Consider the following 72,089-nt stretch of genomic DNA (forward strand, 5'->3'; position numbering starts at 1 on the left):
CAACGATCTAGTTTTCAACTTACGACGAATTTTAAAAATCATATTTTTAACTTAATGAAATAAAGTAAATTTTTGTTTTTAAATTCACACCAAACTTAAATTTAAAATGCATAAAATTAAAAATTCATATTAAAAATTAAAAAATTCACACCAAATTTATATTATATTTTTTTTATACATACAAACTTATGTTAAAAATATTAATTTTTCAAATATTTACAAACTTAAATATATTGATTTTAAAAAGTTTACAATATTAATTTAATATTTATATATTAATTTTAAAAACATGGTAAAAATTAAAATTAAAAATTTATTTTGGTCTTTTATCCCACTTTAATCAATCAAATATTATCAAAAATATACGCCCCTCTTTTCGGTAAAGTAATTTCAGTTCAACGACCTAGTTTTACTCCTGACGAATTTGTAGTGACCCGAACTTTTTCATGTTTATATATATTAATTGAGATTGATATTTACATGACTAAATGTTTCCAACGTGTTAAGCAATCAAACTTGTTAAGACTTGATTAAATGAAATAAGTTTCATATAGACAATTGATCACCCAAGTTGACCGGCGATTCACGAACGTTACAAAATTGTAAAAACTACATGTTGTGGTATGTATAGACATATATATATATGGTTGACATAAGATTATGATGAGTAAGTATCTCACTAAATATATTAACAATGTGTGATATACATAAGAAATGAGATTACTAAGTTAAGAAACTCAAAATGATATATATATATATATATAACGATTATCGTTATGATAACGTCTACTAAATACATATGTATCATATTAAGATATTGATACACTATATTTAACATGATAAAATGATATTTAAATATATCATTAAGTGTGTTAACAATGAACTACATATGTAAAAACAAGACTACTAACTCAAGAATTACGAAACGAGACTTATATGTAACGATTATCGTTGTAACGATATTTTAATGTATATATCATATTAAGAGATATTCATACATCATAATATCATGATAATATAATAATTTAACATCCCATTTGATATAATAAACATTGGGTTAACAATATTAATTGAGATCGTTAACTTAAAGGTTTCAAAACAACACTTACATGTAACGACTAACGAAGACTTAACGACTCCATTAGAATGTATATACATGTTGTGTTTTAATATGTATTCTTACACTTTTGAAAGACTTCAATACACATATCAAAGTACTTCTACTTAAAAAAAATGCTTACAATTACATTCTCGTTCAGTTTCATCAACAATTCTACTCGTATACACCCGTATTCGTACTCGTACAATACACAGCTTTTAGATGTATGTACTATTGGTATATACACTCCAATGATTAGCTCTTAGCAGCCCATGTTAGTCACCTAACACATGTGGGAACCATCATTTGGCAACTAGCATGAAATATCTCATAAAATTACAAAAATATTAGTAATCATTCATGACTTATTTACATGAAAACAAAATTACATATCCTTTATATCTAATCCATATACCAACGACCAAAAACACCTACAAACACTTTAATTCTTCAATTTTCTTCATCTAATTGATCTCTCTCAAGTTCCATCTTCAAGTTCTAAGTGTTCTTCATAAATTCCATAAGTATAGTTTCATAAAAATCAAGAATACTACCAAGTTTGCAAGTTTACTTCCAAGCTTTCTAATCCATTCCTAGTAATCATCTAAGATCAAGGAACCTTTGTTATTTACAGTAGGTTATCTTTCTAATTCAAGGTAATATTCATATTCAAACTTTGATTCAATTTCTACAACTATAACAATCTTATTTCGAGTAAAAATCTTACTTGAACTGTTTTCGTGTCATGATTCTGCCTCAAGAACTTTCAAGCCATCCAAGGATCCTTTGAAGCTAGATCCATTTTTATCATTTCCAGTAGTTTTATCCAGAAAACTTGAGGTAGTAATGATGTTCATAACATCATTCGATTCATACATATAAAGCTATCTTATTCGAAGGTTTAAACTTGTAATCACTAGAACATAGTTTAGTTAATTCTAAACTTGTTCGCAAAAAAAAAATTAATCCTTCTAACTTGACTTTTTAAACTAACTAAACACATGTTCTATATCTATATGATATGCTAACTTAATGATTTAAAACCTGGAAACACGATGAACACCATAAAATCGGATATACGCCGTCGTAGTGAAACCGGGGGCTGTTTTGGTTTGGATAATTAAAAACTATGATAAACTTTGATTTAAAAGTTGTTCTTCTGGGAAAATGATTTTTCATATGAACATGAAACTATATCCAAAAATCTTGGTTAAACTCAAAGTGAAAGTATGTTTTTCAAAATGGTCATCAAGATGTCGTTCTTTCGACGGAAATGACTACCTCTTTAGTAATTGACATGTAACTTAAATTTCAGACTATAAACCTATACTTTTTATGTTTTGATTCTTAAATTAGAGTTCAATATGAAACCATATCAATTTGATTCACTCAAAACGGATTTAAAATGAAGAAGTTATGGGTAAAACAAATTGGATATTTTTTATTTTTTAGCTACGGGAAATGTTTAAAAAATCTATACAAATCATATCCTAGCTAACTTATATTGTATTATACATGTATTCTAATATATTATGTAATCTTGAGATACCATAGACACGTATGCAAATGTTTTGACATATCATATCGACCCATGTATATATATTATTTGGAACAACCATAGACACTCTATATGCAGTAATGTTGGAGTTAGCTATACAGGGTTGAGGTTGATTCCAAAAATATATATACTTTGAGTTGTGATCTAGCCTGAGACGTGTATACACTGGGTCGTGGATTGATTCAAGATAACATATATCGATTTATTTCTGTACATCTAACTGTGGACAACTAGTTGTAAGTTACTAACGAGGACAGCTGACTTAATACATTCAAATCTTTAAAACATAATAAAAATGGTTGTAATTATATTTTGATCATACTTTGATATATATGTACATATTTGTATAGGTTCGTGAATCGATAGGTGGCCAAGTCTTATTTCCGAGGAAGGAAATATCTGTGAAAGTGAGTTATAGTCCCACTTTTAAAATCTAATATTTTTGGGATGAGAATACATGCAGGTTTTATAAATGATTTACAAAATAGACACAAGTATGTGAAACTACATTCTATGGTTGAATTATCGAAATCGAATATGCCCCTTTTTATTAAGTCTGGTAATCTAAGAATTAGGGAACAGACACCCTAATTGACGCGAATCCTAAAGATAGATCTATTGGGCCTAACAAACCCCATCCAAAGTACCGGATGTTTAGTACTTCGAAATTTATATCATATCCGAAGGGTGTCCCGGAATGATGGGGATATTCTTATATATGCATCTTGTTAATGTCGGTTACCAGGTGTTCACCATATGAATGATTTTTATCTCTATGTATGGGATGTGTATTGAAATATGAAATCTTGTGGTCTATTGTTACGATTTGATATATATAGGTTAAACCTATAACTTACCAACATTTTTGTTGACGTTTAAAGCATGTTTATTCTCAGGTGAATATTAAGAGCTTCCGCTGTTGCATACTAAAATAAGGACAAGATTTGGAGTCCATGTTTGTATGATATTGTGTAAAAACTGCATTCAAGAAACATATGTCGATGTAATATATTTCTATTGTAAACCATTATGTAATGGTCGTGTGTAAATAGTATATTTTAGATTATCATTATTTGATAATCTACGTAATATTTTTAAAACCTTTATTGATAAAATAAAGGTTATGATTGTTTTAAAAATGAATGCAGTCTTTGAAAAACGTCTCATATAGAGGTTAAAACCTAGCAACGAAATCAATTAATATGGAACATTTATAATCAATATGAACGGGACATTTCAGAATTTCTGAAATATTTTGGGTTGATTGATTAAAGATATTTATACCTTAAGAATAAACGGTAAATTTCACAGTGATGTAATAAATTTTTATATGATATCAATAATTTCGGTTACGCATACCTAATTTTATTGAATACCAATTTAATAATTTATAGCGAACGATTCAGCATTTATTATCAAAAGGTTAAAAGCAATAAAAATAAAAATAAAAATAAAAACTGTACATACTTACCTGTGAGAAAGAATTCTCAGAGACCTGCTTTAGCACTCATATGAGAGTCGTATGATTTGGTTCTCCATAGCTACGTAAGCATAACCTCGAATCTTTAATATCTTTTCTTCTAAACATATAAATGGTCCTTCTCTGAATAGAGTAACAAATTCGGTATTTGAATATGTTTGATTATTTGAACATTTACCTTCGTGTGACCATTTTCTGCATTTATAACATCTTTCAAGGTGTCGTGCTCTTCTTTTTGTAGCGGATTTTGATTTTTCTTTACTAAAATGTATCTTATGATGATCTTTCCTAATTTCTTTTCTTACTCCGTCCATTTTGTCTCTTATGAATGATACCCGTTCACTCGGAAGTGTGTCATTATTACGTTTAGTAATCATAGCGTGTAGCATTAGACCATGGTTCAGATCAAAGGAATTCTTCATCTCGTAAAACCTAAAAAAATAAAAATTCAGAATGGGGGGAGAAGACTAGTTCTTTAGGGTCTGCTAGGGAAAGACCATTCGGATTCCATTCTCGAGAACTACACGAAAACAGAATATCTAACTCTAACAGAAATATATATTACCCTAAAAAGATTCGAACCTTCCCACACTTAGTTAGCTGTGGTGTCGAAATTGTGATTAACTTCATCTTCAACTTCCATTGGACTATTTATGTAATGTTTAACTCTGTGACCATTAACTTTAAATTCAATCCCATTTGAATTTATTAATTCTACTGTTCCGTATGGGAAAACTCTTTTGACTATGAATGGTCAAGACCATCTTGATTTTAATTTTCTAGGAAATAGCTTGAATCGTGAATTGAAAAGAAGAACTCTGTCTCCTTCTTTAAATTCTTTTGAACTTCTAATTCTTTTATCATGCCATTTCTTCGTTCTTTCTTTATAGATTAACGAATTTTCATATGCTTCATGTCTTAATTCTTCTAATTCGTTTAGTTGGCTTAACCGTAGACGTCCAGCTTCATGTAAATCAAGATTACATGTCTTCAAAGCCCAAAATGCTTTATTTCAATTTCTACTGGAAGATGACATGCTTTTACATAAACGAGTCTAAAAGGTGTGATTCCAATTGGAGTTTTGTAGGCTGTTCTAAAAGCCCAGAGTGCATCCTCTAATTTCATGGACCATTCCTTCAGATTTGATCCTACGGTTTTCTCTAGAATACGTTTTAAAGCTCGGTTGGTATTTTTAACTTGTCTATTTGTTTGTGGATGATAAGCGGTTGAGATTTTATGAGTTACTCCATATCTTTTGAGAACTTTCTCAAGTTGATTATTACAAAAATGAGTACCCCGATCACTTATTAAAGCTTTCGGTGTTCCAAACCTAGCAAAAAGACGTTTTAAAAAGTTGACTATAACTCGTGCATCGTTAGTCAGGAGAGCTTGAGCTTCCGCCCATTTAGATACATAATCAATGGCAACGAGAATGTAGAGATTATTATGAGATTTTGGAAATGGACCCATAAAGTCAATACCCCAAATGTCAAATACTTCACATACTTGAATGACATTTTGTGGCATTTCATCACGTTGACTTATTTTTCCGGCCCTTTGACAAGCATCACAGGATTTGCAAAGAAGGTGTGCGTCTTTGAAAATTGTAGGCCAATAGAATCCAGCATCGTAAACTTTTCTTGCTGTGAGTTGAGGCCCATAATGCCCTCCTGTTGGTCCTGTGTGACAATGGTTTAAGATTTGACTGGCTTCATCCCCGAATACACATCGGCGTATTATTCCATCGGGACAACTTTTAAACAAATGTGGATCTTCCCAGAAATAGTGTTTTATATCACTGAAGAATTTCTTTCGTTTTTGGTACGATAATCCTTTTTCAAGGAATCCACATACTAAGTAGTTTGCATAGTCTGCAAACCATGAAATTTCACTATAATCTATCTTCAATAGATATTCATCAGGGAAGTTATCTTGTATGGCTGATTCATTTAGAACTTCTAATTCAGGATTTTCAAGACGAGAAAGATGATCAGCGGTGAGATTTTCTGCACCCTTTTTATCTCGGATTTCAATATCGAACTCTTGTAAGAGTAAGATCCAACGGATTAATCGTGTTTTGGCATCTTGTTTCGAAAATAGGTATCTAAGAGCCGAATGGTCGGTATAGACCACCGTTTTAGCTAGAACGAGATATGAACGAAATTTGTCAAAAGCAAAGACAATGGCAAGGAGTTCTTTTTCAGTAGTTGTATAATTCATTTGTGCTCCTTGTAACGTCTTACTAGCGTAATAAATAGGTTGAAATCGTTTTTCAATCCTTTGTCCTAAAACGGCTCCCATTGCAAAATCACTTGCATCGCACATTAGTTCAAACGGTAGATTCCAATTTGGAGTTATCATGATCTGCGCATTAGTGAGTTTTTCTTTAAGAATATTAAAATATTTGATACATTCATCTGAAAAGATGAATGGAGCATCCTTTTCTAGGAGTTTATTCATAGGAGTGGCAATTTTAGAAAAATCTTTTATGAAACGTCGGTAAAAACCGGCATGCCCTAGAAAACTCCCAACTCCTCTAACATTGGTGGGATGTGGAAGTTTAGCAATTACATCTACTTTAGCTCTATCCACTTCAATTCCTTCCTTTGAAATTTTATGACCAAGAACGATGCCTTCTTTAACCATGAAATGGCATTTCTCCCAATTAAGTACTAGATTTGACTGTTCGCATCTAATAAGCATTCGTTCAAGATTAACTAGACATGATTCAAATGTATCACCAAAGACTGAAAAGTCTTCCATGAAAACTTCCATGCATTCTTCTATCATGTCGTGAAAAATGGCCATCATGCACCTTTGAAAGGTTGCAGGGGCGTTGCAAAGTCCAAATGGCATGCGTTTGTAAGCAAAAGTACCATAAGGGCACATGAACGTGGTTTTCTCTTGATCTTCGGGTGCTATTGGAATTTTCTAAATATCCGAAAAAATCGTCAAGAAAACAATAGTAACTATTCCCGGCTAATCTTTCCAACATTTGATCAATGAAAGGTAAGGGAAAGTGATCTTTTCTGGTGGCGTCATTTAATTTTCTATAATCAATACAAACACGCCATCCTGTTACAGTCCTAGTAGGAATAAGCTCATTTTTCTCATTTGTGATGACAGTCATGCCACCCTTTTTAGGTACGCATTGAACTGGGCTTACCCATGGACTATCAGAGATTGGATAAATTAAACCTGCATCTAGCAGTTTAATAATTTCTTTCTTAACAACATCTTGCATATTAGGATTTAGTCTTCGTTGGCGTTGCACATACATTTTATGACCTTCTTCCATAAGGATTTTATGTGTGTAATACGAAGGACTTATGCCTTTAATGTCATGAATCTTCCATGCAATAGCTGGTTTATGAGCTTTTAGCACAGAAATGAGTTGAGATTTTTCATTTTCAGTAAGAGAAGACGATATTATTACAGGTAATTCAGATTCACCATGTAAATAAGCGTATTCCAAATGGTTTGGAAGTGGCTTTAACTCTAATGTCGGTGGTTCTTCTATCGATGATTTGTATCGATATCTGTCTTCTTCTTTTAGCATTTGAATTTCTTCTGTTGTTGGTTCATATCCATTAGCCATAAGTGTAGCTAACATTTCAGCTTCATCAATTGGTTCAGTTCCTTCTCCTAAAGAACATTCTTCTGTTGTCGGCTAATTGTATGCTTATTCGTATTGGTTTCAATTCTCCAAGGTCTGGTTTAGCGTATAGTAAATACGGCATTAGATTTATACTAGCACCTAAGTCTGCCAATGCTTCTATTGAACTAAGACTACCCCAGAAAACATGGAATCGTGAAACTTCCTAGATCTGATAATTTTTCTGGTATCTTATTCAACAGTACTGTATAACAATTAGCATTCATAGTAACAGCCGAGAGTTCTTCCATTTTCTTTCTATTTGTGATTAGATCTTTCAAGAATTTAGCATATCTTGGCATCCCTGAAATTACATCAATGAAAGGAAGATTTACATTTATTTATTTAAACATATCCAAGAATTTGGATTGCTCGGCTTCACGTCTCTCTTTTCTCATTTTACTCGGGTAAGGAAGTGGTGGTTGGTATGGTTTAACATAAGGTTTAGCCTTAATTGTGTTATCTTCATTAACCTTTTCAACTACCGGTTCTTTTTCCTTATCTTGTTCAGATTGTGGTTCTTGTGGAGTAGGAATAGAGTCATCAGAAATTACAGGCATTTCAGGTGGTTTAAGTGTAATACCACTTCTTGTGGTAATGGCTTTAGCTGTTTCATTCTGGGGGTTAGCATTTGTATCGCTAGGTAGACTTCCCGGTTTTCTTTCACCTATTAACCTTGCTAGGTTGCTCACTTCTTGTTCCAGATTTTGAATTGAAGCTTGTTGATTTCTAAATTCTTGAGCATTTTGTTCATTAGTTTGTTTCTGAGATGTGAAAAATTGAGTTTGAGATTCAACTAGCTTCGACATCATATCTTCTAAATTTGGCTTTTTATCATCGATTTGTGGTGGTTTGTTTTGAAAAATAGGTCTTTGCTGATTGTAAGTATTATTAGATACTTGTTGATTGCTAGAACCTTGTTGATTGTTGTATGGAACATTTCGGTTATAATTCTGATTTTGATTGTAGATTGGTCTTGGCGGTTGATAATTATTTTGATAATTATTTCCAGGCCTTTGGTTTATATATGAAACACACTCTATTTGTTCCATTGTTTGTTCAATACTGAGATAATCTTTTCTCAAATGTGGTCCTCCACACTGCTCACAACTAATTCGTATTGAGTGAATATCCTTAGTCATCTTTTCCATTCGTCTTTCTACAACATCTATCTTTGCAGAAATGGAATCAAAGTCATGGCTAGAATTGGCTCTAGCTGCTTTAGATAATCTAATGATATCTTTTTCTTGATGCCACTCATGTGAGTGGGAAGTAGTGTTATCAATAATTTTGTAAGCGTCAGTTGCGGTTTTCTTCATAATGGAACCACCAGCTGCTATATCGATATCTTTTCTTGTAGTGATGTCGCATCCTTGATAGAATATTTGTACTATCTGACAAGTGTCTAAACCATGTTGCGGACATCCTCTCAATAACTTTTCAAATCTTGTCCACGCTTCATATAGAGTTTCGTTTGGCTTTTGTGTGAACGTAACAATTTCTCCTTGAAGTCTTACGGCTTTAGATGCCGGAAAGAATTGTTTAAGAAATTTTTCAACTAAAACGTCCCATGTATCAATCGCCCCTTCATGTAACGATTCTAACCAATCTTTGGCTTCTCCCTTTAAAGTCCAGGGAAATAACATGAGATATATATGTTCATCCTCCACTTCTCAGATTTTAAATAGAGTACAGATCCTATTAAAGGTACGAAGATGTTCGTTTGGATCTTCCTTCGACGCACCACTAAATTGGCATTGATTAGTTACCATGTGTAGGATTTGTCCTATGATTTTATAATCTGGCGCATTAATGTCTGGTTGAGTAATTGCGTGACCTAGGCCAGTGCGTTTAGCTCGCATTCGGTCTTCCATACTTAGAGGTTCCAGATTTTCTATGATTGAATTTGTTGAATCTGAATCACTAGAGGATTCTGATTTAATGGGTTGTTCCTCGACAATCTCTGTTTGAATGATTGGTGGTTCCGGAGGAAAGATTAATGGTTCAGGATCTCTGAATTGTCCCTGAATATCCTCCGGATTCTCAATTGTGAGGTCGGGTTCAAAAAATAGATTATCGGAAATTTGAATTGGAGTACTTGGTCGACTTGATGACGATTCTAAAGAAAAATCAACGGCGACAATATTGGCTAGATGTCTTGATCGAGTTACAGGTGGTGAACGTACGAAAGGTGGTGAACGTTTTGCTCGGTGCATTCACTGAATATCCTATTAGTTATAAAAGATAAAAATTATATAAGTTATTAAATTAATAGACTTTTCTGATTTTGCCCACGTTTCGAATAGCCAATAGATGCAGCAGGTAGCCAGGACCCTTTAAATCGGAAGCCCACAACTCGCCACTAACAAATCCAACTATAACTACGAACCAGAAAATTTTGGATGTCTATCAATTTAACCACTTAAAATAATTTTTCGTTGAAATTTAAAGAAATTTAGAGAAGAAATAGAAAATTCTATGTCCTAAAAACTAGAGCATCGATGAAAAAGAAAAAGTGCGTCGAAAAACGTCGAAAAATAAAAGGTCGAAAAATAATAAAAAGGACGTAGCGCGTCGAAACTTAAAAGTCTAAAAACTAAAAATTAAAAGTTACGTCTAAAGATATTAAAGCTTAGAGAAATTCTAAATTCAAAACGGCAATAACTTAAAAAGTACTAAAATTTATAAAACGGCGTCGCAAAATTCTAAAGCACCTAAATCTTAGTCTAAAGAAAAAGCACTTAAGGGTTTTTACGGCAAAGCCTAAAATCTAGAAATAAAAATAACTATGGCAAAAACTATGACTTAAAAGTAAATACGAACGAAAAATACAAATATTATGAATAAACGATTAAAAAGATACGAAATATAGAAATAAAACTAAAAGTTTATAAAAATACAATTTTTATAAAAATATTATTTTTATATTATTATTATTATATAAAAGTATTAATTTTATATATTTAGAAAACTAATTAAACTAAATAATACAAATTAATTAAAAACTAAAACTAATTAATATTAAATTAAACTCTAAACCTAATTAATTAATAATAATAATAATTAAACTAACCCTAATTCTGTCGGCTGAGGTTACCAGACCTGTCAACTCACCTCATGCGATCGCATGAGGTGTTAGTTGTTTTACCATGCGATCACATGGTCTGCGAATTCGGGCCAGATATTGGGCTGCTACAGTGTAGTGGCCCGATTGGTTTTATATTTTTTTTTCTGTTTTAAATTTTAAATAAAATATTTACATAAATAAATAAAAACTTATATTTAAAAAAAAACTAAAATAAAGAAACTTTAATATTTTATATATATATTTAACAAACTCTTAAAAATATATAAATTTTGTTTTTCTTTTTATATTTTTGTATTTTTAATAATTAAAACGCATTTTTACAAAAGCGTATTTTTACAAAAGTAAACTAAGAATCTTTATATATATATATATATATATATATATATATATATATATATATATATATATATATATATATATATATATATATATATATATATATATATATATATATATATATATATATATATATATATATATATATAGCGTTTCGTTTCCGGCGTTTAAGCAGTTTCCCCGGCAGCGGCGCCAAAAATACTTGATGTTGTGCGAGGTGTATACAAAATAGTAGTATTTTTGCTAGGAAATACTATTAAATACGATACAATTTTACACAAGTTATTTATTATTTATAGAGTGGATATACCTAAAACTTGCTACAACACTTATAGGCAGTGTACCTAATCGTACAGTAGTGTAGTTTTTAGTAAATCCGGTTCGTTCCACAGGGATCTTAGCCAAGTTTAACGCTATATTTTTAAAACTATATTTGTATATATATATATATATATATATATATATATATATATATATATATATATATATATATATATATATATATATATATATATATATATAAGTAGTATTATTATTATAAAAGGGGGATTTTACCGTTTAATGACCGGTTTGTCGATTTTTAAAACTTTAGTCGCAGTTAAAACCTAATGTAAAATATTAAAAATAAATATAACTTAAATTAAAGCTTAAAGTAAATAACGATAATGAAATTGCGATAATAAAAGTGCGATAAATAAAATGATGATAAATTAAAGTGCGATAATTAAAAGTGCAATTAAATATGAAATAAAAGAATTATGCTTATTTAAACTTCCGTAATCATGATGTTTGACGTGTTGATTTTAGTTTATTACCATGGGTTAATTGTCCTTTGTCCTGGATTATTCAATATGTCCGTCTGGTTTTTGTCCATAACAGTCCATCAGTCATAAATATAAAGTGAGAGTGTCCTCGTCAAATTATCCTTATATCCGAAGTCAAATATTCCAACTAATTGGGGACTTAAACTATAATTACACCAAGTGTCCTTGTATATAATTCACCACTGTTTTAATAAGTCCATAAACTATTAATCCATTCCCGTGTCCGGTTAAATGAACGATTATTAGTACTTATAAATATCCCGCCCATTGTGTCCGATCGAGTGTATATGGTTATTTATAGGTACGTCCAATTGTAAATCTTTATATTAAATTAACAAACTATCATTTAATTGAACAAATATAAAGCCCATTAATAGCCCATAGTCTAATTTTCACAAGTGTCATTCTTTTGTCCAAACCCCAATTATGGTACAAAGCCCAATTACCCAATTTTAATATTTAGCCCAACATCACGATTACTTCGGATTAAATAAGCATAATAATAACTTAGCTATGCGACATTAATTTAAAAAGGTTGAACATAACTTACAATGATTAATAATAGCGTAGCGTTACACGGACAGAATTTTGACTTACACCCTTACAACATTCGCTAACATATCCTTATTATTAAAATTAAAATTAAAATTAAAATTATAATATATATATATATATATATATATATATATATATATATATATATATATATATATATATATATATATATACGTGTGAGATGAAGAGAAGAAAAAGATGTAAACATTTGATCAAAAACTGCGAAATTTATAGGATGTCACCTGATTCTGTTCACCATGCGATTGCATGGATTTATAACTACCAGGCCATGCGATCGCATGGCCTGCTTTTCCAGCTCACATGAGTTTGTTTGCTTTCTTGCCGACGGTATTTAATAATAATATAATATATAAATAATTTATAGAATTATTTAAATATTATATTATATTCGTGTGCATAGTTGACTTGTAATTTTAGCTCCGTTGCGTCACGCGTTGTTAGTTGGCTCAGGTCCCGGTTCCGATTTTCGAACGTCCTTGCGTACAATTTAATATCTTGTATTTTGTGTTTTGCGTCTTGTATTCTTGTAATTTTGAGACGTTTCTCATCAATAATTTGAACCACTTTGATTGTACTTTGTACTTTTGAGCTTTTTGGTCGTTTGCGTCTTTAATTCATCGAATCTGTCTTTTGTCTTCACCTTTTATTATTTAAACGAATATCACTTGTAAATAGAACAATTGCAACTAAAAGCTTGTCTTTCTTGAGGGATAATGCTATGAAATATATGTTCGTTTTTAGCATTATCAAATATTCCCACACCATGTCTTGAGACAATTTCCTTCAAATATAAACGAGTTAGCTTCTCCATTTTATCGATTTCCTTTAAAGGTAGGAAATGAGCTGATTTTGTGAGTCTATCAACAATAACCCAAATAGTATCATAACCACCCACAGCTTTTGGTAACTTTATGATAAAATCCATAGCAATACATTCCCACTTCCACTCGGGAATTTCAGCCTGTACCAAAAGTCCAGATGGCTTTTGATGTTTTGCCTTGACTTTCGCACATGTCAAACACTTAGCCACATAGGTAGCCATATCAGCCTTCAAATTTGGCCACCAATAATGCTCCTTGAGATCATGGTATATCTTCCCTAATCCGGGATGAATTGAGTATCTAGATTTATGTGCTTCATCTAAAACAAGTTGTCTCAAGTCACCAAACTTCGGAACCCAAAGACGTCTCGCAAAATAATGAGTCCCATCTTCTCGTACCTCGAATTTTTTTATCCAAACCTTTAATCTTCTCATTCTTGACATTTTCCTCCTTTAAAGCTTCTTGCTGAGCTTCAAGAATTTGCTTTACGAGGTTTGTTCGGATAGTCAACTTTAGAGCTCGATTCTTAAAGGTTTCTCTCTTTCTTTCCGACTCAGAGCGTCGGCTACAACATTAGCCTTCCCGGGATGATATCGAATTTCTACATCGTAATCATTTATCAGTTCAACCCATCGTCGTTGTCTCATATTCAGCTGTTTCTGCTCGAAAATGTGTTGAAGACTTTTGTGGTCGGTGAATATTGTACACTTAGTTCCGTAGAGATAATGTCTCCACATCTTAAGTGCAAAAACTACTGCACCCAACTCTAATTCATGAGTTGTATAATTTTGCTCATGTATCTTTAGTTGACGTGAAGCGTAAGCGATAACTTTATTCCGCTGCATCAACACACAACCAAACCCTTGACGTGAAGCGTCACAATAGATAACAAAATCGTCGTTCCCCTTGGGTAGTGATAATATAGGTGCTGAAGTTAACTTCTTCTTCAACAATTGGAACGCAGTTTCTTGTTCAGCAGACCAAACATACTTCCTTCCTTTATGTGTCAATGCAGGCAGAGGTTTCGATATCCTAGAAAAATCTTGGATAAACCTTCAGTAGTAACCGGTGAGACCTAAGGATTGACGTATTTGTCTCGGTGTCTTTGGAGTTTCCCATTTTTCAATGGCTTCAATTTTTGCAGGATCTACTTGAATTCCTTGTCGGCTAACAATATGACCGAGGAATTGCACCTCCGGCAACCAAAACTCACACTTGGAAAATTTTGCGTGTAACTCCTCTTTTTTTAACAATTCAAGCACCAATCTCAAGTGCTCTTCATACTCTTGGTCGCTCTTAGAGTAGATAAGAATGTCATCAATAAACACAATGACGAATTTGTCTAGATACGAACTACACACACGGTTCATGAGATCCATGAACACAGCAGGTGCGTTAGTCAGTCCGAACGACATAACCAAAAATTCATAATGGCCATATCGAGTTCGGAATGCGGTTTTTGGAATATCGGCTTCTTTAACACGGAGTTGATGATAACCGGAGCGAAGATCAATCTTTGAATAAACGGATGAACCTTGTAGTTGATCGAACAAATCATCGATTCTCGGAAGTGGATAATGATTATTGATGGTAAGCTTGTTCAATTCTCGGTAATCAATACATAATCTGAACGAACCATCCTTCTTTTTGACAAATAAAACAGGAGCTCCCCACGGGGAAGAGCTGGGACGAATGAAACCTTTCTCCAATAAATCTTGAAGTTGACTTACAAGTTCTTGGAGTTCGGATGGAGCTAGTCTATAAGGCGCACAAGCTACAGGAGCAGCACCCGGTGCTAGATCAATTTGAAACTCTACTGCTCGGTGCGGTGGAAGTCCGGGTAAATCTTCAGGAAACACTTCGAGAAATTCGCGGACGATTGCTACGTCACTCAACTGTCTTTCTTTCGGATCGGGTTTACTCACGTGAGCAAGAATAGCATGACACCCTTTCCTGAGATACTTCTAAACTTTCAAACAGCTGATGAGGTTCAACTGCTTGCACTTTCTATCACCATAGATCTTTGACGGTTCTCCATCTACTTGAGGAATACGAATAGCCTTATCATAGCAAACGATCTCAGCTCGATTCTTGGATAGCCAATCCATACCAATGATTACATCAAAACTTCCTAACTCAATAGGTATCAAGTCCAATTCAAAACTTCTATAACCCAAAGTTATACTACAGTTACGATACACTTTTTTAGCCTTAAGTAATTTACCACTAGCTACCTCTACAGTATACTTTCTGTCTAAGGTTGATAATGGAGTGATGATTTTAGGACTTAGTTTGCTAGACACAAAACATAAATCCGCACCAGAATCAAATAGAACATGAACCATCAAATTATTGACTGAAAATGTACCAGTAACCAACTCAGGATCCTCTTCTGCATCTCTAACATTAATGTTGAATGCTCTACCACGTGCGTTCCCACCATTTTTCTTCTTATCCGGGCACGAATCGATAAAATGCCCTGGTTTTCTGCACCCATAACAAACCCTTGGTGCAAAAACTTTATCCTTCCCATTAGTAGGTTACTTTACAGCAGTATTAGAAATAGAGCTCTTGCAATCTTAGGCTAAGTGTCCCTGTTTGTTTCACTTGGAACACACAACTGTACAGTACCCGGTATGGTTCTTGTAGCATCTTGGGCATGTTTGATGCTGATTGCCCTGCTTAGCACCCGAGTTATTATGCCTTTTATGCTGATTGTGATTTGAGTTACGTTTACCTTCCCATTTTCGCTTCCCGCTCTCATCTTTCTTAGCAACCTCATTGCTAGTTTCTCCAGGCGTGATCTTCTTTGCGTTACGCAAAATCTTGTCATTTAGCTTGTGTGCCATAGCTACGGCAGCTTCAATAGTTTGAGGTTCACTGGATTCAACCCCAACTTCAATCAAGTCAGACAATCCTTCAATATAAGCCTCGATCTTGAGGTCTTCGGTAGGAAAAGCATTTGGACACAAAAGAGTCAACTCAAAGAACCGATGATCATAAGCATCAATGTCGTTTCCCTTCATTTTCAAATTTTTCAATTCAGTCTCTAGTTTCTTAAGTTCACCCCTCGGACAGTAGCGGGTGATCATTCTTTGCTTAAAAGCTTCCCAAGTAAGGCCATATGCCACATCATTTCCAATAGCACTAACATGATTGTTCCACCAGGTCAATGCACTATCTTTCAAAGTGCAGCTGGCGAAGTTCACCTTATCCTCTTCTCGAACCCTGCTAGCTCGAAATATAGATTCCAACTTCTCAAACCAACGTGAAAGACCAACTGGTACATTCACGAGGAGGCATGATCTTCAGAACAGGATAACACAATATTAATCACATTCATATATATAAAAGAGAGAGAATGATAAGTTAGAACCTATAATTAATACCGTAATGTAAATTTAATGCATAATAATGCTATAACAAAGAAAGGTCAGACTGTAGACTTGACTCTAATGCACCCTATTGAACCAGGGTTGACCACATTAAGACCGCCTACTTCCCTACAACCAAAGCTCTGATACCAACTGAAACTCAGTTGGGGACACCACACGTCCCACCCAGTGCCTTCCCAGCTAACTGCCTGGTGACCACTGAGTGTACCTCAGACACTAATTTTACGGCCCTGCCTCTCGGCAAAACCAACCATATTCGGACCGCAAGGAGTAAGAGCCAATGCTTCATCACAGGTAACACTGTGAGAACCCCCTCTACGATTAAGCCAACGACACAGCTTAAACCAGCTCTGATACCAACTGAGACGTCCCAGCAAATTAACCTTGACGACCAACGTTTACTTGGTCTCATAACCTTGATCAAAAACTCTACGTGAACATTTTTAAACAACCATTGCAGTCATTTATTGAAAGAGATTACTCAAAAGGAAATCCAACATTTTAAAAGTTTTAAAGTCAAACCAAACTTAACAAATGTTGACCAAAAAGTTAACTAATAACCACAATAGTAAAATGCATGAAAAGTGAATGCAACAGTAATAATTGTTTAAATGAAATCTGCGACACAATATGCAGACTCTCTAGCCAGCGGAAGCAAATAATCAATCATCACCTGAGAATAAAACATGCGAGTAAACTGTCAACATAAGAATTGTTGGTGAGATATAGGTTTAATAAAACAACTTGAATTAAATTAGACCACAAGATTTAATGTTGAGAAACGTCTTTAAAATATTATTACATTTATCCCGTGAGCACCGGGTAACCCAACTTAACTCGGTTTATCTACCCTTTTATAGATCATACACTGAACAGATGTATCTTCTAACGAAGGACTAAACATTCCCTTGAAAACTAGCGCGACTAGGAAAGAATGGGGCGGTCAGGCCAAATAGATCTATCAATAGGATTCGCGCCTATGGTACAAAGCCCGTAGCTACAAGTTACCAAGCTAAGGAATATTTTTGTTCAACTCACAAATGAATAATTTATCATTTTTGATTACTTGTGTCTAATATGTAAAACAAAAAGCATGTATTCTCATCCCAAAAAGATTTAAAACAGTAGAAAAATGTGGGACTATAACTCACCTTGATAGCACGACAATAAGATACTCAACTTCAAAAATATGAATGACAGATTCTTGACCCAAAAACTCAACTTAAAGATAGGTATAAATCAGTCTAATATCTAAGTACCATAATTCAAATGATACCATACAATTCCTAGTGCTCGCCTAAATTATTTAATCACAATAAACAACAAAAAGTTTCCTTTAGTAATTATTGTAAAAATGTAGAACTTGATTTATAAGTTTTGTTAGCTTGACATTTATAGTTAACTTTACACACATTTTAATTAAACATGAGATAAAGCTCAACCTTTACTAATATAATCGTCCCTTTTTACTATTTCCAAAAGTCAATGAAAAGTCAACCCCGAAGTTAACCATCACGTGTGAGTCAACATTATTATCATTTATAATAAAAATAAACACTTTACTGTATAAGTACTAATTCTTGGAGTTAATTCAGTAATTAGAGTCATTCATTATAAATTATTATATTTATTTACTAAGTTAAAAATATTTCAAAAATGATCGAGTAGTTACTTTCAACAATTTTCAGAAAAATATTAAGGACTCCTTTTCAAAAACGGCCGAAGCCTAATGCTTCTTGTTACAGCAAAGGTTTTACAAAAATACAATTCAAATAGAAACTCGACCTGAGCAATTTACAATGATCAACGCGATTTTGATGTTTCAAAGAAATTTCTATCAGCTTTTCAAAAATACCAAAATATGACCAAACGACCACTTTTGGCGATTTTTAGAATAATTGTAGAACCTCGGTTTGACAAATGGCCTGAGCCAAACTCTTAACATTACAGCAAGGAATTAACATGATTTGTTTCAAAGCTTTAATCGAAGCGAATCAACGGGAAATTCAGTTCCTGTTTCGACATTTCACCAAAAGGTAAAAATTTAATTTGATCGTAAGTTGAAAACCGTTTAACGAAAAATTAAGTAATTTATATGAAAATTCATCTACTCGAAACAAGGAAACTAATATCCACTTTAATTAATCCAGGAAATTTGTTCACAAAATTCCACTAGTTAATTAAATACGAATTTTAATTAAAGTTAGCAACTTTAACGATTTTTAAGCATGCAATAATTATATAATCGAGCACTAGTACATGTATTGATAACAATAAGGCATAAATCACAGAAAATTGATGAGATAAATTATTAGGTTTAAGATTCTTACGATTTGAGTAATCGAATACTATAATTGAAACAACCGAGTTCGAGTACGTGATATTTAATAATCAACCACCTTAGATCTTGTGTAATACTTGAAAATTTTTGATGATGATGAAAAAACGCTGGGAGTAGGGCGTCGATGGGAGCATTTGGAAGAGAAAGATGAAGGTTTTAAAGTATGTAGGCTTATAGTTAATTTAGATTTTATAATATGAATAATAATCAAATAATAAAAAAACAATGGAGGTGAGGAGTGGTTTGGCCAGCCCGTCAAATTTGACCATGTTAAATATATTTTATTTTTTTATTATTTTTTTATAAACTATTATCCTTGTAGATACTAATAAAATATTAATTTTAAATAAAAGGATTTAATGACTTTAAAATAGAAAAAAATAAAAAATAAAAATAAAAATAAAATGTTGGGATCACCTCCTCTATGGGTGCCGTCCCTTTTTAGTGTAACATTATTTTTTATTATTATTATTATTATTATTATTATTATTATTATTATTATTTTTATCTTATCCTTATAGTACTTTATTAATTTATTAAATTATTTAGTGAACTAAATATCATTTTAAAGGAAATAAGACAAGCTTGTGGTCACCATTAAATGGTTTTAGAAATCAACCGGTTTACATGGCCAATAAAGTTGGGATAAAGATCATGTATAATGGAGTAGGTATACTTACCCAACTAATTCATCTAATATTTTGTCTTTCAAACTTGGCGGATAGTAATAATGAGATGTGAAACATATTTGACAAAGTCTTGAGTTGCTTTCCAACTATTAAGAGTTATCGTTATTTATTATATTTATATATATAATATAATATTTATTTCTTTTGAGTGGATGATATTTTAGGATCATCTATTAGTTAAAATTTTGACCGAGAAACACTCTCATTATATTGGGAAAGATATGCTAGGTAGTATGTATTAAATATGAATGTATGGTTGTTTAAGATATAGATGCTAAACATGGTGTAGATAAATATGAGATTGATAGTTAAGTATAGCTCAACAAAGTTGACTTATATATATACCTAACCCTTTATGTTGGGTAATTATAATATAACTTATACTAACTAACATAAGTTTGTCAACTAATATAATTTAACATTACATGTCATTTAATATTATTCATTCTAGCCAACTAATCTTTAATTTGTATATATAAAATGTTGATGATATTGTATATTATGGTTGTGACCAAAATAACACGGGGACTTGACCTATGAGTAACTTAGATATATATATTTACAAATTGTCCCTGAAGATTAAACGGAACACGATCCGAGAAAAATACCGCTACGCAATTAAAAATACGGAATTGAGACGCATCCGCGATAAATAAAATATAAAAATATTTTATAACTTCATATGACATTGAAATGTCATAAATAAAATAATTCGGGTTTAAAATACGAAAGTCTAATCGTTGGTTTGGAAACCGAGACGATTATTCGAATAAAAATGTTAACGTAGGAACGTGCTAACACAAAATCACAACTTTTCATTTAATAAATAATATAGGAATATTATTTAATTTATTTAGAATATAATTAATCATATAGAAATGACATGGCAAGGATACCAGTTATCATCACCATCACGTCATCATCATACTTATCATCACCTTGTATTATCTATTATCATCAACTCGATCTCAGTCATCGAAACATCCATCATTTACCGTATTATTTTACGTACCATTACTATAGAATTATTTCATATTGCCATCATCACTCCTATGAATCACGATCATTATCAATCTTGTGATCATACTCATAATTATAATTCATAATCAAGATCATGAATCCTAATCAAAATCATGAATCACTCCCGGTCATCAACAACCTAATACATCATTTAATTATATCATCAATTACATAAGTCACAGCCTCCTTATCCCTTATTATTAATAGTTCGTGTTTTAAAATTAAAAATTTGGAAGCAGGACTCAGCTATCTATCAGCCTTAACAGAAAGAAGATAAGATTAGTGAGATCTTGGCCCAACAACAAGTTGGATCCTGTCAGCCCAAGAGATAATCACAGCCCGCGTACACAAAAAGAAAATCTGGTTCGTCCAGAAGATAAATAAAAAACGTCACATGGCTAGCTGTAACTTTTACTTTTGAAATCCACTACTTATTAATATATTGTAAGTGGGATACTATATGATTATAGGTTATCGGCAACCTCTCCAATTCGTTCCACATATAATACTGAAACATGAGGCATACTTTAATTTTTATATATGCTCAAAACTTCAAATGACAAGCACCTTCCCTTCTTATTTTAAGGCGCCGAATAGAAAGACAAGAAACATCAAAAGGTTGCAGCAAGGTACCGGGTTTCATGGCTTGTTTTATCATAGTTATAGAGAGAAATAGTAGTAGTTACAATTGATGGTATTTATGGGGGTTAATAGTAGCATGAGCTTGATCATAACAACAGTAAAGTGGAGGCTAGAGTGGTGAGGGTTTGGTGTTGATTCTTGTGTGGTTTTTGTTCAAAGAGTTTAGAGAGAGAGAAGAGAGAGAATGGTGGTGTAATTGGTTGTAAACCGAAGTGAAGCAAGAAGTTGTTAAATGGGTTTCTAATGGTGATCATGAAGCTGGAAAACAGTAAACGTTGGACTCAATTGGTGATGGTGGTTAGTGGCAGATTGTGTGATCATAGGTTTGACATGAGTGTTAACAAGAATCATGTGCAGCGGTTTGAGGATCTTATGGTGTAAACATCAGTAATAAGAATCTATAATAGTTGAAACAATTAGTAGACGCAGCAGTAACATTCATCGATGATGGATTGATTTCGTGGTGATGTTTGAAAGTGGTAGTAATACTTAAGAGTGAATCAGAGATAGTGTTTGTCTGGTATTGTGGTTTTCAATTTGAATGCAGTTATGATATAATTGTATAGAGATGATAATCGAATTATTTAAGTTTGTACACATGATACCATCAGTTTTGTTTTGTATAGACAATTGGAAATTCGATTTGTACTCGAGTAGACAGGAAAATCAATCAGAAGAAATAAAAAAAATAAAGTGATAGTGAAGTCTAACTGATTGTACGATTTGTTTGAATTCGAATCCTACTACAGAATTAGAGATAAGAAACAAATTAGAAAAAGGGTGATGTTGAGATGAAACAGAATACGTATATGTATATAATTAGTATCTGTATTTATATTTATTTATAATCAGTATTTACGTATATATATTTTTTGTATATATTTATATATGTAAACTTGCTCTTCATATATGTATAGGAATATATTTGTATCTGCATTATCATATGTCATATATCATTATATATATATTTTTATATTTTAATTATGTAAAGAAGCAAAATAATATTAAATATATACACATTAGTATTTAACATTAATTTTATTAATAATAATGAGACTAATAATAATAATGGAGATAATAGTGATAGTAATATTATAATAATGTTAATAATAACAATAATAATAATAATTTTTTTATTAATAATATCAAAATAATACTAATATGAATAAGAATCATGGTAAAGTAATGATAATAATAATTTTATATATATAAATGATAATTATATTATTATTAATGTTAATGATAATAAAAATAATAATTTTTTATTGGTAAAGGTAATAATAATACCAAGTAATAATACAAGTAATAATTAAGATACAACAAGTTACATGTATCAAATTTCATATTAAAAACAATAATATTAATAACACCGATGTTAATATTAATATTAATATTAATATTAAGGTTAATAATATTAATGAAAGTAACAATAATAATAACAACTTATTTTATAACTTGTAATTAAGTTTGGTATATTAATATTATATTTATATAATATTTACTAATCTATATATACACATATTTATTTACAAACAATTGTTCGTGAATCGTCGGGAATAGTCAAGGTCAAATGCATTTACGAAAAGAAAAAAAAAATAGTTCCAACATTTTGAGACTCGGTTTGATAGACTTTACTTATCGCGTCGGAATTATTATAAGATTAAGTTTAAATTTGATCGAAAATTTCCGGGTCGTCACAGTACCTACCCATTAAAGAAATTTCGTCCCGAAATTCGATTGGGGTGGTCATGGCTGACAATAAGTATGTTTTCATGACGAATTTTAGTTGATAAATAGGATTTTATCAATATTGAGTAATATAGAATAAATAATTCGATCACTCGAAGCGTACGAGTGAAGCTATCACAAAAGAATGGAATGAATGAATAGAGATTCGTCATAACTTTTGACGTAGTCATGGTTGAATTTCGAAATTTAAGGGATTTAAAGGAAATCTTCGAAATCTAAAATATTTGATTCTTCGGCGAATAAGGAAATTAAGATCTCTATAATTAAATACGGTGATCTGCCTCGATTACTCTGTCTGATATTTCCATTATAAATTAAACTTTTTCCGTTCCATTATTTTCCATTCCGATACTCAATCCCCAAATTTAAAAGATTATGAAAATGCTTAATCCAGTTCTGATCATTGTTCTTATCCTTACTATCGCAATGATCGTTCTTTTTTTCCAACTCCTCCTGGAAGAATCTGTTTATTTCTACTATGCTCTAGGGATTATTGTATTTATAATCCTTCAGTGTCTTTATATTGCTATACGCATTGATATCCACGGTTTGTAATTTCGGTGTTGTTGTTGGGCTTTATATTTCCCCTATATATTGGAGCTTCATTGTAGTGACCCGAACTTTTCCATGTTTATATATATTAATTGAGATTGATATTTACATGATTAAATGTTTCCAACATGTTAAGCAATCAAACTTGTTAAGACTTGATTAATTGAAATATGTTTCATATAGACAATTGACCACCAAAGTTGACCGGTGATTCACGAACGTTAAAACTTGTAAAAACTATATGATGACATATATATGGATATATATATAGTTAACATGATACTATGATAAGTAAACATATCATTAAGTATATTAACAATGAACTACATATGTAAAAACAAGACTACTAACTTAATGATTTTTAAACGAGACATATATGTAACGATTATCGTTGTAAAGACATTTAATGTATATATATCATATTAAGAGATATTCGTACATGATAATATCATGATAATATAATAATTTAAAATCTCATTTGATATTATAAACATTGGGTTAACAACATTTAACAAGATCGTTAACCTAAAGGTTTCAAAACAACACTTACATGTAACGACTAACGATGACTTAACGACTCAGTTAAAATGTATATACATGTAGTGTTTTAATATGTATTTATACACTTTTGAAAGACTTCAATACACTTATCAAAATACTTCTACTTAACAAAAATGCTTACAATTACATCCTCGTTCAGTTTCATCAACAATTCTACTCGTATGCACCCGTATTCGTACTCGTACAATACACAGCTTTTAGATGTATGTACTATTGGTATATACACTCCAATGATCAGCTCTTAGCAGCCCATGTGAGTCACCTAACACATGTGGGAACCATCATTTGGCAACTAGCATGAAATATCTCATAAAATTATAAAAATATGAGTAATCATTCATGACTTATTTACATGAAAACAAAATTACATATCCTTTATATCTAATCCATACACCAACGACCAAAAACACCTACAAACAATTTCATTCTTCAATTTTCTTCATCTAATTGATCTCTCTCAAGTTCTATCTTCAAGTTCTAAGTGTTCTTCATATATTCTACAAGTTCTAGTTACATAAAATCAAGAATACTTTCAAGTTTGCTAACTCACTTCCAATCTTGTAAGGTGATCATCCAACCTCAAGAAATCTTTGTTTTTTACAGTAGGTTATCATTCTAATACAAGGTAATAATCATATTCAAACTTTGGTTCAATTTCTATAACTATAACAATCTTATTTCAAGTGATGATCTTACTTGAACTTGTTTTCGTGTCATGATTCTGCTTCAAGAACTTCGAGCCATCCAAGGATCCATTGAAGCTAGATCCATTTTTCACTTTTCCAGTAGGTTTATCCAAGGAACTTAAGGTAGTAATGATGTTCATAACATCATTCAATTCATACATATAAAGCTATCTTATTCGAAGGTTTAAACTTGTAATCACTAGAACATAGTTTAGTTAATTCTAAACTTGTTCGCAAACAAAAGTTAATCCTTCTAACTTGACTTTTAAAATCAACTAAACACATGTTCTATATCTATATGATATGCTAACTTAATGATTTAAAACCTGGAAACACGAAAAACACCGTAAAACCGGATTTACGCCGTCGTAGTAACACCGCGGGCTGTTTTGGGTTAGTTAATTAAAAACTATGATAAACTTTGATTTAAAAGTTGTTATTCTGAGAAAATGATTGTTATTATGAACATGAAACTATATCCAAAAATTATGGTTAAACTCAAAGTGGAAGTATGTTTTCTAAAATGGTCATCTAGACGTCGTTCTTTCGACTGAAATGACTACCTTTACAAAAACGACTTGTAACTTATTTTTCCGACTATAAACCTATACTTTTTCTGTTTAGATTCATAAAATAGAGTTCAATATGAAACCATAGCAATTTGATTCACTCAAAACGGATTTAAAATGAAGAAGTTATGGGTAAAACAAGATTGGATAATTTTTCTCATTTTAGCTACGTGAAAATTTGTAACAAATCTATTCCAACCATAACTTAATCAACTTGTATTGTATATTATGTAATCTTGAGATACCATAGACACGTATACAATGTTTCGACCTATCATGTCGACACATCTATATATATTTCGGAACAACCATAGACACTCTATATGTGAATGTTGGAGTTAGCTATACAGGGTTGAGGTTGATTCCAAAATATATATAGTTTGAGTTGTGATCAATACTGAGATACGTATACACTGGGTCGTGGATTGATTCAAGATAATATTTATCGATTTATTTCTGTACATCTAACTGTAGACAACTAGTTGTAGGTTACTAACGAGGACAGCTGACTTAATAAACTTAAAACATCAAAATATATTAAAAGTGTTGTAAATATATTTTGAACATACTTTAATATATATGTATATATTGTTATAGGTTCGTGAATCAACCAGTGGCCAAGTCTTACTTCCCGACGAAGTAAAAATCTGTGAAAGTGAGTTATAGTCCCACTTTTAAAATCTAATATTTTTGGGATGAGAATACATGCAGGTTTTATAAATGATTTACAAAATAGACACAAGTACGTGAAACTACATTCTATGGTTGAATTATCAAAATCGAATATGCCCCTTTTTATTAAGTCTGGTAATCTAAGAATTAGGGAATAGACACCCTAATTGGCGCGAATCCTAAAGATAGATCTATTGGGCCTAACAAACCCCATCCAAAGTACCGGATGCTTTAGTACTTCGAAATTTATATCATATCCGAAGGGTGTCCCGGAATGATGGGGATATTCTTAAATATGCATCTTGTTAATGTCGGTTACCAGGTGTTCACCATATGAATGATTTTTATCTCTATGTATGAGATGTGTATTGAAATATGAAATCTTGTGGTCTATTGTTACGATTTGATATATATAGGTTAAACCTATAACTCACCAACATTTTTGTTGACGTTTAAAGCATGTTTATTCTCAGGTGAATATTAAGAGCTTCCGCTGTTGCATACTAAAATAAGGACAAGATTTGGAGTCCATGTTTGTATGATATTGTGTAAAAACTGCATTCAAGAAACTGATTTCGATGTAACATATTTGTATTGTAAACCATTATGTAATGGTCGTGTGTAAACAGGATATTTTAGATTATCATTATTTGATAATCTACGTAAAGCTTTTTAAACCTTTATTTATGAAATAAAGGTTATGGTTTGTTTTAAAAATGAATGCAGTCTTTGAAAAACGTCTCATATAGAGGTCAAAACCTCGCAACGAAATCAATTAATATGGAACGTTTTTAATCAATAAGAACGGGACATTTCAGTTGGTATCCGAGCGTTGGTCTTAGAGAACCAGAATTTTGCATTAGTGTGTCTTATCGAGTTTGTTAGGATGCATTAGTGAGTCTGGACTTCGACCGTGTTTACTTGAAAAATGATTGCTTAACAAATTTTGTTGGAAATTATATATTTTTAACATGTGAATATTATGTGATATATTAATCTCTTAACGCGTTTGATATTATGTGATAGATGTCTACCTCTAGAACAAGTCCCATTGACTCACCTAATAATAATGAAGAGTCAAATGTAAATTGGAATGATTCGTGGACTGATTCACAAGTTCCCGAAGAGGAACCGGAAGAAGAGTCGGAACCAGAAGAAGAATCGGAACCGGAAGAAGAATCGGAACCGGATGAAGAAATAGAACCGGTGGGGGAAATAATAAAACGGTTAAGTAAAAGAAAATCCTCAACCAACCGACCAAGGTTAATTATGGTCAATGGTGTTTCCGCCAAGGAAGCAAAATATTGGAAGGATTACCAATTCTCCGATGAATCGGATTCCGACGAGAATTCCGATGATGTTATAGAAATTACCCCAACTGAATTTAAAAAGTCAAAAGAAAATAATAAGGGAAAGGGTATAAAAATAGAGAAACCTAATTCCAACCCCGATGAACTTTATATGTATCGTCAACCCCCGAAGTCCTTAAGTTGTAGCAATGACCCGGGAACCTCTAAACCACCAGGTTTTTCTAAACCAATGTGGATAACGACGGCTCGTATTAGGGGAACATCATATATCCCTAGAAACTTGGCAAAACGAACCAAAACCGAAGAAGAAGAAACAAGCGAGTCGGAATAAGATAGTTGTATTCGTGTGGTGTAATATAAGTAATATAGTGTGCTTATGCTTTATGATATATGTAAAAATTGCTTGTATTAATAAGTATTTTTTTTTTTATGAATCTAACTCTTGTCTATTTTACAGTATAAAAACACAAAATGGATAGACAACCCAATATTTTAAGAGACCTACCCGGAGACATGATTGATGAAATCTTGTCTAGAGTCGGTCAGAATTCTTCGGCACAACTATTTAAGGCGAGATCAGTTTGTAAGACATTCGAAGAACGTTCCAAGAATGCCTTGGTTTATAAAAGGCTTTCGTTCGGAAGATGGGGGATATCACATTGGGAAATCCATAAGTTACGATGTGTTTACTTTGACGCATATATTGCGGGGAACCCAAATGCTATTTTACGCAATGGGTTAAGAAATTATTTTGACTCAATATATCCGAATATTGGACTTCGTGATTTAGAAAAAGCGGCTAACATGCAACATAAAGAAGCATGTTATGCTTACGGATTATTAATGTTCACTTCTCACCAAAGTGAGAACAAGAACATCGGGCTACAACTATTAAACAAAACGTTCCCACAAGTGACGGAGTCGGTAATTGGGGTAAGAAATGAGGTTTTTAGATTGTTACGGGACTGTTGGACATTACGTAACCCTCGTCCCTTTGACGACGTTACAACACGCTGTCTTATCAACGGCCATAACGGTTATGTTCCACAAGACCAAGGATGGGAAGTAGTCCTAGTAAAACCATAATGCATGACTTGTTTCTGGACGTATGAATTACGTGTCTTTATTGCCTTTGCTGAACGACTTGTGTACTAGCTAGAATTATCTTCACAACCATCTTGTATCAAATTTATTGTGTGCTATATTTCATGCTATATGTAAAATAAGCGGTATTGTAAGTTTGTAAAATGTTGTGTAAAAGTTTGAACGCGAAATATTATTATAATCAGTTTTTCATATAGAATTGTAGTAGTTGAATTGTATATTAGCTACTAAGTATGAACTTAACGGGTAGGTACTACCCGAATTTAAACTTATAAAACGCTAATATGAAGAAAAAGCTTTTATAAATGAGTTCATATTATGCTACGAAATACTATTAACTACTCTTAATATTCTGTATGATTAACTTGTTCCATTTAACTATTTTGAAGGAAATGGCACCGACTACTCGACACACCGTGAATATGAATGAAGAGGAATTACGTACTTTTCTAGCTTCAAACATAGCCGCAGTACAGGCTGCGCTACATACCAACAATAACCTTGGATCTAGCAGTATAGGAAATCGTGTAGGATGCACCTACAAAGAATTCACTGCCTGCAAACCTTTGGAATTTGATGGAACCGAAGGACCGATCGGATTGAAACGGTGGACCGAGAAGGTCAAATCGGTGTTTGCCATAAGTAAGTGTACTGAAGAGGACAAAGTAAAGTACGCTACGCATACCTTCACAGGTTCTGCGTTAACATGGTGGAATACCTATCTAGAGCAAGTGGGACAAGACGATGCGTACGCACTACCGTGGTCAGCATTCAAGCACTTGATGAACGAGAAGTACCGTCCCAGAACCGAGGTCAATAAGCTCAAGACAGAACTTAGAGGGTTACGAACCCAAGGATTTAATATTACCACGTACGAAAGACGATTCACAGAATTGTGCCTATTGTGTCCGGGAGCATTCGAAGATGAGGAAGAGAAGATCGACGCGTTTGTGAAAGGATTACCGGAAAGAATCCAAGAAGATATAAGTTCACACGAGCCCGCCTCCATACAACAGGCATGTAGAATGGCTCACAAACTAGTGAACCAGATTGAAGAAAGAATTAAAGAACAGACTGCTGAAGAGGCCAATGTGAAGCAAGTCAAAAGAAAGTGGGAGGAAAACGGTGATAAGAATCACCAATACAACAACAACAGTAATTACAACAATAATCGCAACAATTATCCCAACAATCGCAACATCAATCGCAACTACAACAAACGGCCCAACAACAACAACAACAACAACAACAACAGCAACTACAACAATCATCCCAACAACAATAATAACCGCAACAACAACAACAATCAGAAGCAGCTATGCCAAAGGTGTGAAATGTAGTGACCCGAACTTTTCCATGTTTATATATATTAATTGAGATTGATATTTACATGATTAAATGTTTCCAACATGTTAAGCAATCAAACTTGTTAAGACTTGATTAATTGAAATATGTTTCATATAGACAATTGACCACCCAAGTTGATCGGTGATTCACGAACGTTAAAACTTGTAAAAACTATATGATGACATATATATGGATATATATATATAGTTAACATGATACTATGATAAGAAAACATATCATAAAGTATATTAACAATGAACTACATATGTAAAAACAAGACTACTAACTTAATGATTTTTAAACGAGACATATATGTAACGATTATCGTTGTAAAGACATTTAATGTATATATATATCATATTAAGAGATATTCATACATGATAATATCATGATAATATAATAATTTAAAATCTCATTTGATATTATAAACATTGGGTTAACAACATTTAACAAGATCGTTAACCTAAAGGTTTCAAAACAACACTTACATGTAACGACTAACGATGACTTAACGACTCAGTTAAAATGTATATACATGTAGTGTTTTAATATGTATTTATACACTTTTGAAAGACTTCAATACACTTATCAAAATACTTCTACTTAACAAAAATGCTTACAATTACATCCTCGTTCAGTTTCATCAACAATTCTACTCGTATGCACCCGTATTCGTACTCGTACAATACACAGCTTTTAGATGTATGTACTATTAGTATATACACTCCAATGATCAGCTCTTAGAAGCCCATGTGAGTCACCTAACACATGTGGGAACCATCATTTGGCAACTAGCATGAAATATCTCATAAAATTACAAAAATATGAGTAATCATTCATGACTTATTTACATGAAAACAAAATTACATATCCTTTATATCTAATCCATACACCAACGACCAAAAACACCTACAAACACTTTCATTCTTCAATTTTCTTCATCTAATTGATCTCTCTAAAGTTCTATCTTCAAGTTCTAAGTGTTCTTCATAAATTCCAAAAGTTCTAGTTTCATAAAATCAAGAATACTTTCAAGTTTGCTAGCTCACTTCCAATCTTGTAAGGTGATCATCCAACCTCAAGAAATCTTTGTTTCTTACAGTAGGTTATCATTCTAATACAAGGTAATAATCATATTCAAACTTTGGTTCAATTTCTATAACTATAACAATCTTATTTCAAGTGATGATCTTACTTAAACTTGTTTTCGTGTCATGATTCTGCTTCAAGAACTTCGAGCCATCCAAGGATCCATTGAAGCTAGATCCATTTTTCTCTTTTCCAGTAGGTTTATCCAAGGAAATTAAGGTAGTAATGATGTTCATAACATCATTCGATTCATACATATAAAGCTATCTTATTCGAAGGTTTAAACTTGTAATCACTAGAACATAGTTTAGTTAATTCTAAACTTGTTCGCAAACAAAAGTTAATCCTTCTAACTTGACTTTTAAAATCAACTAAACACATGTTCTATATCTATATGATATGCTAACTTAATGATTTAAAACCTGGAAACACGAAAAACACCGTAAAACCGGATTTACGCCGTCGTAGTAACACCGCGGGCTGTTTTGGGTTAGTTAATTAAAAACTGTGATAAACTTTGATTTAAAAGTTGTTATTCTGAGAAAATGATTTTTATTATGAACATGAAACTATATCCAAAAATTATGGTTAAACTCAAAGTGGAAGTATGTTTTCTAAAATGGTCATCTAGACGTCGTTCTTTCGACTGAAATGACTACCTTTACAAAAACGACTTGTAACTTATTTTTCCGACTATAAACCTATACTTTTTCTGTTTAGATTCATAAAATAGAGTTCAATATGAAACCATAGCAATTTGATTCACTCAAAACGGATTTAAAATGAAGAAGTTATGGGTAAAACAAGATTGGATAATTTTTCTCATTTTAGCTACGTGAAAATTGGTAACAAATCTATTCCAACCATAACTTAATCAACTTGTATTGTATATTATGTAATCTTGAGATACCATAGACACGTATACAATGTTTCGACCTATCATGTCGACACATCTATATATATTTCGGAACAACCATAGACACTCTATATGTGAATGTTGGAGTTAGCTATACAGGGTTGAGGTTGATTCTAAAATATATATAGTTTGAGTTGTGATCAATACTGAGATACGTATACACTGGGTCGTGGATTGATTCAAGATAATATTTATCGATTTATTTCTGTACATCTAACTGTGGACAACTAGTTATAGGTTACTAACGAGGACAGCTGACTTAATAAACTTAAAACATCAAAATATATTAAAAATGTTGTAAATATATTTTGAACATACTTTAATATATATGTATATATTGTTATAGGTTCGTGAATCAACAGTGGCCAAGTCTTACTTCCCGACGAAGTAAAAATCTGTGAAAGTGAGTTATAGTCCCACTTTTAAAATCTAATATTTTTGGGATGAGAATACATGCAGGTTTTATAAATGATTTACAAAATAGACACAAGTACGTGAAACTACATTCTATGGTTGAATTATCGAAATCGAATATGCCCCTTTTTATTAAGTCTGGTAATCTAAGAATTAGGGAACAGACACCCTAATTGACGCGAATCCTAAAGATAGATCTATTGGGCCTAACAAACCCCATCCAAAGTACCGGATGCTTTAGTACTTCGAAATTTATATCATATCCGAAGGGTGTCCCGGAATGATGGGGATATTCTTATATATGCATCTTGTTATTGTCGGTTACTAGGTGTTCACCATATGAATGATTTTTATCTCTATGTATGGGATGTGTATTGAAATATGAAATCTTGTGGTCTATTGTTACGATTTGATATATATATAGGTTAAACCTATAACTCACCAACATTTTTGTTGACGTTTAAAGCATGTTTATTCTCAGGTGAATATTAAGAGCTTCCGCTGTTGCATACTAAAATAAGGACAAGATTTGGAGTCCATGTTTGTATGATATTGTGTAAAAACTGCATTCAAGAAACTGATTTCGATGTAACATATTTGTATTGTAAACCATTATGTAATGGTCGTGTGTAAACAGGATATTTTAGATTATCATTATTTGATAATCTACGTAAAGCTTTTTAAACCTTTATTTATGAAATAAAGGTTATGGTTTGTTTTAAAAATGAATGCAGTCTTTGAAAAACGTCTCATATAGAGGTCAAAACCTCGCAACGAAATCAATTAATATGGAACGTTTTTAATCAATAAGAACGGGACATTTCATGAAAAGGTATCCGAGCGTTGGTCTTAGAGAACCAGAAAATTTGCATTAGTGTGTCTTATCGAGTTTGTTAGGATGCATTAGTGAGTCTGGACTTCGACCGTGTTTTCTTTAAAAATGATTGCTTAACATTTTTGTTGGAAACTATATATTTTTAACATATGAATATTATGTGATATATTAATCTCTTAACGTGTTTGATATTATGTGATAGATGTCTACCTCTAGAACAAGTCCCATTGACTCACTTAATAATAATGAAGAGTCAAATGTAAATTGGAATGATTTGTGGACTGATTCACAAGTTCCCGAAGAGGAACCGGAAGAAGAGTCGGAACCGGAAGAAGAATCGGAACCGGAAGAAGAATCGGAACCGGATGAAGAAATAGAACCGGTGGGGGAAATAATAAAACGGTTAAGTAAAATAAAATCCTCAACCAACCGACCAAAGTTAATTATGGTCAATGGTGTTTCCGCCAAGGAAGCAAAATATTGGGAGGATTACCAATTCTCCGATGAATCGGATTCCGACGAGAATTCCGATGATGTTATAGAAATTACCCCAACTGAATTTAAAAAGGCAAAAGAAAATAATAAGGGAAAGGGCATAAAAATAGAGAAATCTAATTCCAACTCCGATGAACTTTATATGTATCGTCAACCCCCGAAGTCCTTAAGTTGTAACAATGACCCGGGAACCTCTAAACCACCAGGTTTTTCTAAACCAATGTGGACAACGACGGCTCGTATTAGGGGAACATCATATATCCCTAGAAACTTGGCAAAACGAACCAAAACCGAAGAAGAAGAAACAAGCGAGTCGGAATAAGATAGTTGTATTCGTGTGGTGTAATATATGTAATATAGTGTTCTTATGCTTTATGATATATGTAAAAATTGCTTGTATTAATAAGTATTTTTTTATGAATCTAACTCTTGTCTATTTTACAGTTTAAAAACACAAAATGGATAGACAACCCAATATTTTAAGAGACCTACCCGGAGACATGATTGATGAAATCTTGTCTAGAGTCCGCCAGAATTCTTCGGCACAACTATTTAAGGCGAGATCAGTTTGTAAGACATTCGAAGAACGTTCCAAGAATGTCTTGGTTTATAAGAGACTTTCATTTGAAAGATGGGGGATATCACATTGGGAAACCCATAAGTTACGATGTGTTTACTTTGACGCATATATTGCGGGGAACCCAAATGCTATTTTACGCAACGGGTTAAGAAATTATTTTGACTCAATATATCCGAATATTGGACTTCATGATTTAGAAAAAGCGGCTAACATGCAACATAAAGAAGCATGTTATTCTTACGGATTAGTAATGTTCGCTTCTCACCAAAGTGAGAACAAGAACATCGGGCTACAACTATTAAACAAAACGTTTCCACAAGTGACGGAGTCGGTAATTGGGGTAAGAAATGAGGTTTTTAGATTATTACGGGACTGTTGGACATTACGTAACCCTCGTCCCTTTGATGACGTTACAACACGCTGTCTTATCAACGGCCATAACGGTTATGTTGCACAAGACCAAGGATGGGAAGTAGTCCTAGTAAAACCAGAATGCATGACTTGTTTCTGGACGTATGAATTACGTGTCTTTATTGCCTTTGCTGAACGACTTGTGTACTAGCTAGAATTGTCTTCACAACTATCTTGTATCAAAGTTATTGTGTGCTATATTTCATGCTTTATGTAAAATAAGCGGTATTGTAAGTTTGTAAAATATTGTATAAAAGTTTGAACGCGAAATATTATTATAATCAGTTTTTCATATAGAATTGTAGTAGTTGAATTGTATATTAGCTACTAAGTATGAACTTAACGGGTAGGTACTACCCGAATTTAAACTTATAAAACGCTAATATGAAGAAAAAGCTTTTATAAATGAGTTCATATTATGCTACGAAATACTATTAACTACTCTTAATATTCTGTCTGATTAACTTGTTCCATTTAACTATTTTGAAGGAAATGGCACCGACTACTCGACACACCGTGAATATGAATGAAGAGGAATTCCGTACTTTTCTAGCTTCAAACATAGCCGCAGTACAGGCTGCGCTACATACCAACAATAACCTTGGATCTAGCAGTACAGGAAATCGTGTAGGATGCACCTACAAAGAATTCACTGCCTGCAAACCTTTGGAATTTGATGGAACCGAAGGACCGATCGGATTGAAACGGTGGACCGAGAAGGTTGAATCGGTGTTTGCCATAAGTAAGTGTACTGAAGAGGACAAAGTGAAGTACGCTACGCATACCTTCACAGGTTCTGCGTTAACATGGTGGAATACCTATCTAGAACAAGTGGGACAAGATGATGCGTACGCACTACCGTGGTCAGCATTCAAGCACTTGATGAACGAGAAGTACCGTCCCAGAACCGAGGTCAATAAGCTCAAGACAGAACTTAGAGGGTTACGAACCCAAGGATTTGATATTACCACGTACGAAAGACGATTCACAGAATTGTGCCTATTGTGTCCGGGAGCATTCGAAGATGAGGAAGAGAAGATCGACGCGTTTGTGAAAGGATTACCGGAAAGAATCCAAGAAGATATAAGTTCACACGAGCCCACCTCCATACAACAGGCATGTAGAATGGCTCACAAACTAGTGAACCAGATTGAAGAAAGAATTAAAGAACAGACTGCTGAAGAGGCCAATGTGAAGCAAGTCAAAAGAAAGTGGGAGGAAAACGGTGATAAGAATCACCAATACAACAACAACAGCAATTACAACAATAATCGCAACAATTATCCCAACAATCGCAACATCAATCGCAACTACAACAAACGGCCCAACAACAACAACAACAACAACAACAACAACAGCAACTACAACAATCATCCCAACAACAATAATAACCGCAACAACAACAACAATCAGAAGCAGCTATGCCAAAGGTGTGAAAAGAATCACTCGGGGTTCTGCACCAAATTTTGCAACAAGTGTAAAAGAAATGGTCATAGCGCGGCGAAGTGTGAGGTCTACGGACCAGGGGTTAATAGAACGAAAGGAACAAATGGTGTCGGAACGAGTAATGGCGGAGCAAGTAGTGTAGGAGCAAGTTATGCCAATGTAGTTTGTTATAAATGTGGAAAATCAGGCCACATTATTAGAAATTGCCCGAACCAGGAGAACACGAATGGACAAGGCCGTGGAAGAGTTTTCAATATTAATGCGGTAGAGGCACAGGAAGACCCGGAGCTTGTTACGGGTACGTTTCTTATTGACAATAAATCTGCTTACGTTTTATTTGATTCGGGTGCGGATAGAAGCTATATGAGTAGAGATTTTTGTGCTAAATTAAGTTGTCCATTGACGCCTTTGGATAGTAAATTTTTACTCGAATTAGCAAATGGTAAATTAATTTCAGCAGATAATATATGTCGGAATCGAGAAATTAAACTGGTTAGCGAAACATTTAAGATTGATTTGATACCAGTAGAGTTAGGGAGTTTTGATGTGATAATCGGTATGGACTGGTTGAAAGAAGTGAAAGCGGAGATCGTTTGTTACAAAAATGCAATTCGCATTATACGAGAAAAAGGAAAACCCTTAATGGTGTACGGAGAAAAGGGCAACACGAAGCTACATCTTATTAGTAATTTGAAGGCACAAAAACTAATAAGAAAAGGTTGCTATGCTGTTCTAGCACACGTCGAGAAAGTACAAACTGAAGAAAAGAGCATCAATGATGTTCCCATTGCAAAAGAATTTCCCGATGTATTTCCGAAAGAATTACCGGGATTACCCCCACATCGATCCGTTGAATTTCAAATAGATCTTGTACCAGGAGCTGCACCAATAGCTCGTGCTCCTTACAGACTCGCACCCAGCGAGATGAAAGAACTGCAAAGCCAATTACAAGAACTTTTAGAGCGTGGTTTCATTCGACCAAGCACATCACCGTGGGGAGCTCCTGTTTTGTTTGTCAAGAAGAAAGATGGTACATTCAGGTTGTGTATCGACTACCGAGAGTTGAACAAACTTACCATCAAGAACCGCTACCCACTACCGAGAATCGACGACTTATTTGATCAACTACAAGGCTCGTCTGTTTATTCAAAGATTGACTTACGTTCCGGGTATCATCAAATGCGGGTGAAAGAAGATGATATTCCAAAGACTGCTTTCAGAACACGTTACGGTCATTACGAGTTTATGGTCATGCCGTTTGGTTTAACTAATGCACCAGCTGTGTTCATGGACCTTATGAACCGAGTGTGTGGACCATACCTTGACAAGTTTGTCATTGTTTTCATTGATGACATACTTATTTACTCAAAGAATGACCAAGAACACGGTAAACATTTGAGAAAGGTGTTAGAAGTATTGAGGAAGGAAGAATTGTACGCTAAGTTTTCAAAGTGTGCATTTTGGTTGGAAGAAGTTCAATTCCTCGGTCACATAGTGAACAAAGAAGGTATTAAGGTGGATCCTGCAAAGATAGAAACTGTTGAAAAGTGGGAAACCCCGAAGACTCCGAAACACATACGCCAGTTTTTAGGACTAGCTGGTTACTACAGAAGGTTCATCCAAGACTTTTCCAGAATAGCAAAACCCTTGACTGCATTAACGCATAAAGGGAAGAAATTTGAATGGAATGATGAACAAGAGAAAGCGTTTCAGTTATTGAAGAAAAAGTTAACTACGGCACCTATATTGTCATTGCCTGAAGGGAATGATGATTTTGTGATTTATTGTGATGCATCAAAGCAAGGTCTCGGTTGTGTATTAATGCAACGAACGAAGGTGATTGCTTATGCGTCTAGACAATTAAAGATTCACGAACAAAATTATACGACGCATGATTTGGAATTAGGCGCGGTTGTTTTTGCATTAAAGACTTGGAGGCACTACTTATATGGGGTCAAAAGTATTATATATACCGACCACAAAAGTCTTCAACACATATTTAATCAGAAACAACTGAATATGAGGCAGCGTAGGTGGATTGAATTATTGAATGATTACGACTTTGAGATTCGTTACCACCCGGGGAAGGCAAATGTGGTAGCCGATGCCTTGAGCAGGAAGGACAGAGAACCCATTCGAGTAAAATCTATGAATATAATGATTCATAATAACATTACTACTCAAATAAAGGAGGCGCAACAAGGAGTTTTAAAAGAGGGAAATTTAAAGGATGAAATACCCAAAGGATCGGAGAAGCATCTTAATATTCGGGAAGACGGAACCCGGTATAGGGCTGAAAGGATTTGGGTACCAAAATTTGGAGATATGAGAGAAATGGTACTTAGAGAAGCTCATAAAACCAGATACTCAATACATCCTGGAACTGGGAAGATGTACAAGGATCTCAAGAAACATTTTTGGTGGCCGGGTATGAAAGCCGATGTTGCTAAATACGTAGGAGAATGTTTGACGTGTTCTAAGGTCAAAGCTGAGCATCAGAAACCATCAGGTCTACTTCAACAACCCGAAATCCCGGAATGGAAATGGGAAAACATTACCATGGATTTCATCACTAAATTGCCAAGGACTGCAAGTGGTTTTGATACTATTTGGGTAATAGTTGATCGTCTCACCAAATCAGCACACTTCCTACCAATAAGAGAAGATGACAAGATGGAGAAGTTAGCACGACTGTATTTGAAGGAAGTCGTCTCCAGACATGGAATACCAATCTCTATTATCTCTGATAGGGATGGCAGATTTATTTCAAGATTCTGGCAGACATTACAGCAAGCATTAGGAACTCGTCTAGACATGAGTACTGCCTATCATCCACAAACTGATGGGCAGAGCGAAAGGACGATACAAACGCTTGAAGACATGCTACGAGCATGTGTTATTGATTTCGGAAACAGTTGGGATCGACATCTACCGTTAGCAGAATTTTCCTACAACAACAGCTACCATTCAAGCATTGAGATGGCGCCGTTTGAAGCACTTTATGGTAGAAAGTGCAGGTCTCCGATTTGTTGGAGTGAAGTGGGGGATAGACAGATTACGGGTCCGGAGATTATACAAGAAACTACCGAGAAGATCATCCAAATTCAACAACGGTTGAAAACCGCCCAAAGTCGACAAAAGAGCTACGCTGACATTAAAAGAAAATATATAGAATTTGAAATTGGAGAGATGGTCATGCTTAAAGTTGCACCTTGGAAAGGCGTTGTTCGATTTGGTAAACGAGGGAAATTAAATCCAAGGTATATTGGACCATTCAAGATTATTGATCGTGTCGGACCAGTAGCTTACCGACTAGAGTTACCTCAACAACTCGCGGCTGTACATAACACTTTCCACGTCTCGAATTTAAAGAAATGTTTTGCTAAAGAAGATCTCACTATTCCGTTAGATGAAATCCAAATCAACGAAAAACTTCAATTCATCGAAGAACCCGTCGAAATAATGGATCGTGAGGTTAAAAGACTTAAGCAAAACAAGATACCAATTGTTAAGGTTCGATGGAATGCTCGTAGAGGACCCGAGTTCACCTGGGAGCGTGAAGATCAGATGAAGAAGAAATACCCGCATCTATTTCCAGAAGATTCGTCAACACCTTCAACAGCTTAAAATTTCGGGACGAAATTTATTTAACGGGTAGGTACTGTAGTGACCCGAACTTTTCCATGTTTATATATATTAATTGAGATTGATATTTACATGATTAAATGTTTCCAACATGTTAAGCAATCAAACTTGTTAAGACTTGATTAATTGAAATATGTTTCATATAGACAATTGACCACCCAAGTTGATCGGTGATTCACGAACGTTAAAACTTGTAAAAACTATATGATGACATATATATGGATATATATATATATAGTTAACATGATACTATGATAAGAAAACATATCATAAAGTATATTAACAATGAACTACATATGTAAAAACAAGACTACTAACTTAATGATTTTTAAACGAGACATATATGTAACGATTATCGTTGTAAAGACATTTAATGTATATATATATCATATTAAGAGATATTCATACATGATAATATCATGATAATATAATAATTTAAAATCTCATTTGATATTATAAACATTGGGTTAACAACATTTAACAAGATCGTTAACCTAAAGGTTTCAAAACAACACTTACATGTAACGACTAACGATGACTTAACGACTCAGTTAAAATGTATATACATGTAGTGTTTTAATATGTATTTATACACTTTTGAAAGACTTCAATACACTTATCAAAATACTTCTACTTAACAAAAATGCTTACAATTACATCCTCGTTCAGTTTCATCAACAATTCTACTCGTATGCACCCGTATTCGTACTCGTACAATACACAGCTTTTAGATGTATGTACTATTAGTATATACACTCCAATGATCAGCTCTTAGCAGCCCATGTGAGTCACCTAACACATGTGGGAACCATCATTTGGCAACTAGCATGAAATATCTCATAAAATTACAAAAATATGAGTAATCATTCATGACTTATTTACATGAAAACAAAATTACATATCCTTTATATCTAATCCATACACCAACGACCAAAAACACCTACAAACACTTTCATTCTTCAATTTTCTTCATCTAATTGATCTCTCTAAAGTTCTATCTTCAAGTTCTAAGTGTTCTTCATAAATTCCAAAAGTTCTAGTTTCATAAAATCAAGAATACTTTCAAGTTTGCTAGCTCACTTCCAATCTTGTAAGGTGATCATCCAACCTCAAGAAATCTTTGTTTCTTACAGTAGGTTATCATTCTAATACAAGGTAATAATCATATTCAAACTTTGGTTCAATTTCTATAACTATAACAATCTTATTTCAAGTGATGATCTTACTTAAACTTGTTTTCGTGTCATGATTCTGCTTCAAGAACTTCGAGCCATCCAAGGATCCATTGAAGCTAGATCCATTTTTCTCTTTTCCAGTAGGTTTATCCAAGGAAATTAAGGTAGTAATGATGTTCATAACATCATTCGATTCATACATATAAAGCTATCTTATTCGAAGGTTTAAACTTGTAATCACTAGAACATAGTTTAGTTAATTCTAAACTTGTTCGCAAACAAAAGTTAATCCTTCTAACTTGACTTTTAAAATCAACTAAACACATGTTCTATATCTATATGATATGCTAACTTAATGATTTAAAACCTGGAAACACGAAAAACACCGTAAAACCGGATTTACGCCGTCGTAGTAACACCGCGGGCTGTTTTGGGTTAGTTAATTAAAAACTGTGATAAACTTTGATTTAAAAGTTGTTATTCTGAGAAAATGATTTTTATTATGAACATGAAACTATATCCAAAAATTATGGTTAAACTCAAAGTGGAAGTATGTTTTCTAAAATGGTCATCTAGACGTCGTTCTTTCGACTGAAATGACTACCTTTACAAAAACGACTTGTAACTTATTTTTCCGACTATAAACCTATACTTTTTCTGTTTAGATTCATAAAATAGAGTTCAATATGAAACCATAGCAATTTGATTCACTCAAAACGGATTTAAAATGAAGAAGTTATGGGTAAAACAAGATTGGATAATTTTTCTCATTTTAGCTACGTGAAAATTGGTAACAAATCTATTCCAACCATAACTTAATCAACTTGTATTGTATATTATGTAATCTTGAGATACCATAGACACGTATACAATGTTTCGACCTATCATGTCGACACATCTATATATATTTCGGAACAACCATAGACACTCTATATGTGAATGTTGGAGTTAGCTATACAGGGTTGAGGTTGATTCTAAAATATATATAGTTTGAGTTGTGATCAATACTGAGATACGTATACACTGGGTCGTGGATTGATTCAAGATAATATTTATCGATTTATTTCTGTACATCTAACTGTGGACAACTAGTTATAGGTTACTAACGAGGACAGCTGACTTAATAAACTTAAAACATCAAAATATATTAAAAGTGTTGTAAATATATTTTGAACATACTTTAATATATATGTATATATTGTTATAGGTTCGTGAATCAACAGTGGCCAAGTCTTACTTCCCGACGAAGTAAAAATCTGTGAAAGTGAGTTATAGTCCCACTTTTAAAATCTAATATTTTTGGGATGAGAATACATGCAGGTTTTATAAATGATTTACAAAATAGACACAAGTACGTGAAACTACATTCTATGGTTGAATTATCGAAATCGAATATGCCCCTTTTTATTAAGTCTGGTAATCTAAGAATTAGAGAACAGACACCCTAATTGACGCGAATCCTAAAGATAGATCTATTGGGCCTAACAAACCCCATCCAAAGTACCGGATGCTTTAGTACTTCGAAATTTATATCATATCCGAAGGGTGTCCCGGAATGATGGGGATATTCTTATATATGCATCTTGTTATTGTCGGTTACTAGGTGTTCACCATATGAATGATTTTTATCTCTATGTATGGGATGTGTATTGAAATATGAAATCTTGTGGTCTATTGTTACGATTTGATATATATATAGGTTAAACCTATAACTCACCAATATTTTTGTTGACGTTTAAAGCATGTTTATTCTCAGGTGAATATTAAGAGCTTCCGCTGTTGCATACTAAAATAAGGACAAGATTTGGAGTCCATGTTTGTATGATATTGTGTAAAAACTGCATTCAAGAAACTGATTTCGATGTAACATATTTGTATTGTAAACCATTATGTAATGGTCGTGTGTAAACAGGATATTTTAGATTATCATTATTTGATAATCTACGTAAAGCTTTTTAAACCTTTATTTATGAAATAAAGGTTATGGTTTGTTTTAAAAATGAATGCAGTCTTTGAAAAACGTCTCATATAGAGGTCAAAACCTCGCAACGAAATCAATTAATATGGAACGTTTTTAATCAATAAGAACGGGACATTTCATGAAAAGTATCACTCGGGGTTCTGCACCAAATTTTGCAACAAGTGTAAAAGAAATGGTCATAGCGTGGCGAAGTGTGAGGTCTACGGACCAGGGGTTAATAGAACGAAAGGAACAAATGGTGTCGGAACGAGTAATGGCGGAGCAAGTAGTGTCGGAGCAAGTTATGCCAATGTAGTTTGTTATAAATGTGGAAAACCGGGCCACATTATTAGAAATTGCCCGAACCAGGAGAACACGAATGGATAAGGCCGTGGAAGAGTTTTCAATATTAATGCGGCAGAGGCACAGGAAGACCCGGAGCTTGTTACGGGTACGTTTCTTATTGACAATAAATCTGCTTACGTTTTATTTGATTCGGGTGCGGATAGAAGCTATATGAGTAGAGATTTTTGTGCTAAATTAAGTTGTCCATTGACGCCTTTGGATAGTAAATTTTTACTTGAATTAGCAAATGGTAAATTAATTTCAGCAGATAATATATGTCGGAATCGAGAAATTAAACTGGTTAGCGAAACATTTAAGATTGATTTGATACCAGTAGAGTTAGGGAGTTTTGATGTGATAATCGGTATGGACTGGTTGAAAGAAGTGAAAGCGGAGATCGTTTGTTACAAAAATGCAATTCGCATTATACGAGAAAAAGGAAAACCCTTAATGGTGTACGGAGAAAAGGGCAACACGAAGCTACATCTTATTAGTAATTTGAAGGCACAAAAACTAATAAGAAAAGGTTGCTATGCTATTCTAGCACACGTCGAGAAAGTACAAACTGAAGAAAAGAGCATCAATGATGTTCCCGTCGCAAAAGAATTTCCTGATGTATTTCCGAAAGAATTACCGGGATTACCCCCACATCGATCCGTTGAATTTCAAATAGATCTTGTACCAGGAGCTGCACCAATAGCTCGTGCTCCTTACAGACTCGCACCCAGCGAGATGAAAGAACTACAAAGCCAATTACAAGAACTTTTAGAGCGTGGTTTCATTTGACCAAGCACATCACCGTGGGGAGCTCCTGTTTTGTTTGTCAAGAAGAAAGATGGTACATTCAGGTTGTGTATCGACTACCGAGAGTTGAACAAACTTACCATCAAGAACCGCTACCCACTACCGAGAATCGATGACTTATTTGATCAACTACAAGGCTCGTCTGTTTATTCAAAGATTGACTTACGTTCCGGGTATCATCAAATGCGGGTGAAAGAAGATGATATTCCAAAGACTGCTTTTAGAACACGTTACGGTCATTACGAGTTTATGGTCATCCTGTTTGGTTTAACTAATGCACCAGCTGTGTTCATGGACCTTATGAACCGAGTGTGTGGACCATACCTTGACAAGTTTGTCATTGTTTTCATTGATGACATACTTATTTACTCAAAGAATGACCAAGAACACGGTGAACATTTGAGAAAGGTGTTAGAAGTATTGAGGAAGGAAGAATTGTACGCTAAGTTTTCAAAGTGTGCATTTTGGTTGGAAGAAGTTCAATTCCTCGGTCACATAGTGAACAAAGAAGGTATTAAGGTGGATCCGGCAAAGATAGAAACTGTTGAAAAGTGGGAAACCCCAAAAACTCCGAAACACATACGCCAGTTTTTAGGACTAGCTGGTTACTACAGAAGGTTCATCCAAGACTTTTCCAGAATAGCAAAACCCTTGACTGCATTAACGCATAAAGGGAAGAAATTTGAATGGAATGATGAACAAGAGAAAGCGTTTCAGTTATTGAAGAAAAAGCTAACTACGGCACCTATATTGTCATTGCCTGAAGGGAATGATGATTTTGTGATTTATTGTGATGCATCAAAGCAAGGTCTCGGTTGTGTATTAATGCAACGAACGAAGGTGATTGCTTATGCGTCTAGACAATTGAAGATTCACGAACAAAATTATACGACGCATGATTTGGAATTAGGCGCGGTTGTTTTTGCATTAAAGACTTGGAGGCACTACTTATATGGGGTCAAAAGTATTATATATACCGACCACAAAAGTCTTCAACACATATTTAATCAGAAACAACTGAATATGAGGCAGCGTAGGTGGATTGAATTATTGAATGATTACGACTTTGAGATTCGTTACCACCCGGGGAAGGCAAATGTGGTAGCCGATGCCTTGAGCAGGAAGGACAGAGAACCCATTCGAGTAAAATCTATGAATATAATGATTCATAATAACATTACTACTCAAATAAAGGAGGCGCAACAAGGAGTTTTAAAAGAGGGAAATTTAAAGGATGAAATACCCAAAGGATCGGAGAAGCATCTTAATATTCGGGAAGACGGAACCCGGTATAGGGCTGAAAGGATTTGGGTACCAAAATTTGGAGATATGAGAGAAATGGTACTTAGAGAAGCTCATAAAACCAGATACTCAATACATCCTGGAACGGGGAAGATGTACAAGGATCTCAAGAAACATTTTTGGTGGCCGGGTATGAAAGCCGATGTTGCTAAATACGTAGGAGAATGTTTGACGTGTTCTAAGGTCAAAGCTGAGCATCAGAAACCATCAGGTCTATTTCAACAACCCGAAATCCCGGAATGGAAATGGGAAAACATTACCATGGATTTCATCACTAAATTGCCAAGGACTGCAAGTGGTTTTGATACTATTTGGGTAATAGTTGATCGTCTCACCAAATCAGCACACTTCCTGCCAATAAGAGAAGATGACAAGATGGAGAAGTTAGCACGACTGTATTTGAAGGAAGTCATCTCCAGACATGGAATACCAATCTCTATTATCTCTGATAGGGATGGAAGATTTATTTCAAGATTCTGGCAGACATTACAGCAAGCATTAGGAACTCGTCTAGACATGAGTACTGCCTATCATCCACAAACTGATGGGCAGAGCGAAAGGACGATACAAACGCTTGAAGACATGCTACGAGCATGTGTTATTGATTTCGGAAACAGTTGGGATCGACATCTACCGTTAGCAGAATTTTCCTACAACAACAGCTACCATTCAAGCATTGAGATGGCGCCGTTTGAAGCACTTTATGGTAGAAAGTGCAGGTCTCCAATTTGTTGGAGTGAAGTAGGGGATAGACAGATTACGGGTCCGGAGATTATACAAGAAACTACCGAGAAGATCATCCAAATTCAACAACGGTTGAAAACCGCCCAAAGTCGACAAAAGAGCTACGCTGACATTAAAAGAAAAGATATAGAATTTAAAACTGGAGAGATGGTCATGCTTAAAGTTGCACCTTGGAAAGGCGTTGTTCGATTTGGTAAACGAGGGAAATTAAATCCAAGGTATATTGGACCATTCAAGATTATTGATCGTGTCGGACCAGTAGCTTACCGACTAGAGTTACCTCAACAACTAGCGGCTGTACATAACACTTTCCACGTCTCGAATTTGAAGAAATGTTTTGCTAAAGAAGATCTCACTATTCCGTTAGATGAAATCCAAATCAACGAAAAACTTCAATTCATCGAAGAACCCGTCGAAATAATGGATCGTGAGGTTAAAAGACTTAAGCAAAACAAGATACCAATTGTTAAGGTTCGATGGAATGCTCGTAGAGGACCCGAGTTCACCTGGGAGCATGAAGATCAGATGAAGAAGAAATACCCGCATCTATTTCCAGAAGATTCGTCAACACCTTCAACAGCTTAAAATTTCGGGACGAAATTTATTTAACGGGTAGGAACTGTAGTGACCCGAACTTTTCCATGTTTATATATATTAATTGAGATTGATATTTACATGATTAAATGTTTCCAACATGTTAAGCAATCAAACTTGTTAAGACTTGATTAATTGAAATATGTTTCATATAGACAATTGACCACCCAAGTTGACCGGTGATTCACGAACGTTAAAACTTGTAAAAACTATATGATGACATATATATGGATATATATATAGTTAACATGATACTATGATAAGTAAACATATCATTAAGTATATTAACAATGAACTACATATGTAAAAACAAGACTACTAACTTAATGATTTTTAAACGAGACATATATGTAACGATTATCGTTGTAAAGACATTTAATGTATATATATCATATTAAGAGATATTCGTACATGATAATATCATGATAATATAATAATTTAAAATCTCATTTGATATTATAAACATTGGGTTAACAACATTTAACAAGATCGTTAACCTAAAGGTTTCAAAACAACACTTACATGTAACGACTAACGATGACTTAACGACTCAGTTAAAATGTATATACATGTAGTGTTTTAATATGTATTTATACACTTTTGAAAGACTTCAATACACTTATCAAAATACTTCTACTTAACAAAAATGCTTACAATTACATCCTCGTTCAGTTTCATCAACAATTCTACTCGTATGCACCCGTATTCGTACTCGTACAATACACAGCTTTTAGATGTATGTACTATTGGTATATACACTCCAATGATCAGATCTTAGCAGCCCATGTGAGTCACCTAACACATGTGTGAACCATCATTTGGCAACTAGCATGAAATATCTCATAAAATTACAAAAATATGAGTAATCATTCATGACTTATTTACATGAAAACAAAATTACATATCCTTTATATCTAATCCATACACCAACGACCAAAAACACCTACAAACACTTTCATTCTTCAATTTTCTTCATCTAATTGATCTCTCTCAAGTTCTATCTTCAAGTTCTAAGTGTTCTTCATATATTCTACAAGTTCTAGTTACATAAAATCAAGAATACTTTCAAGTTTGCTAGCTCACTTCCAATCTTGTAAGGTGATCATCCAACCTCAAGAAATCTTTGTTTTTTACAGTAGGTTATCATTCTAATACAAGGTAATAATCATATTCAAACTTTGGTTCAATTTCTATAACTATAACAATCTTATTTCAAGTGATGATCTTACTTGAACTTGTTTTCGTGTCATGATTCTGCTTCAAGAACTTCGAGCCATCCAAGGATCCATTGAAGCTAGATCCATTTTTCACTTTTCCAGTAGGTTTATCCAAGGAACTTAAGGTAGTAATGATGTTCATAACATCATTCAATTCATACATATAAAGCTATCTTATTCGAAGGTTTAAACTTGTAATCACTAGAACATAGTTTAGTTAATTCTAAACTTGTTCGCAAACAAAAGTTAATCCTTCTAACTTGACTTTTAAAATCAACTAAACACATGTTCTATATCTATATGATATGCTAACTTAATGATTTAAAACCTGGAAACACGAAAAACACCGTAAAACCGAATTTACGCCGTCGTAGTAACACCGCGGGCTGTTTTGGGTTAGTTAATTAAAAACTATGATAAACTTTGATTTAAAAGTTGTTATTCTGAGAAAATGATTGTTATTATGAACATGAAACTATATCCAAAAATTATGGTTAAACTCAAAGTGGAAGTATGTTTTCTAAAATGGTCATCTAGACGTCGTTCTTTCGACTGAAATGACTACCTTTACAAAAACGACTTGTAACTTATTTTTCCGACTATAAACCTATACTTTTTCTATTTAGATTCATAAAATAGAGTTCAATATGAAACCATAGCAATTTGATTCACTCAAAACGGATTTAAAATGAAGAAGTTATGGGTAAAACAAGATTGGATAATTTTTCTCATTTTAGCTACGTGAAAATTTGTAACAAATCTATTCCAACCATAACTTAATCAACTTGTATTGTATATTATGTAATCTTGAGATACCATAGACACGTATACAATGTTTCGACCTATCATGTCGACACATCTATATATATTTCGGAACAACCATAGACACTCTATATGTGAATGTTGGAGTTAGCTATACAGGGTTGAGGTTGATTCCAAAATATATATAGTTTGAGTTGTGATCAATACTGAGATACGTATACACTGGGTCGTGGATTGATTCAAGATAATATTTATCGATTTATTTCTGTACATCTAACTGTGGACAACTAGTTGTAGGTTACTAACGAGGACAGCTGACTTAATAAACTTAAAACATCAAAATATATTAAAAGTGTTGTAAATATATTTTGAACATACTTTAATATATATGTATATATTGTTATAGGTTCGTGAATCAACCAGTGGCCAAGTCTTACTTCCCGACGAAGTAAAAATCTGTGAAAGTGAGTTATAGTCCCACTTTTAAAATCTAATATTTTTGGGATGAGAATACATGCAGGTTTTATAAATGATTTACAAAATAGACACAAGTACGTGAAACTAAATTCTATGGTTGAATTATCAAAATCGAATATGCCCCTTTTTATTAAGTCTGGTAATCTAAGAATTAGGGAATAGACACCCTAATTGGCGCGAATCCTAAAGATAGATCTATTGGGCCTAACAAACCCCATCCAAAGTACCGGATGCTTTAGTACTTAGAAATTTATATCATATCCGAAGGGTGTCCCGGAATGATGGGGATATTCTTAAATATGCATCTTGTTAATGTCGGTTACCAGGTGTTCACCATATGAATGATTTTTATCTCTATGTATGGGATGTGTATTGAAATATGAAATCTTGTGGTCTATTGTTACGATTTGATATATATAGGTTAAACCTATAACTCACCAACATTTTTGTTGACGTTTAAAGCATGTTTATTCTCAGGTGAATATTAAGAGCTTCCGCTGTTGCATACTAAAATAAGGACAAGATTTGGAGTCCATGTTTGTATGATATTGTGTAAAAACTGCATTCAAGAAACTGATTTCGATGTAACATATTTGTATTGTAAACCATTATGTAATGGTCGTGTGTAAACAGGATATTTTAGATTATCATTATTTGATAATCTACGTAAAGCTTTTTAAACCTTTATTTATGAAATAAAGGTTATGGTTTGTTTTAAAAATGAATGCAGTCTTTGAAAAACGTCTCATATAGAGGTCAAAACCTCGCAACGAAATCAATTAATATGGAACGTTTTTAATCAATAAGAACGGGACATTTCATTCATACTTTTATTTTCTCTTTTCGATTTTAAATCAAGCGAATAATGGTTCAGAATTTGTAGGTATGGAGTTTCGAATGATCATGACTAATGTTCTAAGAGAGAAATTGTAATAGCACGATCTTGATTGGTTACTTTACCAGAATTCAAGAGAAAAGATAGAACTATCAAGAAGATATATTCTTGATATGTTTGAAGATTAGATAGAATGTAAAAGTCGTGTAACATAAAACATGATGATGTTATGGTCTGTGAATCATCACGTTTTATTAGAAACTCAGCATGACTTACTGTAATATAATCACGTTGATCAAGTGTCATTATATTATACTAATTCATGCATCAATTTACATTTCTCCAGAATTCATTCATAAATTAAACTTTAATTTTACAGAAGTTTCCAATATACTGAAACACAGGGAGCATGAAGAGGTATATAATTTCGGACGAGAATATTTATGAAAATATCCTCAGAAATATCGAAGATATTTATGATGATATTTTGGAATTTCCAAGTTCGAAGGTTGATGAAGAAAAATTTTTCACAAGATTTTAACATGACTTCGGAGCAAGATATTCTCTAAATATTTCAACGGATCCAGAATTACCTGGATTCTTTGAATATAGGGTATGATCCTTGTATTTATCCTTGGTCTCCTTCGTGGTTAGCTCAATTCGTTTTCCAGTTCCAACTTTTCTGAGTTTTTCAAACATACTATTCTTTATCATCAAACTTCCGACGATTAAGGTCGTTTACGGTTACCTACAGTTTCTGCTGCTTCATTCAGCTTTTTCAAAGTTCAATGTATTGACTCGTAGGCTGGGTGCTTTTCAAAATTTCAGAATTGAAGATCGTAATTCTAGGAGATAATTGTTATAGGTATACATATAACTATTGATGTAGAAATGCTACGAGATTTGAAATACTGATTGCTGATTCTCGGTAATTGGTATGACAATTATTGTTACAGGGTATAGATGAATACACGATGGGGTTTCAATGAATATAATGATTTTTCGGAAAGTCTAAATTCATTGAAGTTGCTGGTAAGTTTACTGCTAATGTGGTGGAATGTAAATGGTTCCCCGGTAACTATGACGACAGGCAAACTTATATATCGAGGTTATAATAAGGTTAATTCGAATGGAAGTCGAAGTTGATTTGTTGAAGCTGTGACAAATTGGCTAATTTGAAAAAGAGTTGCAATGTTATTTTCGGTAATAACAATGCCAAAGGAGCTAGCACAGACACGTGTTAAACGTTTACTCAGGTTCCGAGTGTTTCCAGGTGCATAACTATATGCATTAATGTTTTCTTCCGTGGATGAAGTGCGGTTGACTCATCCTCTCGATTGAGGTGTTTTCAAGAATCATGAAAGGTTTGAACGCAGATTGTAATCGTTAAGATGAAATCAAGTGGCAAACTTGAAGAAATGTTTAGTTTCATATGTTATAATCAATATTTTAATTCATTTTAATTGTCCAATGTTATTAGTCCACAGTCAATAGTCCACAGTTAACAGTCCAATAATTCATATATAGTTTAATATATAATATTCGAATTAATTAATACGTATCGTGACCCGTGTACATGTCTCAGACTCGATCACAACTCAAAGTATATATATTATTGTAGAATCAACCTCAACCCTGTATAGCTAACTCGGTCATTACTGCATATAGAGTGTCTATGGTTATTCCAAATAATATATATAGATGCGTCGATATGATATGTCAAAACCTTGTATACGTGTCCCGATATTTAAAGTGCGTAAAATAAATAACAGAAATTAAATGACAATAAATAAAATTGCGAGAATATAAATGGCGATAAATAAATTGCGATAAATAAAATGTAATCAGTTTGCTAGGAACAGTTAGCTAGGAACAGTTAGCGTGGATTCTTAACAAACTTTCTCATAGTTAATTTGTTTGTTTCTAACAAATTTTATTTTTGTCCAATGTTTTCTTCATTATGCCACTTGTTGGATTCTGATAGATCAAGATTCAAATATGAAATTGAATGAAAATGGTTATTTTGCGCTGAACAGATACGTATATCTGTGGATGTAAGTAGGATAGTAAATGACTTTGGAATCAGATTTGGAAGAATGTACAGTGTACTTATTAATGTGAAATCTAAATATTCCTCGAGTATTACCTACCCGTTAAAATATTTTCACCATTAACAGTTTCTACGAAAGAATTTTTTTTAATTACAATCTTTATGAAAATATACTTACATATATATTTTCTTCAGATGTAATCATAGATTTAATGAGTTAGTATGATATTAGACTCATTTGATTTACCGTTAGAACAAGAATATATAATCTCTAAAACATTAGAGATTACATAATCGCCATGAAGAACGAAGATAATTGACGTAGAACGATATGTAGAATAATGATTATACTCGAGGTACATAATGAGATGTTGAGGCATGTGATGTAGATGTTGTTGTTGGTGGTACATGTATTGATGTTGGTGCCGGTGATGTTGCTGAAGCTGGTACGTTTTGCACCATTTTTTCCAAGGCTACAACTCGGGCGCGAAGCTCATTAACTTATTACTATGGGATGATTGTTGGTAGAAACGAGCGAATGAATAAGGTTTAGAATCTGCTTTATGATATAGTCGTGGTGAGATATTCTAGAAATGAGGGTGAAAATGGTGTTTCGAACTGATTCGCCGGTAAGTGTTTCAGGTTCTTCGTCAAGAGGGAAATTTGGTTGATGGAAAGGAATTGCCTTATTCTCATTTTCGTTGATTAAGTTAACTACGAACTCATTCCCAATTCATCCAGAACTGAAGATGACTAATTAGTTGATCCATTCCGATTATACTGCGGCCGGAGCTCGTGTGGAAATCCATATCGGAATAGTTATCGGAATCCGAGGAATTCGAACTGGTTGAGGGATCTATCTCGTACGATTAGAGAATTGATTTTTCGATAAATAAAAAAGAAAATCCGGTTCGTCCAAAAGATAAATAAAAAATGTCACATGGCTAGCTGTAACTTTCACTTTTGAAATCCACTACTTATTAATATATTGTAAGTGGGATACTATATGATTATAGGTTGTCGGCAACCTCTCCAATTCGTTCCACATATAATACTGAAACATGAGGCATACTTTAATTTTTATTTACGCTCAAAACTTCAAATGACAAGCACCTTCCCTTCTTATTTTAAGGCACCAAATAGAAAGACAAAAAACATCAAAAGGTTGCAGGAAGGTACCGGGTTTCATGGCTTGTTTTATCATAGTTATAGAGAGAAATAGTAGTAGTTACAATTGATGGTATTTATGGGGGTTGATAGTAGCATGAGCTTGATCATAACAACAGTAAAGTGGAGGCTAGAGTGGTGAGGGTTCGGTGTTGATTCTTGTGTGGTTTTTGTTCAAAGAGTTTAAAGAGAGAGAATGGTGGTGTAATTGGTTGTAAACCGAAGTGAAGCAAGAAGTTGTTAAATGGGTTTCTAATGGTGATCATGAAGCTGGAAAACAGTAATCGTTGGACTCAATTGGTGATGGTGTTTAGTAGCGGATTGTGTGATCATAGGTTTGACACGAGTGTTAACAAGAATCATGTGCAGCGGTTTGATGATCTTATGGTGTAAACATCAGCAATAAGAATCGATAATAGTTGAAACAATTAGTAGACGCAGCAGTAACATTCATCGATGATGGATTGATTTCGTGGTGATGTTTGAAAGTGGTAGTAATACTTAAGAGTGAATCAGAGATAGTGTTTGTCTGGTATTATGGTTTTCAATTTGAATGCAGTTATGATATAATTGTATATAGAGATGATAATCGAATTATTTAAGTTTGTACACATGATACCACCAGTTTTGTTTTGTATAGACAATTGGAAATTCGATTTGTACTCGAGCAGACAGGAAAATCAATCAGAAGAAATAAAAAAATAAAGTGATAGTGAAGTCTAACTGATTGTACGATTTGTTTGAATTTCAAATCCTACTACAGAATTGGAGATAAGAAACAAATTAGAAAAAGGGTGATGTTGAGATGAAATAGAATACGTATATGTATATAATTAGTATCTATATTTATATTTATTTATAATCAGTATTTACGTATATATATTTTCTGTATATATTTATATATGTAAACTTGCTCTTCATATATGTATAGGTATATATTTGTATCTGCATTATCATATGTCATATATCATTATATATATATATTTTTGTATTTTAATTATGTAAAGAAACAAAATAATATTAAATATATACACATTAGTATTTAACATTAATTTTATTAATAATAATGAGACTAATAATATTAATAATAACAATGGAGATAATAGTGATAGTAATATTATAATATTGTTAATAATAACAATAATAATAATAATTTTTGTATTAATAATATCAAAATAATACTAATATGAATAAGAATCATGGTAAAGTAATGATAATAATAATTTTATATATAGAAATGATAATTATATTATTATCAATGTTAATGATAATAAAAATAATAATTTTTAATGATAAAGGTAATAATAATACCTAGTAATAATACAAGTAATAATTAAGATACAACAAGTTACATGTATAAAATTTCATATTAAAAACAATAATATTAATAACACCGATGTTAATATTAATATTAATAATATTAATGAAAGTAACAATAATAATAACAACTTATTTTATAACTTGTAATTAAGTTTGGGATATTAATACTATATTTATATAATATTTACTGATCTATATATACACATATTTATTTACAAACAATTGTTCGTGAATTGTCGGGAATAGTCAAGGTCAAATGCATTTACGAAAAGAAAGAAAAAAAAATAGTTCCAACATTTTGAGACTCGGTTTGATAGACTTTACTTATCGTGTCGGAATTATTATAAGATTAAGTTTAAATTTGATTGGAAATTTTCGGGTCGTCACACCGGCGGGTTTATCTTGCCACTTTGCAATTTTCTTTATTTTTGATCCTGTTTAATACATAACTTGAACATAATCATTAGAAATATCTTTTTCCCATTTTTACCCATTTTAGTGTGTTTTGGCATCAAAATGACTCAAAAATACTAAGATAACTCCTCAAAATGTTATCAAAAAACTGTATAATTTAGGAGTTATCACTCATCAATAAGTTTTGAAAGGGAACTTGTTTTGAAGACACCATTGGACCCTAAAACCAAGTCCACGAGTCCGCAACCCCTGAATTAACAGAAACCGAAGTCAGCAGTTACCGAAGGTCCTCCAGCTCATTTAAAGCTCTACCTGATGGTTCTCTGTTCCAGCTTCCCACAAACGATGGTCCTGAATCTAGTTGACAAAGTCTCGAGCCCACTAATGTACACAGATCACGTTCTAGATGATACAACCTCTTGAACCTATTTTTTAAAGTGAAATTCCCAACCCAAAAGTCGTTCTAAAAGGAGGTTGATAACCCGTCCCCAATCTTTCGAATGAAAGAAGTGGGGAAAGGAATACCAATACCTTCTAAAGAACGCCCTGCTTTTATTATGTTAGTCCACACCGAAGAATAAGGAAAAGTATTAGCATCAAAGTTTTGTGATAACCCACCCAAAGACCCAAAAATACTAGAAATAACTTTGACCCAAAAGGAGTTGGTTTCGGTTTTGAACCTCCACCACCACTTACCGATCAAAGCTAAATTTTAACTTTTTAAAGAACCCAAATTTAACCCCCCTTTTTCGTAAGGTAGAAGGGTATCATCCCATTTAACCCAAGAAATTTTAGAATTAGAGCCCGCTCCGCCTCAAAAAAAAGTACACCTTACACACTCGAGTTTTTTAACCACACATGGCGGAGCATGAAAGAGCGAGAAGAAGTACAACGGGAGGCTATTCAACACCGATTTCACAAGGGTCAAGCGTCCACCATAAGACACCGAACGCGCCTTCCAATCCGAGAGTCTCTTCGCAAACTTATCAATGATCGGGTTCTAACTTTCTAATTTGTTCATTCTACCCCCGACCGGAAGACCAAGGTAAGTGAAAGGTAGTACACCGTGGTTGCAACCAAACATGTTAGCCATATTTTCAACCTCAACCTTTTCTACCCCAATCCCGAAAAGATTGCTCTTATGATAGTTAAATTTCAAATCGGAAGTGAGCTTAAAACATTTAAGGAGTTTAAAAAGGTTTCTCAAGTTTGATATACTCCACTCACCAAAGAAAATGGTATCGTCGGTGTATTGGAGATGTGAGATGGGAATTTTTTCCGATCCGATTTCCACACCCAAGAAATTTTTGTTATGTACCGCCTTTTTGTCAAAACATTTAGCCCTTCCGCTGTAATAATAAATAGAAAAGGCGATAACGGGTCACCTTGCCTAACACCTCTCTCCATTTTAAACTCACATGTTGGTGAGCCATTAACAAGCACCGAAATGGAAGCCGACTTAAGACAAGTACGAATCCAACCTCTCCACTTTGACCCAAACCCCATTATTTCCATTACTTCCAATAGGTATTCCCAACTCAAGCAATCGAATGCTTTCTCAAAATCCACTTTAAAAATTAAACTTTTAGCACGCTTGTGTTTTAAGAAACTAATTGATTCATTTGCAATTAACGCCCCATCAAGGATATTCCTATTTTTTTCTAAATGTACTTTGTTCGAAGCCAACAAGAGACGAGATTACCTTCCTTAGTCTATTTGAAAGTAGCTTTGCAATAATTTTGTAGAAGCTTCTGATAAGACTAATAGGTCGGTAATCATTGAGCACCGAAGGATCTTGTTTCTTGGGGACCAAGGTAATAAAGGACGCATTACACCCGTTGTTGATATCACCTTTACGCTAGAATTCATGGATGGCTAACATTAGATCAACTTTAACTACATGCCAAAACTTCTTAAAAAATCCCATGTTGAAACCGTCCGGGCCGGGGGCCTTAGAGCTGCCGCATGTCACGACCCTACTTTTTCCGTTATCTTTTTTCTGTCAGGTATTTAACTTTCGTAAGATATATCAAGGAGAATGATGATGATTATTATGATCATGATATGATTATGATTATGATTATGATTATGATTATGATCACAATGATACGGAGAAAAATAGGATGTTGCGTTTATGATAATGGTGATTCGAGATGATGATCACGAAAATAATGAAGGAGGATATCGTAATGATTTATTTTGTGACTAGGATAAATAATGAGGATAGATATAAGGTGAGGTTAAATAGATTATTAAGGGTTAAAACGATTTGATGGGTGAATTAATTCTGAAAGAAACAATCAGAGTAATGGTCAAGGATGTTTTTGGGTTAGCGGAACGTCGCGGGTTCAAACCCGGACTTGGGCATTTTTTTAAGGGCTACTCCTTTGAGGTAGTACTACTATTACCATTATTACTATTATTATTATTATTGTCATTAAAATAAGTATTGGTATTATTATTAACATTATTATCATAATTATTATAATTTTCACAAACTAAAAGACATTTATATAAAAATATATTTTTACATCTATATTAATATTAGGTACTAGTTTGTTCTAATAAAATGCTATTATAATTATGTTACAAATAATATATAAATATATTTTTAAATTAAATCATATATATAAATATTAATTCTAATATACTTTAAGCATTTATATATAATAACATATATTATATCCTAATTAAAATACTTTAATAGGGATCTGTTATATATAAATATTAATTATTAATTCATTTACCAAAATAACATATAAATTGTGAATATAAGAAGTATATTAATAATATTAATATAAACTTGTTAACTATTATTATGTGTTTTAATATATATAACTGGTATAGGTTCGTGAATCCGAGGTCAACCTTGTATTGTTCAGATCCGTCGTATGCATATTTTTACTACAAAATATCGTATGGTGAGTTTCATTTGCTCCCTTTTTAAATGCTTGTGCAATATATATTTTTGGGACTGAGAATACATGCGCTGCTTTTATAAATGTTTTACGAAATAGACACAAGTACTTGAAACTACATTGTATGGTTGGATTACTATACCGAATATCGTCCCTTCAAGTCTGGTAGCCTAAGAATTAGGGAAATGGCCCCTAATTGACGCGAATCCTAAAGATAGATCTATGGGCCTAACAAACCCCATTCTGGAATTTGGAATGCTTTAGTACTTCGCTTTAAAAAGGTGATTGTGATTGCCGTTATATAGCATACTTGCGAGTATGCGGGGGATATTCTATATGCATTATGTTAATATCGGTTACCAGGTGTTCATCATAAGAATGATTTTTATACACTTGCGAGTGTAATGTTATTTATGAAAAATGAAATCTTGTGGTCTATTAAAATTATAGAAATGATGGATTACGATAAACTAATGAACTCACCAACCTTTTGGTTGACACTTGAAAGCATATTTATTCTCAGGTATGAAAGAAATCTTCCGTTATGCATTTGCTCATTCTAGAGATATTACTTGCAGTCATTCATGACATATTTCAAAAGACGTTGCATTCGATTCGTTGAGTTCATCAAGATTATTAATATGTCAATTATAGTTGGATATATTATGAAATGATATGCATGCCGTCAACTTTCGAAGTAATGAAAATTTGTCTTTTAAAAACGAATGCAATGTTTATAAAATATATCATATAGAGGTCAAGTACCTCGCGATGTAAACAAATGTAATGTATTCGTCCAGATGGATTAGGACGGGTCGTTATAGCCGGCAAGGTGATAATGAAGCCACCGGCTTTGGAGCTAAAAGTACCAGAATGTTCCAGAATTGATGTAAAATTGAAAGAACTTGTTGATCAAGAAAAAGGCAAAGGAAGCCGCCGGCTTCCCAATGAAGCCGCCGGCCTGGTTGACACGGTTTCTCAACTTATCGACCAAGTTCAAGTAAAAATGGAAACAAAATCAAGATAAAATCAGAAAGATCCGGCGAACCAAGTGAAGCCGCCGGCCTGGCATGAAGCTGCCGGCTTCAGTATGATGGTTACAAGATCTGGCTTGCGGATTAAGTTTAACTTGCACGAGGAGTCACCGACTCAAGGCAAGCTGCCGGCTTCCCGCTGAAGCCGCCGGCTTGGCCACCGCCCCAGAATTCTATAAATTAAGGCCTCTGGTCTCAGTTTTCATATGTTCAGAAGTAGATAGTTTATCCAGATTTTGGTAGGTCATTTTTTAGGAGTTTTCTCTAAACCCTTAGGTTAGATTTACTTTTTGTAATCAAGATTCAAGATTTAATTCAAGTCTTTTTACATCTACCTTCTTTTTGAGGTATGATTCTATCCTTATTTTATTGTTTTGTCTATTTTATTTTATGTATTCGTTTATGTTCGTCTTTTACTATGAAATAAACGTTCATAGTAATTATGTGGATGAAAGATAAACTTCATTTGGGATTCAGATGAAGCCGCCGGTTTCACCCTCAAGCCGCCGGCTTGGAGTGAAGGAAGCCTCCGGCTTTGTGCTTTATTCTGTGCAATTTCTGGTTCTTTCCAGATCTGTATGGTTGAGTTTCTGTAATGATATTTGAATCGTTTTGAATATGTTTTGTTTGACTATACTTGTTTGCCATGCTTAATGATTAAATAACATGATTTTAGGGTTGATTAGTCCTTGATCCGATAATCTATTATTCGATTCATGCTACTTGTTTAGATCTAGTCCATCAAACTTGTTAAATTGAATTTCATGCAACTAAGTTAAAGAACTTAATAGTGATAAACTTATTTGATTTAAATTACGCTTATATAATAGAAGTTAATATTGTTAGGCTTAATCGAAGAACCTTCGTTTGGATTTATTTAATTAATGATTGCATGAAAACTTAGTAGTAATTGACTTTCAGCTAGTAACTTGAGTTGATCTACTTGGTGTTTAATAGCTTATATAATTTGTCAGTCTATTTGCATATTGATCCTCATCACAAGATTGGTATGTATCATATAATTGAATTGAATAAGAAGAATTAAGATGTTAGTTATGCACATCACATATCTAGCATATGCTTTAAGTCCTACTTATTGATTGATATGCAACACTTAGTTTAACCTATTAAGGGATAATAATTGGTCTATGATTGTTAATCTACTTTGTGTTAATATAAGTCATGAAACTTATCTAATATGATTCCCGTATGAATTGTTTGTCCATGTAATCACTTGTATCTTTATTTGTATTTTATTTTATTTTGAATCATTAATTCCTTATTTTACTTTGTTTATCTTTAAAAGCAAACTCTTTCCTAAGAGATAAATTTATCCCATAAAAGACATAAAAATATATCTTTAATTCTTTAAAAAGAATTAAATAATAACTATTATCCATACCTAGCACTTCCCTTGGGACGATAACCTAAAATACTACCTCTGATCGGGTTTTGTTGCTCGTTAGAGTGTTAAAAATGTAATAATAAAGGTTATATAAATTTAAAAGTTTGAAAGGCCAATTAATTACTGCACACTTTTTGCCCATCAACTTTTTGGTGGCGCTGCCGCAGAAGTGTAGCGCGGTAAATACGGAAGTTGGATATACTTTGGTTATTTATATTTCTTGAAAACAGATGATGACTGTCTTCCTTTAGGGGAGGGTTGCTGAGGTTCCGATTTAAAGGCTCATGCCCAAACCTAGACGCTGACGGGTCACTTAAGTATTGAAAGATTTAATAGTCCGTGTATGTTTGATTATTCGTTGTTATGCGATAAAAGTTGTTATTTAATATTTATATTATTAATTATGTTATTAATATTTATTATATTTATTTATTTAAAATTCAATAATATACTAAGATACTTCTTAAATATTAATATAAACATAAAACTTAAATATATATATATATATATATATATATATATCCTTTAAGGCTTAAAAGATTTTCTCCTAAAATATTTCTTTTCATGATTTTAGATCACATGATTACTCGGTCCAAGAAACCAGTCTTACAAAGAACGTTGTCAAATCCTGATATATTATTTAAACCTTCTAAGGATTCGAAAATTGTTAAGAAATTAGATTTCCAAGAGGGAACTACTTCTAATGATGATTCATTATCTAGCCCCCCGTCTAGTCCTGATTCTAATTTGGGATCTCTTTTTGGTTCAGAAACTAAAATGACTGATTCAATGGAAGCGTTAATGAAAGCTGGCCGGGAAGGATTAGGTCATGCTATTACTCAGCCCGAAATAAAAGAAAATTTTGATATTAAGGGTCCTATTTTTCATTTGCTTAAAGATAATCAATTTAGGTGTACGGAGAAGGAAGATGCTAATGCCCACATTTAGAATTTTAAAGATATTTGTAATCTGTTTAACATTAATAATGTGAAAAGTAATACTATTTATCTTCGTCTCTTCCCATGGTCGCTAAAGGATGAAGCTAGAGAATGGTTGAACTCGTTACCTGAAGGAGTTATTACTAGTTGGGATACGATGGTTGAAAAGTTTCTCACTCGATTCTTTCCTGCGTCAAAAACTGTCACCCTTCAAACTGAAATTGCTATTTTTTGTCAGAAAACTAACGTGTCTCTTTATTCTGCTTGGGTTCGATTTGGTCAAATGCGTCGAGGTTGTCTACAACATGGTTTAGATAAATTTAAAAAGGTAACTACTTTCTATAAGGGTTGTGATATTGCTACAAGAAGAGAGATTGATACATCTGCTGGAGGGAACATTATGAGTAAAACTGCCGAAGAAGCTAAAATCTTGATTAATAAGTTGGCTGCGCATTCCCATGAATGGCACCAAGACTTAGATATTTCTCGTTCGGTAAAATCTGTTAGTTATGATTCTGAAGATATGGTTAAGGCTATGAATGTGAAATTGGGTAATTTAGGAAGACAAATTGAAAAGCTTACTAAGGAGATGTATATGATTAAGGTAGGTTGTGAAAAATGCCAAGGTACTCATGCTACTAAGGATTGTGTTGCTAGTCTTACTATGGAGCAAGTTGAGAATGTTTCGTATGTGAATCAATTCCAAGGAAACCCAAACTACAGTAATAATTTTAATGCACCTTATCCTACTAATAATAAAAACCCACCTGGTTTCTTTCCTGTTAAAGCACCCTTCATTCCCAATTCTTCTAATTCTCAAACAGATAGGAAGTCTAATCTTGAAGAAAGCATCCTCACTTTCATCAAAAATCAAAATGAAGCTAATGAAAACATAAAAGCTCAACTTTCCCAAGTACAAAATAATCATCAAGCGTCCATTCAAAACTTAGAGTGCGATGTTACTAAGTTATTCAAACTTGTCGAGGGTAAAGTTCCTGTTGAATCTGAAGTTTCTAAGGAAGTTCGTTTTGAAAAGGTAAATGCGGTTACTTTTATTAATATAGATGATAGTGATGACAGTGATGGTTCTGATGATTCTAAATATGATTTTGATAAGGGACCTAGAGAGAATGATCCCGAATATAATAGGTTTTGGGAAACTGTTAAGGGAATATCCGAAAGAGAGCATCTTGGAAGAAAAGCAATCCGTGAATATGTAGCTTCTAGAGGGGCTAATATAATGTGGGAATATGAGTTGACTGAGGAAGAATTGTCTAAAGACATAGAAGAAATGAATGGTGGATATCCTGATTCGGATGAAGAATATGATGCTACTAAGTTCAAATCCATTAAGGAAGAGGAGGCTGATTTAGATAAATATGTGGACAAAGTAGTTGAAGAAACAACTCGCAAGATAGAAAAGTATAATGATGAAACCGAAGAAGTTACAAAGTTTGTTGAATTGTTGAAAGAAAATAAGCGTTGGGTATACATTCCTCCCCGTAATGAAATTCAAGATGATAAATTGGTTGAGGAAAAGAAATTTGTTAGTGAAGCGCCATTAAAGTCAATAGAAATTTTGATTTCCGACTTCCCGATAATTCGTGCTAATTCTGGAGAATTTCATATCCCTTGTGAAATTAATGGTTCCACGTCTATTCGTGCGTTAGCTGACAGTGGGTCTAGTGTGAATATTATGCCTTTTAGTATGTTTGAGCGATTGAAGTTAAACACGTTAGAACCTATTGATGGGATTGTCTGCTATGGTAACCAAAGTTCAAGTCGACCGAGGAGTATTGTGAAAAATGTTAAGGTTAAAATAGGGTCAACTAAATTTCTTACTCATTTCCTTGTTATGGACATGGTGGAAAATAAAATCACACCTATTCTTTTAGGAACACCATTTCTGTCCGTATCCAAAGCCATCATCAATTATGTCAGTAATACTATTATTATTCATCAAGGAAACCATAGTGAAACCCTACCTATAACTGCAAAATCAAGTTTGAAAAGGAAGTTAAATGAGTATGAAAAGAGTAAGTGTGAAGAGAATAAGCCTAAGGAGTAATTCCGTAAGAAGAAAAGAGACGCGCAAACGACTCTATAATCAAAACTACCTATCCCTTTATATATGTTTATTAGGACTATATTATGTCTAAGTGTTTTATTATTTAATTTCTTTAATATGATTGTAAGAGCAATATAGCTCCTAAGTGTTTAAATGATTAATTGATGAAGAGTTATTAATAAAATATTATGTTCGTATTATGCTTTTTGTTATTTAATATTTTGTCAAGTTACTTATTCAATTCAAAGGAAGTCTGCAAAAGTGCTCACAAATCGTTCTATGATCCTACAAATTGAGTAACATCACTCTTTCCCTTATTTTTAATTATGTCCTTTATTTATTTATTTATTTCATTCTTTATTATAATTGCAATGAGGACATTACATAATCTAAGTGTGGGGAGGGAAGTGATTAATCACTTAAAGATTATAAAAGATATTATCAAATTTTCCCGAAAAAGTTGAAAAATGGGTACAATTTTAAATTTTTTAAAAATATAAATTCTTAGTCAAACTTATGTCTTTTTACTAACATGATCTTAATGATAATAATAGAACTACTCTCAATTTCGAGATCAGATTACTTGTTTAAGATAAGAAGTTAAAAGCCAAAAATTGTGAAACAAGTGCAAACTTATAGCCACTACCATATGGCTGATGTGCCTAGAGGTGTATATAAAATAGTTATAATTTTTACAACGAAATACTATTAAATACGATAAAATTTTACACAAGTTATTTATTTATTTATAGAGTGGATATACCTAAACCTTGCTACAACACTTATAGGCAGTGTACCTAATCGTACAGTAGTGTAGTTTTTAGTAAGTCCGGTTCGTCCACAGGGAACTCTTAAACAAGCTTAACGCTATAATTTTAAACACTATATTTGTAAAAATACAAAAATATATATAAGTAATATTATTATTATAAAAAGGGGGTTTTTACCGTTTAATGACCGGTTTGTCGATTTTAAAACTTTAGTCGCAGTTAAAACCTAATGTAAAATATTAAAAATAAATATAACTTAACTTTAAAGCGTAAAGTAAATAACGATAATGAAATTGCGATAAATAAAAGTGCGATGATTAAAGAGTACGATAATTAAAAGTGCAATTAAATAAAATGACAATAAATAAAAGTGAGATAATTAAAAGTGCAATTAAATATGAAATAAAGGAATTATGCTTATTTAAACTTCCGTAATCATGATGTTTGACGTGTTGATTTTTAGTTTATTCCCATGGGTTAATTGTCCTTTGTCCTGGATTATTCAATATGTCCGTCTGGTTTTTGTCCATAACAGTCCATCAGTCATAAATATAAAGTGCGAGTGTCCTCGTCAAATTATCCTTATATCCGAAGTCAAATATTCCAACTAATTGGGGACTTAAACTGTAACAAGGTTTTAATACTTTGTTTAATAATTACACCAGGATATCGACTGCGTGTAACCCAAGGTTTTAATACTTTGTTAACAATTACGCCAAGTGTCCTTGTACATAATTTCACCCCTGTTTTAATAAGTCTATTAATTATTAATCCATTCCCGTGTCCGGTTAAATGAACGATTATTCGTACATATAAATATCCCGCCCATCGTGTCCGATCGAGTGTATATGGTTATTTATAGGTATGTCCAATTGTAAATCTTTATATTAAATTAACAAACTATCATTTAATTAAACAAATATAAAGCCCATTAATAGCCCATAGTCTAATTTCCACAAGTGTCGTTCTTTTGTCCAAACCCCAATTATGGTACAAAGCCCAATTACCCAATCTTAATAATTTAGCCCAACATCATGATTACTTGGTCTTAAATAAGCATAATAATAACTTAGCTACGAGACATTAAATTAAAAATAACATTAATCATAACTTACAGTGATTTAAAAATAGCGTAGCGTTACACGGACAGAATTTCGACTTACACCCTTACAACATTCGCTAACATACCCTTATTATTAGAATTTAAAATTAAAATTATAATATAAATATATATATATATACACGTTTATAGATAGAGAGATGGATAAATATATATATATACACGTTTAAAGTTAGAAAATAAAAGAGTCCAATGATGATCAAACTGTATAAATTTGAGTTAATAACCATTAGGACTACTTGTAATCCTTAGTCTGGTTCAGACTAGTTCTTGCAAATAATAAATACTAACTTCGAATTAAGACATACTATTAACTTTGCAATTTTACTTTAAATACCCATGATATAATTTATAAGGTTTACTTGAGGACAAGTAAAGGTTTAAGTATGGGGAATTTGATAACTCCTAAATTATACAGTTTTTTGATAACATTTTGAAGAGTTATCTTAGTATTTTTTTAGTATTTTGATAACTCCTGATACTGCTCACCATGCGATCGCATGGCTTTTTGCCTTCCAGGCCATGCGATCGCATGGCTCCTTTTTCCAGCCCACATGTTGTTGTTTGCATTCTGCCGACGGTTTATATAATAATATATAATATATAAATAATTTATATAATTATTTAAATATTATATTTTATTCTTGTGCAAAGTAGACTTGTAATTTTTAGTCCGTTGCGTCGAGCGTTGAGAGTTGACTTTGGTCCCGGTTCCGGATTTTCGAACGTCCTTGCGTATAATTTAATATCTTGTACTTTGCGTTTCGCTTCTTGTACTATTGTAATTTTGAGACGTTTCTCATCAATAATTGGAACCTCTTTGATTGTATTTTGTACTTTTGAGTTTTTTGGTCGTTTGCGTCTTCAATTAGTCGAATCTGTCTTTTGTCTTCACCTTTTATTATTTAAACGAATATCACTTGTAAATAGAACAGTTGCAACTAAAAGCTTGTCTTTCTTGAGGGATAATGCTATGAAATATATGTTCGTTTTTAGCATTATCAAATATTCTCACACTTGAGCGTTGCTTGTCCTCAAGCAATATAGTCTTGAAATAAAAATACTAGAATCACTTCTTTATTCTTCACACTTTGTACATCAGTGATTTCTATACGGCGGTATAAACAATGGTAGTAGTGATGTGGTTTACAGTCCCACATGACTATAAAAATTTAGATCCTTAAGGAAATTGGATCTTTATGAAAACATTTAATCTTTTGAAAATTCAATCTAGCTTTTACCCTAGATAAGTTTTCCGGAATAACCCTTCACCGGTGTTTGTAAATTATTTTTTTGTGGGTTTGGTGGGTTTCATATTTGAAATTTTTAGCTCAAAACTTGCGGTTTTGTGTCACCCACTTGCTAACCTTGTATTTGGAAAGCAACACGTCCAGTATACTTGCTCCGTATATTACCTTTCAGTAAACTACCGTCCGGTTGTAAAGGAAAGCGTTGAACAAGCAACTGTTAAGGCAATGTCCCCTGACATGCTTTTAATTGTGGTCTATAACGTGTCGGATGCAATTACTATCCTTTGTAGGAGCAATAGTAAAGCTCACCCTATAGTTTTTCGGTCTGGCACAAGGTCCTGTCTTTAACCATATTATGCAACCACCGTTCTTACGGTTGACACCCGATTTGGTTTAGGTGACCTAATGAATTCCAGGTGAATTCCTAGGATTTTACGTTCAATGGTAATGAACGCATTGAAAATGGGTTTTCAGAAAACAAATCGGTTTGTAATTTTGATCAAAATATTTTCTCGTTCAAGCTCGAGTTTAGATATCATCGAATTCCATGAGTTTGTAATTCTCAATCTTTAAGGTCAATCTCTAGGATTGAGTAATATCAGTCTTAAAAGCTGATTTTTGATCTTTAAGGAGATTATCCTTTCTGGGGATCTGATTCATTAGTCTTATCCAGCTAATTTGCACAGCGTCCTCCCCATTTTACAAGACAGATCCTCTCATGGTTAGGATAAGTCTGACCACTTGGCGACCCTGTTTGATGCTGAGGTCCGTGGATTTCCTGCTGATTTTAGAGATGACTTTTCTAGATTTTTCGTCAACCTACAGCTTGAAATGTCCCGTTCTTATTGATTAAAAACGTTCCATATTAATTGATTTCGTTGCGAGGTTTTGACCTCTATATGAGACGTTTTTCAAAGACTGCATTCATTTTAAAACAAACCATAACCTTTATTTCATCAATAAAGGTTTAAAAAGCTTTACGTAGATTATCAAATAATGATAATCTAAAATATCCTGTTTACACACGACCATTACATAATGGTTTACAATACAAATATGTTACAACAAAATAAGTTTCTTGAATGCAGTTTTTACACAATATCATACAAGCATGGACTCCAAATCTCGTCCTTATTTAAGTATGCGACAGCGGAAGCTCTTAATAATCACCTGAGAATAAACATGCTTAAAACGTCAACAAAAATGTTGGTGAGTTATAGGTTTAACCTATATATATCAAATCATAATAATAGATCACAAGATTTTATATTTCAATACACATCCCATTCATAGAGATAAAAATCATTCATATGGTGAACACCTGGTAATCGACATTAACAACATGCATATGTAAGAATATCCCCATCATTCCGGGACACCCTTCGGATATGATATAAATTTCGAAGTACTAAAGCATCCGGTACTTTGGATGGGGTTTGTTAGGCCCAATAGATCTATCTTTAGGATTCGCGTCAATTAGGGTGTCTGTTCCCTAATTCTTAGATTACCAGACTTAATAAAAAGGGGCATATTCGATTTCGATAATTCAACCATAGAATGTAGTTTCACATACTTGTGTCTATTTTGTAAATCATTTATAAAACCTGCATGTATTCTCATCCCAAAAATATTAGATTTTAAAAGTGGGACTATAACTCACTTTCACAGATTTTTACTTCGTCGGGAAGTAAGACTTGGCCACTGGTTGATTCACGAACCTATAACAATATATACATATATATCAAAGTATGTTCAAAATATATTTACAACACTTTTAATATATTTTAATGTTTTAAGTTTATTAAGTCAGCTGTCCTCATTAGTAACCTACAACTAGTTGTCCACAGTTAGATGTACAGAAATAAATCGATAAATATTATCTTGAATCAATCCACGACCCAGTGTATACGTATCTCAGTATTGATCACAACTCAAACTATATATATTTTGGAATCAACCTCAACCCTGTATAGCTAACTCCAACATTCACATATAGAGTGTCTATGGTTGTTCCGAAATATATATAGATGTGTCGACATGATAGGTCGAAACATTGTATACGTGTCTATGGTATCTCAAGATTACATAATATACAATACAAGTTGATTAAGTTATGGTTGGAATAGATTTGTTACCAATTTTCACGTAGCTAAAATGAGAAAAATTATCCAATCTTGTTTTACCCATAACTTCTTCATTTTAAATCCGTTTTGAGTGAATCAAATTGCTATGGTTTCATATTGAACTCTATTTTATGAATCTAAACAGAAAAAGTATAGGTTTATAGTCGTAAAAATAAGTTACAAGTCGTTTTTGTAAAGGTAGTCATTTCAGTCGAAAGAACGACGTCTAGATGACCATTTTAGAAAACATACTTCCACTTTGAGTTTAACCATAGTTTTTGGATATAGTTTCATGTTCATAATAAAAATCATTTTCTCAGAATAACAACTTTTAAATCAAAGTTTATCATAGTTTTTAATTAACTAACCCAAAACAGCCCGCGGTGTTACTACGACGGCGTAAATCCGGTTTTACGGTGTTTTTCGTGTTTCCAGGTTTTAAATCATTAAGTTAGCATATCATATAGATATAGAACATGTGTTTAGTTGATTTTAAAAGTCAAGTTAGAAGGATTAACTTTTGTTTGCGAACAAGTTTAGAATTAACTAAACTATGTTCTAGTGATTACAAGTTTAAACCTTCGGATAAGATAGCTTTATATGTATGAATTGAATGATGTTATGAACATCATTACTACCTTAAGTTCCTTGGATAAACCTACTGGAAAAGTGAAAAATGGATCTAGCTTCAACGGATCCTTGGATGGCTCGAAGTTCTTGAAGCAGAATCATGACACGAAAACAAGTTCAAGTAAGATCATCACTTGAAATAAGATTGTTATAGTTATAGAAATTGAACCAAAGTTTGAATATGATTATTACCTTGTATTAGAATGATAACCTACTGTAAGAAACAAAGATTTCTTGAGGTTGGATGATCACCTTACAAGATTGGAAGTGAGCTAGTAAACTTGAAAGTATTCTTGATTTTATGTAACTAGAACTTGTAGAATATATGAAGAACACTTAGAACTTTAAGATAGAACTTGAGAGAGATCAATTAGATGAAGAAAATTGAAGAATGAAAGTGTTTTTAGGTGTTTTTGGTCGTTGGTGTATGGATTAGATATAAAGGATATGTAATTTTGTTTTCATGTAAATAAGTCATGAATGATTACTCATATTTTTGTAATTTTATGAGATATTTCATGCTAGTTGCCAAATGATGGTTCCCACATGTGTTAGGTGACTCACATAGGCTGCTAAGAGCTAATCATTGGAGTGTATATACCAATAGTACATACATCTAAAAGCTGTGTATTGTACGAGTACGAATACGGGTGCATACGAGTAGAATTGTTGATGAAACTGAACAAGGATGTAATTGTAAGCATTTTTGTTAAGTAGAAGTATTTTGATAAGTGTATTGAAGTCTTTCAAAAGTGTATAAATACATATTAAAACACTACATGTATATACATTTTAACTGAGTCGTTAAGTCATCGTTAGTCGTTACATGTAAGTGTTGTTTTGAAACCTTTAGGTTAACGATCTTGTTAAATGTTGTTAACCCAATGTTTATAATATCAAATGAGATTTTAAATTATTATATTATCATGATATTATCATGTATGAATATCTCTTAATATGATATATATACATTAAATGTCTTTACAACGATAATCGTTACATATATGTCTCGTTTAAAAATCATTAAGTTAGTAGTCTTGTTTTTACATATGTAGTTCATTGTTAATATACTTAATGATATGTTTACTTATCATAGTATCATTTTAACTATATATATATCCATATATATGTCATCATATAGTTTTTACAAGTTTTAACGTTCGTGAATCACCGGTCAACTTGGGTGGTCAATTGTCTATATGAAACATATTTCAGTTAATCAAGTCTTAACAAGTTTGATTGCTTAACATGTTGGAAATATTTAATCATGTAAATATCAATCTCAATTAATATATATAAACATGGAAAAGTTCGGGTCACTACAGTACCTACCCGTTAAATAAATTTCGTCCCGAAATTTTAAGCTGTTGAAGGTGTTGACGAATCTTCTGGAAATAGATGCGGGTATTTCTTCTTCATCTGATCTTCACGCTCCCAGGTGAACTCGGGTCCTCTACGAGCATTCCATTGAACCTTAACAATTGGTATCTTGTTTTGCTTAAGTCTTTTAACCTCACTATCCATTATTTCGACGGTTTCTTCGATGAATTGAAGTTTTTCGTTGATTTGGATTTCATCTAACGGAATAGTGAGATCTTCTTTAGCAAAACATTTCTTCAAATTCGAGACGTGGAAAGTGTTATGTACAGCCGCGAGTTGTTGAGGTAACTCAAGTCGGTAAGCTACTGGTCTGACACGATCAATAATCTTGAATGGTCCAATATACCTTGGATTTAATTTCCCTCGTTTACCAAATCGAACAACGCCTTTCTAAGGTGCAACTTTAAGCATGACCATCTCTCCAATTTCAAATTCTATATCTTTTCTTTTAATGTCAGCATAGCTCTTTTGTCGACTTTGGGCGGTTTTCAACCGTTGTTGAATTTGGATGATCTTCTCGGTAGTTTCTTGTATAATCTCCGGACCCGTAATCTGTCTATCCCCCACTTCACTCCAACAAATCGGAGACCTGCACTTTCTACCATAAAGTGCTTCAAACGGCGCCATCTCAATGCTTGAATGGTAGCTGTTATTGTAGGAAAATTCTGCTAACGGTAGATGTCGATCCCAACTGTTTCCGAAATCAATAACACATGCTCGTAGCATGTCTTCAAGCGTTTGTATCGTCCTTTCGCTCTGCCCATCAGTTTGTGGATGATAGGCAGTACTCATGTCTAGACGAGTTCCTAATGCTTGCTGTAATGTCTGCCAGAATCTTGAAATAAATCTGCCATCCCTATCAGAGATAATAGAGATTGGTATTCCATGTCTGGAGACGACTTCCTTCAAATACAATCGTGCTAACTTCTCCATCTTGTCATCTTCTCTTATTGGCAGGAAGTGTGCTGATTTGGTGAGACGATCAACTATTACCCAAATAGTATCAAACCCACTTGCAGTCCTTGGCAATTTAGTGATGAAATCCATGGTAATGTTTTCCCATTTCCATTCCGGGATGTCGGGTTGTTGAAGTAGACCTGATGGTTTCTGATGCTCAGCTTTGACCTTAGAACATGTCAAACATTCTCCTACATATTTAGCAATATCGTCTTTCATACCCGGCCACCAAAAATGTTTCTTGAGATCCTTGTACATCTTCCCCGTTCCAGGATGTATTGAGTATCTGGTTTTATGAGCTTCTCTAAGTACCATTTCTCTCATATCTCCAAATTTTGGTACCCAAATCCTTTCAGCCCTATACCGGGTTCCGTCTTCCCGAATATTAAGATGCTTCTCCGATCCTTTGGGTATTTCATCCTTTA

At 33.1% G+C, this 72,089-nt stretch overlaps 1 protein-coding gene across 1 annotated transcript; it reads right to left on the reverse strand.

Annotated features, from left to right (window-relative positions):
• Positions 1-14,492: 14,492 nt before the first annotated feature.
• Positions 14,493-56,577, reverse strand: LOC139863203 (uncharacterized). The gene is made up of 5 exons (XM_071851851.1): positions 56,390-56,577; positions 16,069-16,743; positions 15,442-15,924; positions 15,168-15,390; positions 14,493-14,732 (listed from the first exon to the last, which is right to left on the reverse strand). Exons 1-5 carry the CDS (start codon positions 56,575-56,577, stop codon positions 14,493-14,495), a joined length of 1,809 nt encoding a protein of 602 aa, XP_071707952.1.
• Between the last annotated feature and the right edge of the window lie 15,512 nt (positions 56,578-72,089).

The sequence above is a fragment of the Rutidosis leptorrhynchoides genome, chromosome 8, assembly GCF_046630445.1.
Source record: "Rutidosis leptorrhynchoides isolate AG116_Rl617_1_P2 chromosome 8, CSIRO_AGI_Rlap_v1, whole genome shotgun sequence".
NCBI classification, from domain to species: domain Eukaryota; kingdom Viridiplantae; phylum Streptophyta; class Magnoliopsida; order Asterales; family Asteraceae; genus Rutidosis; species Rutidosis leptorrhynchoides.

What these genes read in the sequence shown, in the direction of transcription:
- LOC139863203 (XM_071851851.1), bottom strand. Translation starts at nt 56,577, where the DNA reads ATGGGGTTTGGGTCAAAGTGGAGAGGTTGGATTCGTACTTGTCTTAAG. An exon ending in AATGTTTTGACAAAAAGGCG is followed by an intron (nt 16,744 to 56,389) that starts GTACATAACAAA and finishes CCTGTTCTGAAG; the next exon opens with ATCATGCCTCCTCGTGAATG. An exon ending in CATCCGAACTCCAAGAACTT is followed by an intron (nt 14,733 to 15,167) that starts GTAAGTCAACTT and finishes ATCTACTCTAAG; the next exon opens with AGCGACCAAGAGTATGAAGA.